This window comes from Zea mays, chromosome 2, assembly GCF_902167145.1.
Source record: "Zea mays cultivar B73 chromosome 2, Zm-B73-REFERENCE-NAM-5.0, whole genome shotgun sequence".
Lineage (NCBI taxonomy): Eukaryota > Viridiplantae > Streptophyta > Magnoliopsida > Poales > Poaceae > Zea > Zea mays.
Genome location: NC_050097.1, coordinates 157,759,349 through 157,831,437, shown reverse-complemented (window position 1 = coordinate 157,831,437; position 72,089 = coordinate 157,759,349).

Sequence of the window (72,089 nt, the reverse complement as noted above, 5' to 3'; positions counted from 1 at the left end):
GAGAAGCACCGGGTGCCCCGCTGTAGGGTGAGGATGACTTTGGAGCCTCATCCCCTGCAGCCAGGCTGGCGCTCCTTGGACTCTGAGTCTTTCGGGTACCGGGCAGAGGACACGATCGAGGCGATCGCTCTGCATGGATTAACTACCTTCTGCGGATTCCATCCCTTGGAGCTGGCTACCCACCCCATTGGCTTGTTCCCCGCGGAGAAGGAGGACGACCCAATGTGGAAGGATCGGGTGGAGCATGCCAAGGACATCTGGGCCATCTACCCAGGACAGACTGCGCACTTGATAGTACGGTGCATGAATGCTCTGTACCGTCTGCAAGTGATGCGCGGTGAGGCAATGTCCCATCTGATGGCACTGCTGGAGGCGACAAAGATCACGCTGGATGACAGAGAGGAGCTCGTGGTTGACTTATCTCAAGAATTAGTGGAGAAGGACTTGCAGGTGGAGCAGCTATCCACTGATATTCAGGAGTTGGAAGAGCTGGTGGGCACCAGGGAGAACACCATCGAGGTTCTCGAGGATCAGCTCATTAACACTCAGCAGCAGCTTGCTGAGGCTAACGAGCACCTGGACATGCACCACCAGGAGATCCAGGACCAGGAGGACAACGAGGACGTCGACATTGAGGGAGGAGATGAGCCTGCCTCCAGTGTGGACACTGCTGGCTCGGGAAGACCACCTTCCCCCGAGTCAAGTGTTGCTTCGTTCGCACACTAGGTGTCCAGGGTAGGCTTAGAAGTCGGACAGTTGGACTCCTCGCAGCTAGCTTAGCTTTTGCACCCTTGGGGTACTAGGCTAGATAGAGTTGAGTCATTTTGGAACAATTTGATGTAATCATGTTAAACTCTCTTGGGGGCTTGTTTGATGGATGCTGATATCAGTTTAAATTTGGAAGGAAGAATTTATGCCTCTTAAAGAATCCCTTTTGTTGAAGTCAGATCTTTCATGCTGTTTTTAACTTGTCCTCGTGATAAAAATCTTGAATGATTGAAATTGTGGTGTTAAATAAGTATGTGGATTTTTCAGATGGCCGGGAGGCAGCGTCGTGGCCAGAACGAGCGCGTTCCTCCACCGCCACCACCACCTCCCACTCTGCAGGAGCTCATGGCTCAGCAGAATGAGATCCTGAGGCAGCTGGCTCAACGGCAGCCACCACCCCAGCATTATGGTGGTGGAGACCACCAGCGTCACCCCGCGGCGGCCACCTATCAGGAATTCCTCAACACCCAGCCTCCACTGTTCACAAGGGCGGAAGACCCACTTGACGCAGATGTATGGCTGCGAGTGGTGGAATCCAAATTCCCACTACTCCATGGAGTTTGCTCAGAGGTCACCAAAGTCAGGTTCGCCACCCAGCAGCTTCGCGGACCTGCAAGGACTTGGTGGGATCATTTCCTTGCTATGCAGCCAGAGGACCGAGAGGTGGAGTGGAGGGAGTTTAAGGCAGCTTTTAGAGGACACCATATACCAGCCGGGATCATGGACAGGAAGCTCAATGAGTTCTTGGCACTCACTCAGGGCAACAGGACAGTGTTGCAGTATGCCTAGGCCTTTAACGACTTGTGCCAGTATGCGGGATATCATGCGGATACAGATGAGAAGAAGAGGGACAGATTCAGAAGGGGGCTCAGCACTAAGCTCCGGGATCGTCTCAACACCGTCAGGGCCAACAGCTACAATGAGTTGGTCAACATGGCTATCTCCCAAGAGGACTGCATTACAGCTAGGCAGGCAGAGAAGAAAAGGAAGACCCCTGTGGCAGGACCCTCAGCTCAGCCACAGCGTTTCCGGATTGTGTCCGACACCCAGGGCAGGGGACCCCAACAGCAGCAAGGGCGATGGGTAATCCGACCTCAGCAGCAGCAGCAGCAGCAGGCACCCAACCGTAACCAGTTCCCAGCTCAGAGGAATAATCAGCAGCAGCAGTACCGCCAGGCCAATGACAACAGGTGCTTCACTTGTGGCAATACTGGGCATTATGCCAAGAATTGCCCCAGGAACCAGCAGAGGCAGGGGCAAAATGCTAACCAGAACCAAGGCAAGAGGCAGAAGGTGCAAGTGAGGCAAGGCCGGCTGAACTTCACCACCATGGCAGATATTCCAGAGGGAGCACCCGTCATGACTGGTATCTTTACAGTATTAAATTTTCCTGCTATTGTTCTTTTTGATTCCGGTGCTTCGCATAGTTTTATCAGTGCAAGGTTTAGTGCCAAATGCCAGTTGCCCTTTCACCACACCAATGGGGGCATTACAATTTCAACCCCAGGAGGCAGGGTTGCCACCTATCAAGTTAACAAGAATGTGCCTATAAGGTTTGGTAGTCTGATAATTAAGACCAACCTTCTCATTTTGGGTTTGGAGAGTGTGGATATTATATTGGGAACTGACTGGTTAACCAGAAACCAGGCTGTGATGGATATTGCAGCTAGGGCCATTGAGGTGCACTCACCAACCTGTGGTGAGACCACATTATATTTGCCTGACCAGGGTTGTACCCGATCTTGTGCTTTTGTTATGTTAGAATCCCCGGTGGAAGAGATCCCAGTGGTCTGTGACTATCCAGATGTTTTTCCGGATGATTTGCCAGGAATGCCACCTGACCGAGATATCGAGTTCGCCATCGAATTGCAACCCGGGACTGCTCCTATCTCCAAGAGACCTTATAGGATGCCTCCCGCGGAATTGGCAGAACTGAAGAAGCAATTGCAAGAGTTGTTGGACAAGGGGTTTATTCGTCCCAGCACTTCACCGTGGGGATGTCCAGCTTTATTTGTGAAGAAAAAGGATGAGAGTTTGAGGATGTGTGTTGACTACCGTCCTCTCAATGCAGTGACCATAAAGAACAAATACCCGCTGCCCCGCATCGATGTTCTGTTTGATCAATTGGTAGGAGCCAAGGTATTCTCCAAGATAGACCTTCGCTCAGGATACCACCAGATCAAGATCCGCGCTAGCGATATTCCCAAGACGGCTTTTTCTACCCGATATGGATTGTATGAGTTTCTGGTGATGTCTTTTGGGCTGACCAATGCCCCGGCTTATTTTATGTACTTGATGAACTCCGTATTCATGCCAGAGTTAGACAAGTTCGTGGTTGTTTTTATTGACGACATTCTGGTCTACTCCAAGAATGAAGACGAACATACTGAGCACCTGCACATCGTGCTTCAGCGGCTGCGCGATCATCATCTTTATGCTAAGTTGTCTAAATGTGAGTTTTGGCTGAAGGAGATCAAATTCTTGGGTCACACAATCTCTCAGGATGGGATATCAGTTGATCCTGAAAAGGTACAAGAGGTAATGGATTGGAAACCCCCGACTACAGTGAAGCAGATTCGAAGTTTTCTGGGACTGGCAGGGTATTATCGACGATTTATTCCGGATTTCTCCAGAATTGCCAAACCAATGACTGAACTGTTAAAGAAAGGAGTCAAATTTGAGTGGAGCCAAAAGTGCGAAGATGCCTTCCATACCTTAAGGCAGCATTTGACAACAGCCCCAGTACTAGCTCAACCTGACAACACCAAGCCATTTGAAGTTTATTGTGATGCTTCTGGTACTGGTTTGGGGTGTGTCTTGATGCAAGAGAACAGAGTGATTGCTTATGCTTCTCGGGCCCTCAGGCCCCATGAGCAGAATTACCCCACACATGATCTGGAATTGGCAGCTGTAGTTCATGCTCTTAAGATATGGAGACACTACCTAATGGGAGCTCACTGTAACATCTACACTGATCACAAGAGTCTCAAATACATCTTCACTCAGGCAGATCTGAACATGAGGCAAAGGAGATGGTTAGAGTTGATCAAGGACTATGATCTGGAGGTGCATTACCACCCTGGTAAGGCCAATGTTGTGGCAGATGCCTTAAGCAGAAAGGCCCAGTGCTATTGCATGAGCATGGATGTGGGAGTTACCACCCTGTGTGATGAGTTGTGCAGATTAAACCTGGAAGTTGTTTCTTCGGGTGACCTAAGCTATATCTCGGTGGAGCCCACGTTGCAAGAGCAGATCATAAGGGCACAGGTTGAGGATAAGGGTGTTCAGGTTATCAAAGATATGATCAAGCAAAAGGCAGAAAAATACAAGTGTTTCAGACAGGATAGCAAGGGAATTCTATGGTTTGGAGATCGATTGGTTGTTCCCAAGGACCCTAAGCTTAGGAAGAAGATACTGGACGAAGCTCACCTTTCCAAATTCTCCATGCACCCTGGTAGCAACAAGATGTATCATGATCTTAGATCTCTATATTGGTGGACTAGAATGAAAAGGGAAATTGCCAAGTACATATCCGAGTGTGATACTTGTCAGAGGATAAAGGCTAGTCACTTGAAGGCAGCAGGGCCTCTGCAACCCCTTCCCATACCATCTTGGAAATGGGAGGACATTTGCATGGACTTTATAGTGGGATTACCCAATACCTCCAGGCACCATGATTCTATTTGGGTTATCGTGGACAGGTTGACCAAGACTGCTCATTTCTTGCCAGTGCATACCACCCACAGGGCAGAGAAGTACGCTGAAATTTATGTCGATCAGATAGTAAGGTTGCATGGTATTCCCAAGACCATTGTATCTGACAGAGGAGCACCTTTTGTGGCACGATTTTGGGAACAATTGCAAGAGTCACTTGGGACCCATGTCATCCGAAGCTCAGCATATCACCCCCAAACAGATGGCCAGACAGAAAGGGTGAATCAAATTTTGGAAGATATGTTGCGAGCCTGTGCACTACATTATGGAAAGGATTGGGACAAGTGTCTGTCTTTGGCAGAGTTCTCATACAACAATAGCTATCAGTCCAGTTTAAAGATGGCACCTTTTGAGGCATTATATGGGAGAAGGTGTAGGACCCCACTGAATTGGTCTCAAGCAGGAGAAAGGGAAATTTTTGGGCCAGACTTAGTACTCGAGGCAGAGGCGAAGGTTAGGGTCATTACCAAGAACTTAGAAGCTGCTCAGGCCAGGCAAAGGAGCTATCATGATAAGAGACGGAAGCCTCTACAGTTTGAGGTGGGAGATCATGTCTACCTGAAGGTATCACCCACCAAGGGTGTTCAGAGATTCGGGATCAAGGGCAAGTTAGCTCCTCGCTATATTGGACCTTACGAGATCAAAGAAGCTTGTGGACCCGTAGCCTATCGAGTGGAATTGCCACCTCACATGTCAGCAGTTCATAATGTGTTCCATGTATCTCAGCTGCGGAAATGCATTCGTCTACCCACTGAAGTACTCCCGGAACCAGACATTGGGATAGAACCAGACTTATCCTACCAAGAGTACCCCGTCAAGGTGTTAGATCATAAGGAGAGGTCAACTCGGGCAAGGTCGGTTAGAATGTATAAGGTTCAGTGGAGTCACCATTCAGCAGAAGAAGCTACATGGGAGACTGAGGATTTCCTACGCTCTCGCTTCCCCGACTTTCTACCCAAAGGAGTCGGTATGTAACCCCAAAAACCCCACCCCCACCTGCCCTTTGAATTCAATTATAAGAAAAACTTAGATAATAAGGATAGTCTAAGTTGTGGATTTAACTTAAGAAGGGCTTCCTTCTGAAGTTGCAAAGAGAATGACATTCGAAGAGCAGTTAACAAGAGAAACTTAAGTGTAAAGGAAAAGCAACACCAGCACACATTCAAGCACCCTCCAAGGGACTCTACCTAAATCTCAGGGCGAGATTCCCTTAAGGGGGGAGGGCTGTAACACCCCAGGTGTTACTCAGGGTGTCCCTACCAGAGTTTCCCCTTTTACCCATTATCACATGAAGGCTGATTTGGGCAAAGTATACCAAACTTGGAATTCTAGGTCCTAAGCAAGTGTTATCCACTTTGGATTTCATGCCCTAGCTATTCATGCACATTTAAGTGGGGATCTCCCATAACCCTAGAGCAAAACCCCCATAGGCAATTATAACCCTAATTGGAGCCATGATCAAAAGATCATGTAAACATCATGATCATGGTTTGGACCAAATACAAAGGTTGTAGTATACTCAATAACCTACCATTAATAGTAAGGAAGTACCCCCAAAAAGTTTTCAGAAAAGTCCTAAAAAGATCACCAAAGGTTGAACACAAGGGAGAAATTCAGATTTTTGCCTAAGTCAAAATCAACCCTTGAGTAAAGATCCCTCATGTTCACCTTGATTCCCTTTTCAAAACCAGTCGACCCAATTAACAAAGTGGCGCCAAATGAACCCTAGAATGCCCTGGAAAAGTTTGAACCCAAGCCAAAACCTTTTGACACGAGTTGGCACTGGTTTTGTCTCGGTTTGCACAGAGCAGACAGACAAGACTTGGCGCTACCATATCTTCTCAACCAGACCACATCTACTCTTGGAACTTACATGAACTAGGTAGCCCTAGGTGCAGGGAAGAGATCTCCCACAGGCGGTAGGGCAAGATTCGTACGCCTGGCCGCTCAGCAGAGCGAAGAACACGGGCAGAAGCAACGCGCCACGTGTTCGCCGCGCTCTGAGCTCGCCAGAGCACGCCCGCGCGCGCGCCCCGCGTGCCCGCGTCGCGCCAAACGGTGGAGCCGGCGCCCCGGCCGCGTCCGCGCCTATAAAACCCGCCCCAACGCTCGGTTGCCTTCCCCGTTACCTTCTCCGTACCTCGCCGGACTCGCCCGAGCCAGCCTTTGCCTCCGGTGACCTCCCCGCGACCCGCCAGTGCCGTCCGAGAGCCACCGCCGTGGCCAACCCCTCTCCCGTCCCCCTCCGTTCGATTCAAGCCCCAGATAGCTTCCTGGTGAGACCATGAGCTTGGCTTAAGCTTGAACCGAGAGCCCGCGTCACCGGAGAAGCCAAATCGCGCTCACCGGAGTTCAAGAACTCGCCGGCGCGCGTGGACCGGGTAAACCCCTTCACCATTTCCCGATTCATTGCGCGCACGGCCTCTGTGTCACCCCGTGAAGCTCCTCGTGCCCATTAATTGAACTCTACCGCCGTGGTTTGGCCGGAGCAGGCGTCGCCGTCGATCCCCGCCGTCTGTGTTCGTGGCCAGGGGAGCTCCGACCACCTCTGACGCCGACCCGCACATCGACGTGACCGTCGCGACCTCCTGAACGTCACCGACCACCTCGCCGGAACTCCCTCGCCGCCGGTAAGCCGGCCACCCTTTCTTTTTCCGCGGCTACTGTTTCAGTAGAGGGAGGGACTGCGGGTGAGAGGGAGGGAAATCCAGGGGGTTAAGTGAAAGGTCAGAGACTCAAGTGAATAGTGGCGTAAGGGTAGATCTGCGAGGTTTGATTCGGGTTAAACCCAGGGGCCTCGGCGCAAACTGTTTTTCCAGAAAAACTAAATTAAAACCTGATTTAAATTCAAACAGAAGCTTTAAAAACCCATAACTTCTGTTTGGTTTACCCAAATTTGGTCAAACTAATTTTGCCAGACTCTAAATAATGTAACCTGTCTAAGAAAAATATAAAACCCCATAAGTACTATAGAAAAATGTAAGGTCCTGATTTAATTACAGTTTGAACCAAAAGCTTAATAATAGCAAGAAAAATGGTTGTATTATTTAACTAAGGTTAGAAAAATTTAGAGAAGTTATTATCTACCTTCTGACCTAGTTAAAAATATTAAGCACCTCTGTCCACTCCATTTAAGTTAGTTTTACCCTTTATTCTAAAATATGCTTAAAGATGAGGAAAATAGAAAATGCAACTTAATTAATGAACCAGAGAGCACTTCTATTTTTGTTAGGTTACTTATTCAATATAGTTCACTGGAAAAAATATATCATACCCTGGTTAGTACAAATTGAGGAGGATATCTTTTATTTTATTAAAACAAGGATAACTTAGAAAACCCTACAAAAATGACCCCAAGGTAAAAACACCCCCACCCTTGGGATAACTATTGTTTTATCAGAAAGAACTTAGGAAAAATAAGAAATCTGCTGTTTGACATTTTTCAAATAATAATGTAGTAGAAAGTGTCTTTTTGACATTAAACTTGAGAAAATCATAGCTAAATAACCACCCCTTAGTTTCCTGTGATTTTTAGCACAAAGACCTATTATTACCAGAGGATGTCAACAAAAATAACCTTTAGGACAGAACCTACCCCTAACTAGGAGGTGTAGTGTAAAGTGGCCCTTTTTGCCTAACTTTTGTTATTTTTGTCTAAGGCCTAACTTTTATATTTTAAGCCTCAAATTCTTAAAACAAGCTAAAATAGCCAGTGACAACCCACTGAAATTTTTACAGAATTTTTGGAAATTATTAAAACCCTGTTGTAGTTCAAACCTACCCTAGAAACCCTAAATGGAAATTAAGGAAAGAGAAATGAAAGATATGAACAAATGTTGTCCCTAAAAACTTTAATTGCTGTCCACAAAAATATATCAAGGCAATACCAAACCAATATGTTGTCCTAAAGGAAAACCTAAGTCCAAAGAGTAATAAGTCTATCTATGTACCACTAGAAGCCCTGCATAACTAAGAAAACCCTAAGTTACTTCTCGACTTAGTTTCTTTTGCATAATGTTATTAAATCATGCATAATCATGACATACATGTTCATTGCATTTCGATAGACTGTAATCTTGCTGACGGAGAGTACATCCTCGTGCCGGAGCAAGGAGCTGCTCAGGAGGTAGCCCCAGATCCAGCACCCGAGCCTGCACCAGAGGACCTGCCTGCCACTGCTTTGGAAGGCAAGCCCCGGTTTTATGCATAACCTGTTATTTATGCTATTTTACTTCACTTAATGATTGTAGGATTGATTGTGCACTTAAGTGTAGGAATTTCTTGAAACCCTAGTTGCATGATCTCAGGAATCCTATTGAGATGAATACTAGTATGCTAAGTCGAGTAGCTGCTTTATAAAATAGGATCTCGGTAGAAGTCGAGTGATTTTTCTAGCACTCGCGCGAGGTCAGGACATTGATTGTACCCACTTCCATATCATACTGGTGTTGGTTGTGGACAACAATCCATGGGGATTGGTTGTCCACGGGATAAAATGTGAATAAGGATTAAGGTGTGGTACCGTGAGTCAAGCGTTTGAAAGTACTAAGCACATGCCGAGAAATATGGTAAATCGGTAAGCCTAGTACTTGAGTGAACCTGGCAGTGGACATATCCCCTCACGCGTCCTGAGACGAGGTCTCCCATTCCGGTTATGGTGGGTACAAGTGCGGTCACTGCACGACGGCCAGTCGGGGTCAGTGAGGCATTGTACGCCAAGGCGATGAGCCCTGATCTGCTGACGGGGAATCGATGGGGACGGTTGATGTGTGTGGGGACGGAGTGCCCCTGCATGTCGTGTGTTTAGGTTTACCTTGCAAGGATAAAAACTCGATTCGAATCGTCTGCTTCTCGCAGCTAATGAGACTGCTTGATCCATGCTGCTACATTGAGTAACAAGTGGAATGATGCGGAGATGATATAAGATGTTGATTGCTAAAATGTTTGCTACTTTGTAAAAATAGATAGTACATTTTTAGCCTTAAGAGAGTCACACTTAACTTTGACTAAGTTAAAACCTTGATTTAGAAACTCAGCTAGTGCTTTTGGCAACCAAACCCCACAGCCAAACAGCTGCATGTCTAGAGGTAGAGGAGTAGACTCCTCACACCGGGTAAGTCTAGCTGAGTATTAGTATACTCAGCCTTGCTTGTGGCATAATTTTTACAGGTTCTCTGGAGGAGATGGTTGCTGGGATAACTTGGCCGTCCACCTTGCCACCGGGCTGGACCGTTGAGTGGGACCCTGCCTCGGCTGAGGAGGAGCATGAGGAGTGATGGGACAGGCTTCCCCATCTCTCTGTTTAATTACCGTTAGTTTTATTCCGCTGCACTTCGAACAATGATGGTTACTTTTGCAAAAACTCCGATGATGATGATGGTGATGTAATAATTTAACATTATGGCATGTATGGTTTTATGCTTTATTGTATTTGCTCTGTGACTCACCTTCGAGTGAGAGTGTGGTACTTGATCCTGTCAGTGGCCGTGTCGGACTAGATCCGAGGGATTGACGGGTTATTCCCATTTAAGTGTGGTCTAGCCTCTAAGGCGGGACTTGGACACTTAAGTCGGAATAATTCGGGCAGTTCCGCCACACAGACTCCGATCGAGACGGCCGCAATCAGCAGCAGGTGCACAACATCGCCAACCAGCACCCCGCTGGTGACGCCCCTCGCCGCCAGGAATATCCCCCCCAGGGCCACGGAAATGGAACTCGCGGTAGGGGCTGGGGACGTGCGCAGCCGCCGCGCCGATTCTACTATCTTTTTCATGGCGAAGACTGCGCCCACCAAACCAAAGACTGCCCAGAGACGAAGGCCACCAGAGACAGGATGGCACGGGCGCAACCAGCCGACAACCCTAGAGTTGTCGCGCACACTTATCAGCAACCCCCTCCACCATACATCCACGCCCCCGCCCCGCATCCACCGCACCACGCATACCAACACCACCAGGAAGTACAAATCGTACCTCCCCCACCCCCACCTCCACACCAGCAACAACAAAACATCCCCCACCCCCACGCCCCAAAACAAGAAGACTTCGCCGATCAGCCATATCGCGGAGTCATTCATATGATCACTGGGGGGTCCAGCGCCAACTTCGACACAAAGCGGCAGAAGCGGGACCACTACCGCAGCATCAACCACGTCGCCATCATCGGTCCAGTCGTGCAGATGAAGTGGTCCCATGTACCGCTAACCTTCGACGCCCGAGACGTCGACCTGCGCAGCGCCCCCCACATCGACGCCATGGTTATCAACTGCAGCGTGGCAGGCTGGGACCTGCACAAAGTCCTAGTCGACAATGGCAGTCAAGCAGACATCATTTTCCTCCATGCCTTTGACCGCATGGGCATAAGCCACAGCCTGCTCAAGCCTTCGGACAACCCGTTGTATGGCTTCGGCGGCAAGGGCACTTTTCTCGTCGGCAAAATAGAATTGCCTCTCTCCTTCGGTGTAGCACCCAATGCCCGAAGTGAGCAAATAACCTTTGATATCGTCGATATGGTGTATCCGTACAACGCCATCATGGGCCGGGGCTCCATCAACAAGTTTGAGGCAGCCATTCACGGACTGTACCTGTGCATGAAGATACCAGGTCCGTTAGGCGCCATCACGGTCTACGGCAACCAGCAGACTGCGTGCAACATAGAGCGGGACTTCGTCCCCGGGCAAAGAAATGTGCATTGCCTCACGGCCCAGCGCGAGGTCCCTGCGTCCGCCAACCCAACCGACAAAGAACACGACAAAGGCACAGCTGCAGAGCAACGACGGGACCAAGACTGTTCCCCTCGACCAGGCCACGCCCAAGCAGACAGTCACCATCAGCGAAGACCTCACTTCGCATGACGAGGAGAAACTCCTCTACTGCTTGTCCAAGAACAAAGACGTCTTCGCCTGGTCCGCCCTCGACCTGGTCGGAGTCAGCCGATCCATAATTGAGCACAGCCTGGGAATCGACCCTTCGGTGAGACCGAAAAAACAGCGGCTCCACAAAATGTCCGACGAAAAGACAGAATCCGCCAAGGCCGAGGTACATCGCCTCCTGGAAGCCAAATTTATCGAGCCAGTGGCTTACCCCACGTGGCTCTCCAACATTGTGATGGTGCAGAAAAAGAGCGGCAAGTGGCGAATGTGCATCGACTTCACCAGTCTCAACAAGGCCTGCCCAAAGGACAACTTCCCGCTGCCTTGGATCGACAAAATAGTCGATAGCGCGGCCGGGTGCGAAGTCATGTCACTCCTCGACTACTTCTCCAGTTACCATCAAATATATATGAAGGAGGAAGACAAGGCCAGCACCAGCTTCATAACACCCTTCGGCACATATTGCTTCATCAGAATGCCGGAGGGACTCAAGAACGTCGGGTCCACCTTCTCCCGGCTTACCAAAACAGTGCTCGAGGGGCAAGTCGGCAGAAATGTATTCACATATGTGGACGACATCGTCGTCGCCAGCAGGAGCAAGGAGGACCATCTTGCTGACCTCGCCGAGACATTCGCGAACATGCGGGACGCACGACTTCGCCTAAACCCCAAAAAGTGTGTTTTCGGCGTTCGCCAGGGGAAAATATTGGGCTACCTGGTATCGCACCGCGGCATCGAGGCCAATCCAACCAAAATTCAGGCCATCATCAACATGACGCCCCCGCAGTCAGCCAGAGACGTCCAGCGCCTGACGGGCAGATTGGCCGCCCTCAACAGATTCATCTCCAAATCCGCTGAGCGAAGTCTCCCCTTCCTCAAAACACTCCGCGGCGCAAAAGACTTCGCTTGGGGACCAGAGCAGGCGGCGGCCTTCGCCTCATTGAAACAGTACCTGTTGGAATTGGCGGTGCTTACAAGCCCCAACTCTTCGCTCTCCCTGTTGCTTTACGTTGCGGCCTCGCCGCACGCGGTCAGCGCGGCACTGGTTCAGGAGCAGACAGTAGAGGGCGTGATCAGACAGTGCCCAGTTTATTACATCTCCGAAGTGCTCACACCATCAAAATGTAACATGACGGAACTGGAAAAGATTGCCTATGCAGTTGTTATGTCTTCGCGCAAATTGCGCCACTATTTTGAAGCATTCAAGGTCCGCGTCACCTCAGATAGGGGACTCGGCGAATTATTCAGAAACCCGGAGGCATCGGTACGGATCGCCAAATGGGCGGCCGAACTCTCCGGCTACCACATCACTTTCGAGCCCAGGACAGCCATCAAGTCACAAGTTCTAGCAGACTTCGTCGTCGACTGGACCGGGCCAATAACACAGCCAGACCCGTCCGCAGAGAAGGTTTGGACAATCCACTGCGACGGCGCATGGTGCCATGCGGGGGCAGGCGCTGCCGCAGTCATCACCTCACCCGCCGGGGTCAAGCACAGATACGCGGCACGCTTAAGCTTCGCTCTGGAATCTGGCAGATGCACAAACAACATAGCAGAGTACGAAGTTGTCATCCTCGGCCTCCGCAAGCTAAGAGCCCTTGGTGTCACCACCTGCATTGTCAGAACAGACTCCAAGGTAGTCGCCGGCCAAGTCGAGAAAGACTATGCAGCAAAGGACCCCGCACTTATGCAATACCTCGCGGCCATCCGAAGTCTCGAGAGACAATTCAAGGGATTCACCTTGCAGCATGTGGACCGGGCCAAGAATGAAGAAGCCGACGCATTGGCCAAGGCTGCCGCCAGAGGCGAGTCCCTGCCCTCTGACGTGTTCTACCATGTTATCGGCACGCCAGCCGTCCGGAGCCCCGAAGGGCTCCAAATAACCAATGACAGCGAGGGCCACCGCATAGTCAACCTTATTATGACCGAAGACTGGCGGGCACCAATAACCCTGTTCCTACAGGAGTACTATCACCCAACCGACATCAACGAGGCCAAGCGCCTCAAACATCGAAGCCGGGACTTCGCACTGATTGAGGGCCAGCTCTATAAGAAGGGGGTCAGTCAGCCAATGCTTAAATGTGTCACCGAGACCGAAGGCGTCCAAATCCTGCGCGAAGTCCACAGTGGTACCTGCGGCTCTCATGCAGGGCCAAGGGCCCTAGCCGCAAAGGTGATCCGCCAAGGTTTCTACTGGCCCGCAATGATCTGCGCCGCAAATCGGGTCACAAGGTCCTGCGAAGCCTGCCAGAAGTTTTCTCCTCGATCAGGCAGCCCTTCGCAACTCACAAAACTGATCGCCCACACATGGCCTCTCCAGCGCTGGGGCCTGGACATCGTCGGGCCCCTGCCCACGGCTCAGGGGAACCTCAAGTTCACCTTCGTCGCTGTCGAGTATTTTACCAAATGGATCGAGGCGAGGGCTGTTTCCACAGTAACATCAAAGACTGCACAGAAATTCTTCTGGCAAAACATCATTTGCCGCTTCGGAGTACCGTCCGAACTCACAGTTGACAACGGCAAGCAGTTTGACAGCCAAGACTTCAAGGATTTCTGCTTCTCCATTGGCACCAAGCTTGCCTTCGCCTCAGTATATCACCCGCAGTCCAACAGAGTTGTGGAACGCGCCAATGGAATTTTTTTACAGCTGTCAAGAAGATGCTCCTCGACGAAAAAAGGGTAGATGGGCCGATTTGTTACCTGAAGCAATCTGGGCGCTAAACACGACTGAGTGCAGGGTGACTGGGTTCACCCCTTTCCGCCTTCTATATGGATCGGAGGCCATGACCCCACAAGAAATAAAGCATGGGTCCCCGCGAACAGTTTCGTCAGTTGTCCCCGACGTGGACGAACCCACTTTGAAGGATCTTATCGATGGAGACCGCGTCTTCGCTCTACAGGCTCTAAATAAATACCAAGCCCAGACAAAAGCATGGCACGACCACGCAGTCATCCCGAGGGAATTCAGCGAAGGGGACCTCGTACTCGTCCGAACAGCTCGGACAGAGTCCAGGGGCAAGCTGGAGCCCAAGTGGGAGGGCCCTTTCATTGTCAAGACGAAGGCATCCCCCAGCGCATACAGGCTCGCAACGCCAAACGACGAAGACTTGGAGCATTCCTGGAACATCGACAATCTCCGCAAATTTTTTGTCTGACTCATCAGGGCCAGCTCGCCCTTGTAATTCGCAAAAACAATTTTATTCTGGCCCGCACTCTTTTCCTCCCGGGGGGTGAGGTTTTTAACGAGGCGGAGTCATGTAATATACAAGTGAAAAATCCCCCGCAAAAATCTACGTCGAAAAAAGACCGCGCCGACGGTCTTCGACATTCGACCAATACAAAGTCACCGCGAGGCCCAGCGCTAGCTACCCTCGCGTGCGACACTCCGTGCAAAAGTTGCCTAAGGGTGCAGCCGGATTAGCACAACAAGTGCGAAAAATCGAAGTCTTTCTCAAAAAAGACTATCCGCGCAAAAGTCGCCTAACAAGTGCGAAAAATCGAAGTCTCTGTGCAAAAGTCGCCTAAGGGTGCATCCGAATTAGCACAACAAGTGCGAAAAATCGAAGTCTTCCTCAAAAAAGACTATCCGCGCAAAAGTCGCCTAAGGGTGCAGCCGAACTAGCACAACAAGTGCGAATAATCGATGTCCTCCTCAAAAAAGACTATCCGTGCAAAAGTCGCCTAAGGGTGCAGCCGGACTAGCACAACAAGTGCGGAAAATCGAGGTCTTCTGCCGCGAAGAGTATCCGTGCAAAAGTCGCCTAAGGGTGCAGCCGGACCAAGCACAACAAGTGCGAAAATAAATACACCAAACTGTCCGCGCAAAGACTGACTACATGCGCACCAGACCGACATAACAAATACACCAGACCAAGTGCGCAACGCCTTCGTGAGCATAGCCGAATGTGCGAAGGCATACAAACTCATCATACAAGCCATTACATATGTACAGCGAGGGCATCACACTTTACATCGGCTCAACCTTCGGAATAATTCCCATCTCCCTATAGTTAAATAGCATTATCCTCAGCTCCTCACCCGCAAAAAGACCTCGTAGCTCCCCCTCACCTACACTCGCAGCGGCCGGCAAGGACAACAGTTCCTGCCTGCCAGCCCTGCCCACACGAAGCCGACCGCCGTCCGCCTCACTCACTCTACGCTTCGCAACCGCCCTTCGCCGCCTGCGCCCAGCACTTGGACCAGGCACAACTTCAGCATCCACAGCACGCGGCGAAGCCTCCGCCGCTGCCACATCCAAGGCCGCAAAGTAATCCAGGTCCTCATCCGACGACTCTTCAGTCCACTCAACCGAACTCCCAGAGTCACCAAAATTAGAAAACTTAGACGCAGATTCATCTGATTCAATCCCATCATCCACGGTCGAAGCCGCCAAAAAATTAGCAGTAGCGGTTGCGTGCGCAGGCCCAAAATCTTGAACCTGCGCAGCAACCAAGGTTCAGCAACATATGCAAAATTCCCTAACTACCCACACCCACTAAGCCACCTGTGAAGACCCAGCCGTCGCGGGATCCTCCGCTGCCGGCTCTGCCGCCATCTTCACAGGATCCTCAGCCCTCGGCGCAGCAGTTGGCGACGAGCCACCGCCGGCCGCAGTGGCTGCGAGGGGCATCAGGGGCGCCTTCGACGGTTTCTGGGGGCGGCGCCGGGGCGACCTCGGACACAGCCGCCGCCGGTTTCGACTCCGACTCAGGCTGCACGCTGTTCAAAGCCCCGAAGTCCTCCACTTTCTCGTTACGCGCCGCCTGAGACACAGCACACAAATTCAGCAAGCCCACATATAACCCACATTCAGCAACACTAAACAAGAGTCAAACATTACGTGACCCCTCGCCGTGTCGGACCGCTCCCTGACCACCTCCCGACCGTGGGGACCCCACATCCGGTCGAAGAGGGCTCCCGCGGATTCCTTCACCACAGGGTCCTCAACCTTGTAAATCTCGCGCTCGAAATCCTCATCAGATTGGTCGAAGACCTCATAGTGCCGGCACCCTTCGCGGGACAGCGCGTTCATCGCCCCTTCGCAGGTGACCAGGGAGGCATAGGACATAAACTCCTCCACTATGGCGGGGAGCGCCAGCAACTCCTCCTGCAGCCACTCGAGGCAGCGAAGTCCGGGCTCTTGGACTGGTACTTCGAAGTCAGCGGTCCGCGCGCCCAGCTCGTGGTATGAGTCCATAAGCTGTTTGCGCGTCCGCTCAGCCTCCGAGCGCGTCGAAGCCTCGACCCTCTCCACACGGGTCTGCAGAGCGTTGAACCGCTCCTCCCATTCCTCCGCGCGCTGTCTGGCAAGGCTACCCTCCACCCGCGCCAAATTGGCCTCCGCCTGCGCAGACTGCGCCTTGGCGAGGGCCTCATTAGCCTCCCTTCTCTCCTCCGCCAGTTGGCGTCGGAGGTCAGCCCACTTGCCCTCCAGCGCGGCCACCTTATCCGCCAGCTTGCGACACTTGCTGTCGGCGGCCGACCTTTGCCGGACGGCGTCAGCATGTTGCGCCCGAAGTCTCTCGACTTCGGCAGACACAACCGCCGTGAGGGCCCCCGACGCCACACGGTCAGCAAAGTCAGCCGCCTACAAGACACACATAAGACCACAATCCCAACGAAACTGGTAAAAACCGAAGTCTAGCTCAACTTACCTGACTCAATGCCTCCTTCAGCCGGCGGGACACAACGCCCGCCTCATCCTTGACGGCAGTGAGCGCCGGAATCTCACCACCGGCGCTGAGATCACTACCTCTCGCCCTAGGCACCACGGCAGCCGCCGCGGTCGCCACCGCAGGCGGAACAACAACAAGTTCCCTTCGCCCGACCCTGCAACGTATCAACAGTTAAAAAAACTCGGGCTAACGACTTACCAACGAGATAATCGTCCACGCTAATCTCGGTGGCGAAGTCGGCAACGTGCTTGCCCGGCGGAGGCAATTCTCGGCCCTTCGCAGTTCCGGCCGGGGCAGGCTTGGGTCCGCCGGCGCTGGCCGCCTTCACGGCCTCCGGCACCCTGCTGGACCCAGGGGTGGCAGACTTCGCCGCCAATGTCGGCTGGCCGCCGTCGGGGGCAGCAGCCTTCGCAGTCCCCCGCGACCTCTTCGGCCTAGCCTCAGGCAACCTGACGACCGCCTGGCGCTTCTGCGCAGCTCCCTAATGATCCTTGTCCATCACTGCCGACACAACAGCAGCAATATTCCGTCCATAAGGAAACACTCTCCAGTCACGAACCATGCGAGATGTAAAAAAGTCTTCGCCGGTCGCGCAGGGGATAGGAACATTCTTAGGCCACCAACCCCCGGTAACCTTCAGCATCCGCGCCGAAGACTCCTGGAGCTCGGGCGAAGACATCCTCCCCTCGGGGGTCGCGTATGTCCTCATCAATTCCCTAGCAAAACCATCGGAAACCCCCAGTCCTCCCGTATCAGTACCTAGCTTCCTCTTCTTAGAGGATGGGGCGGCCGCCGGCGCGGGGTCGTCTCCAGTCTCTGCCGCCGGCTTCTTCCCGCGACGATCCACATCGTCTTGCCCGAGATAACCACCATACGGCAGACGGTTCAACTCGAAGACCCTGTTCAAGCGGTCGTTGGACCCGCGTATATCCCAGCTACGCTGGCCCTCTGTCTTCGGCACGTACCGACCAACAATCCGCACCGCCCCATCCTCCGCCTCACGCACAAATGCGGCAGGATCGCGGCTATGCAGATCCAGTGCGAAGGCGGGACTTCGCACCAGCATCCCACCACGGGAAGGCATCTGGCGAGGGCATACTTCGCCCAGCGCCCAGCCATGCGCCAAAGGCCACACCCCATACGCCACAAACTCCTCGACCAAATCGCGCCCGCTACTCAGGCCGGCCGCGCACCGCAGGGCCCCTTCGTCTGCATCCTCCTCCGCCACTTTAAACTGCGGGTATGCTGAGTAATAATGCGAGCACATCTCGGCCACGGGGAGCCCCAGATGGTCCTCGACTGTGCCCTCTGCAACATAGAACCAAAACTCATACCAGTTGCCCCATTTATTGCGGGCGCAAGGAACCAACTCAACGACCTCCATCAAAGTCTTGCCGGTCTTCGGCGTAAATGTACAGGACCCAAACTGAGCAATCTTATTTCCGATCATCCTTTTCTGCCAGTGCAGACAATAGTACTTCACGAAGACTTCAACCGATGGCTGTCCGCCGTACGAAGTCGTCGCCCAGACATATTTCGATAGGGCCACCACGACATTCAGCGTCAGCTGGTGGATCTGGACGTTGAATCTGCGTAGGACTTCTCCCACAAATCGATGCGCAGGCAGGCGAAGACCAGCGGCAAAGAACGCCTCGAAGACAACCAACTCGCCTTCCGGCTCGGGGACCTCCTCCGTCCCCGGGACACGAGCGACTCCGCCGCCAAAGTAACCAAGCTGCTGCATATCTTGCACGCGGACCGAGGACATCCGCGACACACCGAAATCCACCGTGTCGCTGGCGCGCAACTCCTCCGTCGCCACAGTGCTCAGCGTCTCCTCAGACGACGCATCGATCGGCGGCGTAGCGGCAGCAGAAGAAGAAGAGGTCGGCATCGCTACGTACCATCGGCGGCGGCGGGCGGTCTGCTTCACACGAGCCAGATCTTCGGCGAACAAGAGCAAGGAGGGCAGACGAGCAGCGAGAGGTTTGAGAAGGCGGTTAGGGTTTTCACGGAGCGCAGAAGCATAAAGTTCAAAACGCGCCGCCCCCCGTCCCCTTTTATACACAGGGCGCGACGCTTCGGGAAACCCGCAATCCAACAGTACGGCGTCAATCAACGGTCATGTCAAAAACCCCCGCGGAACCACTTCGAGCGAGGGCAGTGTCTCCGCCATCTAGCGACGTCTCCGGCACCAGATGACTTAGTCGAACTCTCACTCTGCAAGCAGCTGGAAAAAGAGACTCTGCGGGAGTATTACCGCAAGTTTCTGACACTCAAGTCACAGCTGCCCTCGGTCGATGACCAGATCGCCATCCACTACGCCATCAGTGGCCTTCGTGCCGGCGTCCTTTACAGCCACTGTATCAGAGATCTGCCCAAGAACCTCCAGGAATTATATCAGCTATTTGAAAAATACGCCAAATCGGAGGGCAAATGTTGGGGCGAAGGCGAAGACGCCACCCTTTGCTCGAGGCCTTCGCCGTACTCGCTGCACCAACGGTGACAAGACAACGGACAGACTTACCCTTCACCTCATACGCCGCCGGACGAAGACCTGTGATGAGGTCGTCTCATCTTGCGACCTCGTCCAGAATGGAGGCCCGCGTGCGATCCGGCCCATTGTAACAGGCCCTGCGTGGCCGTTGCGCGTTACGGACCTAATTTGTAAAGGCCTCCCTGTAATTACGGTCTGTAACCCCGCTTTATGGGAATATTCCGGGGATAACCTAGGTGTCTGAGGGCACATGCGTCCTTAACACGGGACGCTGGGCACTCAGATACCTATAAATACCCCCGCACAGTGCCCTTGAGAGGCTAGATTAACAGAGCTATTGTCATCTCGTGCAAAAACCATGTTTGCATTGCTACACTTCCCCGTTGGATCGACTTGCACCAGTAAGCAAGTTCCAACACATTCATACCGTGGTTTTGGGCGTCAGTGGTACTATCCACGGCGAACAATAGATCGGCGACACCGTCCCCACTTCGACGACGAATTGTGCTCACCCCGAGCTACCCCACGCTCAGCCGAAACGCGCACCAGCTACCACGAGAGCTAGCGACGCTCCCTGCTTGCCACCCGAGGGCCCGGCAGTAGCGCAGCCTTGCCCCAATGGTGACAACTGACATAATCACCCTCCCTTTTCTTCCTGGTCGCTACTCGCTCGATGAGGGCACGACTTGGTCACGAGGTTGTGGGCGGCTAGATGCGGATGAGGAGTCAGGGAAGGCGAGAACTTATAGGTGCAGGAGTGGGCAGGGTTGACGTGAATCTCGCTGGCTGTTAGGATTCGCCCCGCCATCGGCCAAATCCGTTTGCCCGGATTTGTTGTGATGCTAGCTGAAGTTGTTATGGAGAGGAACCTAGTCGTTTTCGCTGCTTCCTGTTACGGGATCCACTTGGGAGCAACGACCAGCGAAACCTGCGCAATCTCTGGTGGCGGACATCGCGGCTTGGTGCGGACACAACGCGAGGGATAAGGAAGAGCTGATGATGCGGCCCTACGTGTCAGTGGCGTGTGAGGGATGGCACCATGGGCTGGCTGGCTAGGGAAATTGAGTGGGCCGACTAGGAGGAATACGACTCAGCCGAGTTTTCTCTATTTTCTTTTCTTTTCTATATTCTTTTCTCATTTCTAATTCCTCACTTTAAATTCAATTCAAATTCAACTCATGTTTTGAACTCCCTAGTTTCCAAATATCGAACATATCCCTTCACAAGGATATAACATCTACTATTTCCCATATTACTATTTATTATTTTCCTTGTCATTTATTTAGGGAGGAATAAATGGTTTCATTTAAATTTCCTTTCGCATTCCTATTTTATGTTTTCATTTAAAACTGGAGGTCTAATTTATGTCTTCCATAAAATGTATTACCACAAAATTATCAGTAAGAGATCAATCTTTCTTTATCTATTGGTTGGTTCCTTAACTTAATTTGGTACCCCTAATTGATCATAAAAAGGAAAGGTCCTAATGAATTCCAAAGGTTTCAAAATTCTAAAAACACTATTACATATATTTTTATTTCTTTATTTTTTTCTTCTACTAATTTTGGGCTTTACACCACCTCTCGTCGCCTCCGGCCCCGGCGATCGCTCAGACGTTGGCTTTGAGTGACGACCATGCGTGGGCGTCTGCGGATATGAGTGACGAGTTCGTTGCTGCACTTGTGGAGGATCTTTGATGTCCATGTCATCGCCGACCGACTCTGGCTCTGCCATCAATGAATGAGGTGTTGGTTGAGGACGCCATCGACGATGAGGACGCCATCTTCGATCCGGCGAGTGGACCAAGTGAGTTGCTACAATTAGGGATGAAAACAGACGAAAATGGGCGGAAAAACCCCTCTCCCATTTTTGTATCCGCATTGTATCATTGGAAACAGGATCGAGACCGGAATAGTCAGGAACGAAAACGTGAGCGGGATAAACGAAATTGCGAAAACGAGCAGAAACGAAAATACTAATTGAAACTCGTAATTTAATACAAACACAAATAGTATTGATGGTTGCCTAATGATTGATTAGCAGGACAATAACATAAAACAAATAGATACAGAGAGACAACATTCTATTGTTGTTTGGTTGCTAATGATATACATATAGCTACATACGATACTGTTTAAGACTTTGGACCACTTATCATTGAAAAGAGCCGATGGTTACAATGGCCACATGTGCTATAATTTTTCACCTAAGGACACGAGCCTTTAATTTATATACTAATACATATTAGGCTCGTCTCATAATTATCAATACAGAATAAATACGGGCTCAATCCAGATAAAAACAGGATACCACAAAAGCGGACGGGATAAACCCTCTACCATTTCTGTATTATTTCCATATTTTTCCGGTATGGGTCGGGGCGGGATTTTACCTGTCCGTTTTCAACCCTAGGTGTTAAGGCATCACATAATTTTGCTCCAATGTCTCTCTTATTATGAACTGTTTGCAAATTTACCCCATTTTGATATAAACTTTAGAGTATAAAATTCCAACATAAATTTGGAAATCAATTATTTCATATTTAAAATTTCAAATACTTTGAAATTAATGAAAATACTTTAAATCTAACATTGCATTTTACCGAAATTTGAACAAAATTTTAATTATAATTTTGATAACATTTTTAGCTATAATCTGACACCATTTTGTATTTGAAATGTTCTGAAATTGGTGTCAAATTACAACTATTTTTTATTGAATTATAGTCAAACTGTTATTAAAATATAATGTTAAATTTATTTTTAGCATTAAATTCGAAGTATTTGAATTTTTTTTAATTTGAAAAAAAATGTTTTAAAAAATATGATTGAATTTTTATATCAAAGTAAGTGTAGATTTACAAACAATTCATAATAAGAGGGACAATGGTGTAGAGTCATGTGCTGACTTAACATTGTTATGGGCTTATAATGGAGTAGGGAGTTCAAAAAATAGGGGTAAAAACTAACTTAGGTTCGTGAGGAGGGGTAAAAATGCAATTGCCCCAATAAAAAAGAGCACCACATTTGTCACTCTCGGACCTCAGTGCTACCATGACTTCACCCTCCGCACAGACACTCTAGGCCTGTACCACACGCCCCGTCTCGGGGGGTGTGCCCTATGGGCCCCACGTCTCTGTGAATCCCAGCATGCAGCCAGCTACTGTGTCTGCCACCTTGCCCGCACAGCTAACACCCAGATCACACATACCTTAACATTTAGAAATAAATAATAATTATATAAAAAATAGTGCAGAGCGAGCACTTGAACCCACACCCTCTGCTCCAGAAATTTAGGGTTAACCACCAAACCACACATATCTTAGGGCTAGTTTGGCAACTTCATTTTCCTAAGGGATTCCTATTTTGCCAAGGGAAAATAAACTAATTTCTTTTGGGAAAATAAAAATCATGTAGAAAAATGAGGTTTCCAAACTAGCACTTAGGGCCCCTTTGGCATCCTAGGATCCCAGGAGGATCCCAGTAATATCCATGACCCAGAAATCCACGAGCCGAATCCCCCCTAGGGAAAGTTTTTTTTGTTTAGTAACCACGCACCCGGCCTCATCCACTGGGCATCTGCGGGGCAGCACGGTGTTTCTGTCCCCGTTGTCACACGGTCAGGAAGGGTTTCCTTGTCTCTCCCTCTCGAAGTCGTCGCTACCCACGGCCTCAGTTCGTGCACGACAGCCTTACCTTCCACGCGCAAACCACCGGAGCCCCCTCCTCTTCCTCGCGTAGACCACCCTCGTGAACTTCGCTGCCACCCATCGTAGCCTCCTCTTCGTCGCGCCTCTTCAGCTCGCGCCTCCAACGTCTCACCAGTCACAGCTTCTGGATCTCAAGAAGCAAATCACCTCAACTTCTTCTCATGACACAAACAACTCTGCCATCAAGTTCCTCCAATCTCTTCAATCTCCGCTACCGCCTGTCCTAGGGCATGCTCCTACTCTCTGATGTTGCTTTCTGATGTTGGTCCTATGTGGTTGTTCCTGTGTGCGAATGCATTTATCTGTTGCGTGTTTGGCCATCTTTTTGTACCGTCGTGTAAAGTAGCTGGTAATCATAGTGTTGGATTTAGGTTTTAGCTGTTAAGATCCTTAATAAAACTGGACTAAAGCATTTGATCTAAATTAAGGAAGTCGATGAGCCCTTGAAAGGGAAATAGGGTTAACCTTTTCCCAGTATTAATTTTGGTGGTTGAATGCCCAACACAGATATTGGACTAACTAGTTTGCTCTAGATTATATGTTTTGCAGGTGCATAAATGTTCAACACAAACCAATAAAAGATTGAAGTTAAGGATCAAATTCAAAGGAGCAAAGAAACCGAGTGTGCTCTAGTCTGGCGCACCGGATAGTGTCCAGTGCACCAGGACCGTACAGAGTCCAGCTAGCCACTCTCGGGTTTCTTCAGGCACTCTTCGCTATAATTCACCGGACTGTTCGATGCCCCAGCGGAGTAACGGCTACCAGCGCAACGATCGATTGCAAAAGTGCCCCTGAAAGCGCTACAGTGCGTGGCAAAAGTCAGAGGCGCACCGGACACTGAACAGTGCCTGCCCAGTGCGGCACCGGACTGTCCGGTGCCACTAGAAGACAAAGCCTCCAATGGTCGATAGCTCCCAAACCCTAACGGTTGGGTGACGTGGCTGGCGCACCGGACTGTCCAGTGCGCCCATCGACAGCAGCCCTCCCAAACGGTTGTTTGGTGGTTGAGGGCTATAAATACCCCCCAACCACCACAGTTTAAGCATCCAAGTTTTCTGAGTTTCTCATTCAATACAAGAGCTAGTGCATTCACTCCTAGACACAAATCAAAAGATCAAAGCCTCTCCAAGTGCCAAAATTCATTCCAACCACCTAGTGACTTGAGAGAGTGTTTGTCCGTGTTCTTTGTGCTCTTGTTGCTTGGATCGCTTTCTTCCTTCCTCATTCTTGTTCCAAAGTGACTTGTAATCAAAGCAAGAGACACCAAGTGTGTGGTGGTCCTTGCGGGGTCTAAGTGACCCGTTTGATTAAGGAGAAAGCTCACTCGGTCTAGGTGACCGTTTGAGAGAGGGAAATGGTTGAAAGAGACCCGGTATTTGTGACCACCTCAATGGGGACTAGGTTCTTTAGAACCGAACCTTGGTAAAACAAATCATCGTGTTCATCCGCTTTAATTGTTGGTTTTATTTGTTTCCCCCTCTCTTTCGAACTCGAATTCATTTCTAACACTAACCCCGGCTTATAGTGTGTGCTTAAGTTTATAATTTTTAGATTCTGCCTATTCACCCCCCCCCCCTCTAGGCGACTTTCAATTGGTATCAGAACCCGGTGCTTCATTAGAATCTAATAACTTGAAGTGATGTTGAGAGGATCCGCTAAGAGGGAGATGGAAATCGACGAGAAGGCCACAAGCCACGGGAAGGCTCCATCAAGGGAGTCCGGCACCAAAGCCAAGGAGGGATCCCCTCTCCGCGTCAAGTCACATCGGAGTGGCGACAAGAAGAAAAAGATTAATAAAGTGGTCTACTACGAGACCAACTCTTCTTCGCCCTCCACATCCGGCTCCGACACGGCGTCTGTCACTTCTAAGCGCCATGAGCGCAAGAAGTATAGTAAGATGCCACTTCGTTATCCCCATATTTCTAAGCGTGCTCCTCTACTCTCCGTTCCATTAGGCAAACCACCATATTTTGATGGTGAGGATTATTGTATGTGGAGTGATAAAATGAGGCATCACCTAACCTCACTCCACGCAAGCATTTGGGACATTGTTGAATTTGGAGCGCAGGTACCTACGGTGGGAGACGAGGACTACGACTCGGATGAGGTCGCCGAAATACGACACTTTAACTCCCAAGCAACTACTATACTCCTCACCTTCTTGTGTCGAGAGGAGTATAATAAGGTGCAAGGGTTAAAAAGTGTCAAGGAAATTTGGGACATCCTAAAGACCACGCACGAAGGAGATGAGGTTACCAAGATCACCAAGCGGGAGACGATCGAGGGGGAGCTCGGTCGATTCGTCCTCAACCAAGTAGAGGAGCCACAAGCAATATACAACTGGCTCAAGACCTTGGTCAATCAAGTGTGCAACCTCGGGAGCACAAAATGGATGACCATGAAATGGTCAAGGTTATTCTTAGATCCCTCATATTTTGTAATCCCACTCAAGTTCAATTAATACGTGGCGATCCTAGATATAAGCTAATGTCTCCCAAGGAGGTAATTGGAAAGTTTGTGAGCTTTGAATTAATGATCAAAGACTCCAAACACATCGTCAACTTGGATCAAGGCGCCACCTCCACACTCGAGGTGCAACCCGTCGCATTCAAAGCGATGGAAGAAAAGAAAGAAGAGTCTACATCAAGTAGACTCCCCATCGACGCCTCCAAGCTCAACAATGAGGAGATGGCGCTCATCATCAAGAGCTTCCGTCAAATCCTCAAGCAAAGAAGGGGGAAGGACTACAAACCCCGCTCCAAGAGGGTGTGCTACAAATGTGGTAAGCCCGGTCATTAGCAAAATGTCCAATGTCCAGTGATAGTGACAGGGGAGAAGACAAGAAGGGGAAGAAGAAGGAGAAGAAGAGATACTACAAGAAGAAGGGCGGTGATGCCCACGTGTGTCGGGAATGGGACTCTGATGAGAGCTCCACCGACTCTTCCTCCGACGAGGATGCTGCCAACATCGCCGTCAACAAGGGACTTGTGGCAGAACCTCCCAAGTTATTGGACCCACATGCACCTGCCCTTGTCTCAAAGACCTCAGACGGCTATGCATGTGCACCAGATAACTTAACAGGATCTGTCCGAGTGTCCCAGGGACCCCGGATAAACCACGAACAACCAGGATCACAAGATTAAGTAAACACAAATCACACACCAACATTTTGCAGCGGAAATCTTTTTACCAAATTTTACAAGTTACATCAAGTTTTACATTATATTTATCGGAGTGGTTACAAAAGTGGTTCAAAGAAATAACTTTGAAATGTTATAAATTATTTATAAATTTGAAATATATGCTAGCTCAAGTGACCATCCTCAATAAGAAGTATAGAAGAGTTACTTAGACTTATAAGAAGGCCGAGCCCACCGGCACTTAACACCATCAACAACAGCACAAAGTTAGAACCTGAAAAACAACAGGGAATAAAACCCTGAGTATGGAATTACTCAGCAAGACTTACCCGACTAAAGAAAAGACTCTCAAGGATATGCTGGCTAGAGGGATTCAAGGTATGGCTTATCAAGAATCAATGACTCTGTTTTGCAGAAAAGCTTACTAGAAGTGGGTCCTTAAGCCAAAATTTTACATCACAAGTTAATTACTTTTCCTTAATCTAGATTTGCCTAATCTAGAGCATTCACTTGTCCTACACTAGCTTTCTTTTAAAATCCAACCTTTGTTTCGCTTGTTATCTACGATGAGGGTCGAAGATCCAGTCTTCATATCCGAGAAGTTCGGCGATCCGAATCGATTAATACCCAGCTGGGGATCTCCAACCACACGACATATGCTTCTCTTAACTCTTTTGCACATGTCTACCATTCCCACGGATCCTCCACCACATGAACAGGTCCGCGCCACCCGAGAGCACACCACCCCTTTTAGGCGGTCCTTTGCCAGGAGGGTACGTGCCACTCTCGCCATCTCTCCACTCCCAGTGCGCGATTGTCTTTTCATGTATGGAATAGCCGGGTTCAAGCTTACCCATGATGAGGTATGTGGCCAGATAAAGGGTCCTAGATCAGCAGGCCAACAATCGGTACGGTCCTTAATCGACACAGACGGAGACACTACACCGAGACTCCTTTCTCGTGCAAGTCACCCGCCCGGTCTCAGCTTTATTATTTAAACCCAAAGTTTGGTACCTGGCAGAGGTACATCTTTTCCGATGTTGAATCCATCATGGCCATGATGGATTCACCATCAAGTTTTATTTTTGAAAAATTCCCATCCACTGAAGCATCACTTTTGTTTTAAAACAAAACATTTTTGTTTGCTAAAGCAAGGCTAAGCATCATAAAATTCTTTTGAAAACGGGTATCAAGGAAGGGTAATCAATTTTCAAGGAAGAAAATGCATCAACGGTTTAGCACACAACTCCTATCACCTAATGCATCAAATAAGGTGATAAAGATTTTAAAACAGCAAGGAGGTGGCAAATGCACCGGGGCTTGCCTGAGTAACACTAGGTTAGTGTTTGTTAGGCGTCGATCACTTGACGACTATCCTTTGGCTTGGCACTCATTCAGATTATCCCTCTTCCGGTTGGTCCATCAACTTTATCATGCGGATTAGCCCGCGCTTGGGGTCTACTTGGCTTGTCTTCCGCATCGCGCGATTAATTAACGTACCTGAATGAAGTGCATAATGCACATGAATGCATATAAACAAGAATAGTATAGGACTAAATATTGCTACACCGACTTAAACACTTAGTGGCGAGGCACCATAACACTCAAGTAATGTTAGACCTTGATATTTTTCTAAGTACAACATGCATGTTTATCTACCTTAACTAGATTTAACTCAAACATCAAGAATCTATAAACTATATAGACACGCTATATTTTCCTTAACTACGGTCCAACGCCAGAAGACTAACAAAACCTGGACTCATTAGTCTTAGACATCTAAATTTGGAATAAGGATAGAAGCGTATTAACTACTTTCTAATCCACTTGTTCGAACTAATTTGGATAGCATTCCAATTATATGAACATCACATTATTCTATGATCTAGCAGGTAGAGTATTATCAAGGATCATAGAATTTTACCGGACCACAATATAAATCTTAAAGACTTAAAACACGAATGAGCAACGACCCCTAAGTAGTTTTCAGATTTTAAATGAAGCGAACCTAACAATATTACTCACTTTCTAATACGTTGGGTGGCACCAACAATCCTTTAAATCATTTAACTCTGAACACGATGACTATTAACACAAAGCATCACTTTACCATATAAGCAAAATTAACACAATTATGGAACATGTTGACTAGCCGATTGAATACTAAACATATTTTTACCCTTTTCTAGTATAAACAAACTAAATTAGTAAAATCTCACTTAGCAACCTCATTTCTGTATGAAACTTTTTTTATAACCTCTAGATATACAATCAACTCGTGTCTAAAATTTTTAGAAATTTTGCATTTACAGATTTAAAAATATTATTAAATTACAGAAACACTAATATAATTAAACTGCAGCAAATTATTCCGTATATTTGGACCTTACCATTTTTTTCCATATGCTATGTATTGTGTCGAAGCTAATAAAAGTGAATTTTTGTTTCTACGACTTTTCTTTGAATTTCTACGGTACTTTTAAGTTCCCTACTATAGACTGAAATTGAAAAATGAAAACCATGCCCTATTTTCATTCAACCCCCTAGGATTTCTTCAATCTCCTCTGCTAGCACTTCTTCCCCAAATCCCATACGTAAGTCACATATGGCATCCGCAGGGCCAACTTTTTTGGATTTTAGCCTTTTTTGAGTTTTTTTTGCACAACTATGCCCTTTACAGTTTCATTTCAAAAAATGGACCCTTACCTCGGCGCCGTCATCATTGGCGCCGAGGTAACACACATCGACGCCAGTACCATTGGCGCCAACTTTTCCTACGTGGCAGCCGATGTGGCAAGTCCCAGGGGGTCGGCGCCATAGATCTTGGCGCCGACCCCCCTTGACGGTGGGGTCCGGTGCTATCCAGGGGGGTCGGCGCCAAGATTTATGGCGCCGACCCCCTAGGACTTGCCACATCGGCTGCCACGTAGGAAAAGTTGGCGTCAATTATGTTGGCGCCACTATGTGTTACCTCGGCGCCAATGATGACGGCGCCGAGGTAAGGGTCCATTTTTTGAAATGAAACTACAAAGGGCATAATTGTGCAAAAGAAACCCTAAAAGGGCTAAAATGCAAAAAAGTTGGTCCGCAGGGTCGTGGTGGTGCTGCCGTGCAGCCACCAGACCATGAGTCCCTCCCGGCCACCATCTATTTGAACAGGGAGCACCCCCACCACTCCCCAAACACACCACTCCACACAAATCCAGACATTGGAGATTCTACCTGCGTGCTATGGAAACTGGCAGATGAGCAGAGTTTGAACGTGAGCAGAGCCTTGGAGGTGAGGGCAAGCTTGGCTGTGGAGGGTGTCGGCGTTGGGCAGAGGACAGGAGCGAGCTCGCCACCTGGGGGCAAAGAAAGGGCGGCCATGGAGAAAACTGGGAAGCAAGGGCGCGACGGCCATGGGCGAGCTGAGCTTGGAGGAGCAGAGGGAGGAAGCTTGGGCGCGACGCAGTGAGCTCCGGCAAGGAGAACAAAGGAGCTGGACGCGCCGAGGGAAAGACGCCATGGGGGGCTCGCGGCAGCCTTTTTTGGAGCAGAGAAACTCCAGCGCGCACAGGGAGGAGCTCTGGAGAGGGAGTCCGCGGCTGGGGAAAGGGGCATCCCGGCGAGCTGCGCGCAGGGGCAAGCTCGTGCGCGCCAGGGAGAGAGCAGAGGAACTCGGCGAGCTGCGGCAGAAGAGGGAGGCCGAGGAGCAAGGCAGGGGCGCTTGGTTGAGAGCAGAAGATGCACACCGATGGGATTTTTATCCAGGATGGCCGAGCGGATGGGAACGAGGCAACGGCGGTGAGAAAAATCTTGAGCAGAGCGGCGGCTGCGAGGATAAGCACGGCCACCGGCGGACAGATTTTTGTTCCCAGCAACCGGAGCGGATGAGGACGACCGGGTGAAGGAAGCAGAGGTGAGCGCTCGGGAAGAACAGCTGTAGAGATATTTTTTTTATTTTCTTTTCTCCTTTTTTTTACAGAAAACTATAGATATTTTTGTGTCCGGATTTTTAGCAATGCACACTGGATCGATACACTATTCAACTACGCATCCCATTTCCCGAATCTTGAAATGGAAATCCGAGGACTAACGACTTGATTTAGCGAATTCTCTGAACTCGGACAAAATCGTGTTGTTAATTCATTTTTGACGATTTAGATCGAGACAAAAAGCAACGAACCGAATTAAACATATTTCGACGTTGGTATTTTAATTTACGATTGATTCCGTTGAAGTTAACCGATTAGAAATTATTCGAGTCCTGTTTCGCGATTTTAATTTGCTCTGCGCGATTCGACCGAAATCAGCCGAAACCAGAGCCGCTAATGTATACGCGATTTTTGTCGTCGAAACAACGTGCTGAAGAATTAATTGGATTATAACCTCACGCACGATTTTTCTCAGACAATACGCGATACAAATTATTTTGCCCCCAATAATTTTAGTCGTCGAGCACAAATTAATTTGCCCGGGATAAAAATCATCCGAGTGAGTCGGACTTCCGAATTCGTATTCGCGCGGGCGATGAGTTTTAAATAATCACCGGACGCACCGATGTTCGGAACGACTACGTTCCGAATAACACGAAAATTTCGGAAGAGCCCGGATAGATAAAAATAAAAACGATGTCGCACTCACGATAGACGGCACAGATGCGATATTAAAATCGTGATAGGCAAAGATTATTAAAATTTCGCATCCATTTTATCCGCTGCTTACGTACTTACATCCGTACTCGCTGTCGAGCGGAATATAAACACCTGGGGTGTTACAGCCCTCCCCCCTTAAAAGAATCTCGTCCCGAGATTTGGAGTGAAAGACTTTTAAGAGTAGAGAAGCATGTACCCCATGTTCATATCAGCGATAGTCGTGAGACATTTCCAATTAAAGGCGAGTGTCTCAGGATGTTGTTTCTCTAGTGGATATAGCATGTATTGCTACAAGCTAAATTAGAGATGTCCATTAGTAGAGACGATGTCTGCCATGAGAACATATAAGGTTCCATGTGTGCAGTTTGCCTTTTCTGATGACATTGTACTATTTGAGCCTGTTGAGTGAGCGGTAGATACGCGAGTTTACCCAAACAGAATCAGATGCACCATCTTGGGTAAAACACACAGAAAGAGGTTTACCAACAAGTGGTTACAGGAAATTCATAGCACAGGAGACGGGTGTGAATGTCGAATAACATCACAGTTGACCCGTAGCTAGCCAGAAAATCCAAGTCCCTGAAAGGTGATATAGATTCGAGAGAATCACTAGTGGAGGGATCTGTAGATGCGGACTTTACAACCAGTCCATTTTATCCAGCACTAGTCACGACTCGACTTGATCACACATGCTAGAAAAGCACACGTGAGGCGTTCGAGACACGACTAGAGCGATAACTAGGTGGTTTCTGGTCGACTTAACTTGGTTTTTGTAAGTACTTTCTCAAGATGGGTTGAACTAAAGTGAGTTCAGGCAAATCAATAAAACGATCTCTAAACTCAACCTTCGTTCATTGAGCAGTTACAAGTTAGTAAAACCAACTTGTTGAACTACTTTTGACATTGGGCATGTCCTCTCAGTACCATCGGTAAGCCAACGGTCGAGAGTTCACTCATACTAACAGTTGGTCATGCATTTGGGTAGAAATCCATTTGGTCATGTTGTTCATCCGTTTCTTCATGCGAGACGCATTATCCACTTGGTTAGGGAATACATGGATTAAATAGGAGAGTGAATGAACAAACTCCTCCATCTCAGCAGCAGGGGAAATCCAATATCCATTTTGAGAGCTAATAAGTTGTTTTCCAACACTAAAAAGTTCCCAGACTTCACCTTTACATTAAAAATGTAAATGGAACTGGTATGAGTAGTCACTACCAAGATCAAAAGAAATAAAACCACACATGAAAGTGGTATGCCCTTTTGATCCAACAGAGATGACAGATGTTGCTTGGTCACTTCACAAACAACATAGAAATTGTTTCAAGGAAGAGGTCTACGGAAGATAACATATTGATATAATCTCATAATGGATTATGACTACTAACTTTGATACTAGCGTGTGCCGAGTAGCGCAACCATGTGCGCACACACAGAGGACCCTCGGTTTCGGCATGACACCACTGGTTTTAGTCATAACACCATTATCAGACATAACCAATAAGAAATCTCACGCGACACAAATGAATTGGGCAAGGGTGACAATATACAAAGAGATACTCCACCTGTAAGGATGGTTACAAGTAGAGAGCCAAATAGATCATGACCCGATGAAATGAACAAGGCATGGCCATAACCTGAACTTATTGAAAGGAGTACGATGGGAGACTGCTAATTCAGCCCCAAGCATATTTCTATGTCCATCGCAGAGATTACAAGGCCAAGGATTAAGTTGGTATGCCTTCGATAAGTACGGGGAAACCAAAGGCATCAAACTAAGGAAAATGATCAGGCATGACTTGAGATTCTTTTTTTTAAGCTTGGGTACACTTTATGTCCAATAAAGAAATTATCTAAGCATTTATTTGTATGTGTTTGGTCATGGAGTGATAATGGAAAATTCAAATTTGGGTTGGGTCATGGTTCACTAAATACAAACATGGCCTAATTTTGGGTTTAGGCAAACAAATCACTAACCTTCTATCGGCACATCAAGTACTAGAGCAAACACATATAACATCTAAATAGGTTACCTAAAGAACAGAGGACAGCTATTTCACCGAAGTTCATAATTTAACATTACACCACATTATCTACAATCACTGGTTACTGGAATAAGGATGAGAGAAGCATCTTGGGTGTATAGGTGACAAACATGATGCAACAATCAGGATGCATGCTCGTCCTACACGTCCTCACGAGTTTTGCCAATATACTATGGCAATAGCGTTCTATATCGGTGGCATACTTACGACTCTCACGGTATTTTGCTAGTCGTCAGCTACACATACGTTTTCGAGGTTAGTGTACCTGCAGAAAAATCCATCACAGCCTAATTCCCAATGATGCAGTTCACACATGACAGTTTATCACAGTTTATACTCCATATATTGCTATATGGAGGCCAGCTCATCATTAAGCGCCGAGCCACGCATAGGCGCCGTTGCCACACTTTAACCATAGGGCAACTCATTATGGTAACTCACCTTCTTACCTGAGCGTAGGTGCGTCGTTACAAGTACATTACACTTCTCAGTATTCCCATGTTTGTATACCCATACACATCCATGGGGTACTGAATTCCCGGAAAAGTAAATACTCCACATCACAGCCTTCATATATACATATGTGGAACATGTATATAATCAAGCGCCACAATTAAGCACTCCCCTAGACCGACGTTTGTTCGGTCATGCTCTCACATCTCACCTTACCTTGAGCGTCGATCCATTCAAAACCGAATGGCCTCAAAAATAACAATACACATGTACGCAATACCCACCCGGTTGTGGGTTAGTGGTTTTGAACTAAGCCACCTGATAGTCCTTAACTTAGGGCTTAATAGAGGATGTCGCTAGCATTATAGTTTTTCAAAACTGTTTTTCAAAACCAAACAATGTGTTTAGGTGAAAATAGGTTTTCTGAAACCAAAACTTTTGTTTTGAAAATATGTATGTGACTGTATATACTTAATCTTGCTCCGATACCAGCTGTGGCAGAACCTCCCAAGTTATTGGGCCCACATGCACCTGCCCTTGTCTCAAAGACCTCAGACGGCTATGCATGTGCACCAGATAACTTAACAGGATCTGTCCGAGTGTCCCAGGGACCCCGGATAAACCACGAACAACCAGGATCACAAGATTAAGTAAACACAAATCACACACCAACATTTTGCAACGGAAATCTTTTTACCAAATTTTACAAGTTACATCAAGTTTTACATTATATTTATCGGAGTGGTTACAAAAGTGGTTCAAAGAAATAACTTTGAAATGTTATAAATTATTTATAAATTTGAAATATATGCTAGCTCAAGTGACCATCCTCAATAAGAAGTATAGAAGAGTTACTTAGACTTATAAGAAGGCCGAGCCCACCGGCACTTAACACCATCAACAACAGCACAAAGTTAGAACCTGAAAAACAACAGGGAATAAAACCCTGAGTATGGAATTACTCAGCAAGACTTACCCGACTAAAGAAAAGACTCTCAAGGATATGCTGGCTAGAGGGATTCAAGGTATGGCTTATCAAGAATCAATGACTCTGTTTTGCAGAAAAGCTTACTAGAAGTGGGTCCTTAAGCCAAAATTTTACATCACAAGTTAATTACTTTTCCTTAATCTAGATTTGCCTAATCTAGAGCATTCACTTGTCCTACACTAGCTTTCTTTTAAAATCCAACCTTTGTTTCGCTTGTTATCTACGATGAGGGTCGAAGATCCAGTCTTCATATCCGAGAAGTTCGGCGATCCGAATCGATTAATACCCAGCTGGGGATCTCCAACCACACGACATATGCTTCTCTTAACTCTTTTGCACATGTCTACCATTCCCACGGATCCTCCACCACATGAACAGGTCCGCGCCACCCGAGAGCACACCACCCCTTTTAGGCGGTCCTTTGCCAGGAGGGTACGTGCCACTCTCGCCATCTCTCCACTCCCAGTGCGCGATTGTCTTTTCATGTATGGAATAGCCGGGTTCAAGCTTACCCATGATGAGGTATGTGGCCAGATAAAGGGTCCTAGATCAGCAGGCCAACAATCGGTACGGTCCTTAATCGACACAGACGGAGACACTACACCGAGACTCCTTTCTCGTGCAAGTCACCCGCCCGGTCTCAGCTTTATTATTTAAACCCAAAGTTTGGTACCTGGCAGAGGTACATCTTTTCCGATGTTGAATCCATCATGGCCATGATGGATTCACCATCAAGTTTTATTTTTGAAAAATTCCCATCCACTGAAGCATCACTTTTGTTTTAAAACAAAACATTTTTGTTTGCTAAAGCAAGGCTAAGCATCATAAAATTCTTTTGAAAACGGGTATCAAGGAAGGGTAATCAATTTTCAAGGAAGAAAATGCATCAACGGTTTAGCACACAACTCCTATCACCTAATGCATCAAATAAGGTGATAAAGATTTTAAAACAGCAAGGAGGTGGCAAATGCACCGGGGCTTGCCTGAGTAACACTAGGTTAGTGTTTGTTAGGCGTCGATCACTTGACGACTATCCTTTGGCTTGGCACTCATTCAGATTATCCCTCTTCCGGTTGGTCCATCAACTTTATCATGCGGATTAGCCCGCGCTTGGGGTCTACTTGGCTTGTCTTCCGCATCGCGCGATTAATTAACGTACCTGAATGAAGTGCATAATGCACATGAATGCATATAAACAAGAATAGTATAGGACTAAATATTGCTACACCGACTTAAACACTTAGTGGCGAGGCACCATAACACTCAAGTAATGTTAGACCTTGATATTTTTCTAAGTACAACATGCATGTTTATCTACCTTAACTAGATTTAACTCAAACATCAAGAATCTATTGTCGGGGACCATAATTAGGGGTACCCTCAAGACGCCTAATTCTCAGCTGGTAACCCCCATCAGCATAAAGCTGCAAAGGCCTGATGGGTACGATTAAGTCAGGGATCAGTCCACACGAGTGACTCGATCACGCTTCACCCGAGCCTAGCCTCGGCCAAGGGCAGCCGACCTCGAGAGACTTTCGTCTCGCCCGAGGCCCCCCTTTTTACGGCGGACACATCACCGGCTCGCCCGAGGCCTTGGCTTCGCTCAGAAGCAACCCTGACTAAATCACCACACCGACTAACCAAGTTGCAGGAGCATTTAACGCAAAGGTGGCCTGACACCTTTATCCTGACACGCGCCCCCCCGGCAGAGCCGAAGTGACCACTGTCACTCCACCGCTCCTCTGACCGGGCTGACAGAAGGACAGCGCCGCCTGCGCCACTCCGACTGCGGTGCCACTCGACAGAGTGAGTCTGACCGGCAGTCAGGCCTTGCCAAAGGCGCCACGGCGAACTCCGATCCGCCCGACCCCAGGGCTCGGACTCGGGCTAAGACCCGGAAGACGGCGAACTCCGCTCCGCCCGACCCCAGAGCTCGGACTCGGGCTAAGACCCGGAAGACGGCGAACTCCGCTCCGCCCGACCCCAGGGCTCGGACTCGGGCTAAGACCCAGAAGACGACGAACTCCGCTCCGCCCTACCCCAGGGCTCGGACTCGGGCTAAGACCCGGAAGACGACGAAACTCCGCCTCGCCCGACCCCAGGGCTCGGACTCCGCCCTGGCCTCGGCCGAACGACTTCCGCCTCGCCCGACCCCATGGCTCGGGCTCGGCCTCGGCAACAGAGGACAGACTCAACCTCGGCTTCGGAGGAGCCCCCACGTCACCCTGCCTAGGGCACAGACCCGCCACGTCAACAGGAAGCGCCATCATCATCCTACCCCGAATCGACTCGGGTCACGGAGAACAAGACCGGCGTCCCATCCGGCCAGCTCCGCCGGATGGGCAATGATGGCGCTCCGCAAGCTCTGTGACGACGGCGGCCCCAGCTCTCTTACGGAAGCAAGGCGACGTCAGCAGGGACTTGACCGCTCCAACAGCTGTCCCTCCACCAGGCTCCGTCGCACCTCCGACAGCCACGACATCACGCCAGCAAGGTGCCAAGACCTCTCCGGCTGCCACATTGGCATGTACCTAGGGCGCTAGCTCTCTCTCCGCTAGACACGTAGCACTCTGCTACACCCCCCATTGTACACCTGGATCCTCTCCTTACGACTATAAAAGGAAGGACCAGGGCCTTCTTAGAGGAGGTTGGCCGCGCGGGACCGAGGACGGGACAGGCGCTCTCTTGGGGACGCTCGCTTCCCTCACCCGCGTGGACGCTTGTAACCCCCCTACTGCAAGCGCACCTGACCTGGGCGCGGGACGAACACGAGGGCCGCGGGACTTCCACCTCTCTCACGCTCGACTCCGGCCACCTCGCCTCTCCCCCCTTCGCGCTCGCCCACGCGCTCGACCCATCTGGGCTGGGGCACGCAGCACACTCACTCGTCGGCTTAGGGACCCCCCTGTCTCGAAACGCCGACAGTTGGCGCGCCAGGTAGGGGCCTGCTGCGTGCTGACGAACAGCTCCCCGTCAAGCTCCAGATGGGCAGTCTCCAGCAACCTCTCCGGCCCGGGGCGGTGCTTCGTTTCGGGACTCTTGAGTTCATGTCCTTCGACGGCAGCTACGACATGATACTTCTTCCACCGCCGCGCGACAACGACAATGGCGGCCGACAACCCGCCCGCCGGCGGCGGAATCGACGACATCTTCCCCGCGTGGTGGAAGAGCAACATTCGAGCTCGCTCCGTTCTCTCCCCCGCCAACGGAGGAGGAGGCGGGGCCGTCAAGGCAAGGCGGGAGGCCGCGCTTCGTTGGCCGCTGAGCGAATCGACGCCCCCGACGCCCCGACGGAAGGCACGCCGGACGTCGAACTCGCGTTCAAGACGGAGGCAAGCGCTGTCCCCCCGCGACACGCTGACCCTGAACAAGAGGACGACGCCAGCGCGCTCGCGGAAAGCCTGCAGGACGTCGCCCTCGTACCTGAGATGACGGTGCAACCAGTCCCCGATGTGACTACGTCGCTCCTCGTCGACCAAAAGGTACCAACTAACTCCTATCTTGCGTCATTTCGACTCGGCCTCAACCCGCCAAACGACCTCGTTTTGGCGGGCGCTCTCATTGAGGCGAGTGCAACCCCACTGGGGTTTCGTATGCGGTCGCCTTGGGACCGGCTGACGGACGTCTCGACCTACGGGCCCTCTGGGTCCGAGGAAGATGACGATCCCAGCATCTGTTGGGATTTCTCCGGACTTGGCAACCCCAGTGCCATGCGGGACTTCATGACCGCATGTGACTACTGCCTCTCCGACTGTTCCGACGGAAGCCGCAGCCTTGGCGACGAGAGCTGCGGCCCAAGCCGCGAATGTTTCCACATCGAGCTAGGGGATCCCTCCGAAGGCAACCATCTCGGCATGCCGGAGGACGGTGATCTTCCTAGGCCGGTGCCTCGCGCCGACATCCCACGGGAGCTAGCTGTGGTCCCCGCTCCGGCGGGGGGTTACGACCCACAACTCGAGCAAGTCCGCGAGGCGCAGGCCAGGCTCAACGAGGGAACCGGGCGCACGCGCAACACCGCGCCTGCGGCCCCGGGCCACCTCGGCAACGAGCACCATCGACGCGACCGTCGGGCTCACCTCGACGAAAGGGTGCGCCGAGGCTACCACCCCAGGCGTGGGGGGCGCTACGACAGCGGGGAGGATCGGAGTCCCTCGCCCGAACCACCCGGTCCGCAGGCCTTCAGTCGGGCCATCCGACGGGCGCCATTCCCGACCCGGTTCCGACCCCCGACTACTATCACGAAGTACTCGGGGGAAACGAGACCGGAACTGTGGCTCGCGGACTACCGCCTTGCCTGCCAACTGGGTGGGACGGACGACGACAACCTCATCATCCGTAACCTCCCCCTGTTCCTCTCCGACACTGCTCGCGCCTGGTTGGAGCACCTGCCTCCGGGGCAGATCTCCAAGTGGGACGACTTGGTCCAGGCCTTCGCTGGCAATTTCCAGGGCACATACGTGCGCCCTGGGAATTCCTGGGACCTCCGAAGCTGCCGGCAACAGCCGGGGGAGTCGCTTCGGGACTACATCCGGCGATTCTCGAAGCAGCGCACCGAGCTGCCCAACATCACCGACTCGGATGTCATCGGCGCGTTCCTCGCCGGCACCACTTGCCGCGACCTGGTGAGCAAGCTGGGTCGCAAGACCCCCACCAGGGCGAGCGAGCTGATGGACATCGCCACCAAGTTCGCCTCTGGCCAAGAGGCGGTCGAGGCTATCTTCCGAAAGGACAAGCAGCCCCAGGGCCGCCCATCGGAAGAGGCTCCCGAGGCGTCTGCTCCACGCGGCGCCAAGAAGAAAGGCAAGAAGAAGTCGCAATCGAAACGCGACGCTGCTGACGCAGACCTTGTCGCCGCCGCCGAGTACAAGAACCCTCGGAAGCCCCCCGGAGGTGCAAACCTCTTCGACAAGATGCTCAAGGAGCCGTGCCCTTACCATCAGGGGCCCGTCAAGCACACCCTCGAGGAGTGCGTTATGCTTCGGCGTCACTTCCACAGGGCCGGGCCACCCGCCGAGGGTGGCAGGGCCCGCGACGACGACAAGAACGAAGATCACCAAGCAGGAGAGTTCCCCGAGGTCCGCGACTGCTTCATGATCTATGGAGGGCATGCGGTGAATGCCTCGGCTCGGCATCGCAAGCAAGAGCGCCGGGAGGTCTGCTCGGTGAAGATGGCGGCGCCAGTCTACCTAGACTGGTCCGACAAGCCCATCACCTTCGACTAGGCCGACCACCCCGACCATGTGCCGAGCCCGGGGAAATACCCGCTCGTCGTCGACCCCGTTGTCGGCAATGTCAGGCTCACCAAGGTCCTGATGGATGGGGGCAGCTGCCTCAACATCATCTACGCCGAGACACTCAAGCTCCTGCGCGTCGATCTATCCTCCGTCCGAGCAGGCGCTGCGCCCTTCCACGGGATCATCCCTGGGAAGCGCGTCCAGCCCCTCGGGCGACTCGACCTCCCCGTCTGCTTCGGGACGCCCTCCAACTTCCGAAGAGAGACCCTGACGTTCGAGGTGGTTGGGTTCCGAGGAACCTACCACGCCGTACTAGGGAGGCCATGCTACGCGAAGTTCATGGCCGTCCCCAACTACACCTACCTGAAGCTCAAGATGCCGGGCCCCAACGGGGTCATCATCGTCGGCCCCACATACAAACACGCGTTCGAATGCGACGTGGAGTGCGTGGAGTACGCCGAGGCCCTCGCCGAGTCCGAGGCCCTCATCGCCGACCTGGAGAACCTCTCCAAGGAGGTGCCAGACGTGAAGCGCCATGCCGGCAACTTCGAGCCGGCGGAGACGGTCAAGGCCGTCCCTCTTGACCCTGGTGGCGACACCACCAAGCAGATCCGGATCGGTTCCGGGCTCGACCCCAAATAGGAAGCAGTGCTCGTCGACTTTCTCCGCGCAAACGCCGACGTCTTTGCGTGGAGTCCCTCGGACATGCCCGGCATACCGAGGGATGTCGCCGAGCACTCGCTGGATATTCGGGCCGGAGCCCGACCCGTCAGGCAGCCTCTGCGCCGATTCGACGAGGAGAAGCGCAGAGTGATTGGCGAAGAGATCCACAAGCTAATGGCAGCAGGGTTCATCAAAGAGGTATTCCATCCCGAATGGCTTGCCAACCCTGTGCTTGTGAGGAAAAAAGGGGGGAAATGGCGGATGTGTGTAGACTACACTAGTCTCAACAAAGCATGTCTGAAGGTTCCCTACCCTCTGCCTCGCATCGATCAAATCGTGGATTCCACCGCTGGGTGCGAAACCCTGTCCTTCCTCGATGCCTACTCAGGGTATCACCAGATCCGGATGAAGGAGTCCGACCAGCTTGCGACTTCCTTCATCACGTCGTTCGGCATGTACTGCTATGTCACCATGCCGTTCGGCTTGAGGAATGTGGGCGCGACGTACCAGCGGTGCATGAACCATGTGTTCGGCGAACACATCGGTCGCACAGTCGAGGCCTACGTCGATGACATCGTAGTCAAGACAACGAAGGCTTCCGACCTCCTCTCCGACCTTGAAGTGACATTCCGATGTCTCAAGGCGAAAGGAGTCAAGCTCAATCCTGAGAAGTGTGTCTTCGGGGTGCCCCGAGGCATGCTCCTAGGGTTCATCGCCTCCGAGCGAGGCATCGAAGCCAACCCGGAGAAGATCGCGGCCATCACCAGCATGGGACCCATCAAGGACTTAAAAGGCGTACAAAGGGTCATGGGATGCCTCGCGGCCCTGAGCCGCTTCATCTCGCGCCTCGGCGAAAGAGGTCTGCCTCTGTACCGCCTCTTAAGGAAGGCCGAGTGTTTCGCTTGGACCCCTGAGGCCGAGGAAGCCCTCGGCAACCTGAAGGCGCTCCTTACAAAGGCGCCTGTCTTGGTGCCCCCGGCGGATGGAGAAGCCCTCTTGGTCTACGTCGTCGCGACCACTCAGGTGGTTAGCGCCGCGATCGTGGTCGAGAGGCAAGAGGAAGGGCATGCATTGCCCGTTCAGAGGCCGGTCTATTTCGTCAGCGAAGTGCTGTCCGAGACCAAGATCCGCTACCCACAAGTTCAAAAGCTGTTGTATGCTGTGATCCTGACAAGGCGGAAGCTGCGACACTACTTCGAGTCTCACCCGGTAACTGTGGTGTCATCCTTCCCCCTGGGGGAGATCATCCAGTGCCGAGAAGCCTCGGGCAGGATCGCAAAGTGGGCGGTGGAAATCATGGGCGAAACGATCTCGTTCGCCCCTCGGAAGGCCATCAAGTCCCAGGTGTTGGCGGACTTCGTGGCCGAATGGGTCGACACCCAGTTGCTGACGGCTCCGATCCAACCGGAGCTCTGGACCATGTTTTTCGACGGGTCGCTGATGAAGACAGGAGCCGGCGCGGGCCTGCTCTTCATCTCGCCCCTCGGGAAGCACTTGTGCTACGTGCTGCGCCTCCATTTCCCGGCGTCCAACAATGTGGCCGAGTACGAAGCTCTGGTCAACGGGTTGCGGATCGCCATCGAGCTAGGGGTCAGACGCCTCGACGCCCGCGGTGATTCGCAGCTCGTCATCGACCAAGTCATGAAGAACTCCCACTGCCGCGACCCGAAGATGGAGGCCTACTGCGACGAGGTTCGGCGCCTGGAAGACAAGTTCTTCGGGCTCGAGCTCAACCGCATCGCTCGGCGCTACAACGAAACCGCAGACGAGCTGGCTAAAATAGCCTCGGGGCGAACGACGGTCCCCCTGGACGTCTTCTCCCGGGATCTGCATCAACCCTCTATCAAGATCGACGACGCGCCCGAGCCCGAAGTACCCTCGGCTCAGCCCGAGGTACCCTCGGCTCGGCCCGAGGCACCCTCGGCCCCCGAGGGCGAGGCACTGGACGTCGAGGAAGAGCGGAGCGGGGCCATGCCAGATCGAGATTGGCAGGCCCCGTACCTGCAGTATCTTCGCCGAGGAGAGCTACCCCCCGACCAAGTTGAGGCTCGGCGGGTAGCGCGACGTGCCAAGTCGTTCGTCTTGCTGGGCGATGAAGAGGAGCTCTACCATCGCAGCCCCTCGGGCATCCTCCAGCGATGCATCTCCATCGCCGAAGGTCGGGAACTGCTGCAAGAAATACACTCGGGGGCTTGCGGCCATCACGCAGCACCCCGAGCCCTTGTCGGGAATGCTTTCCGACAAGGCTTCTACTGGCCAACGGCGGTGGCTGACGCCACTAGAATTGTCCGCACCTGCGAAGGGTGCCAATTCTATGCGAAGCAGACCCACCTGCCCGCTCAGGCTCTGCAGACAATACCCATCACCTGGCCCTTCGCTGTATGGGGTCTGGACCTCGTCGGTCCCTTGCAGAAGGCGCCCGGGGGCTACACGCACCTGCTGGTCGCCATCGACAAATTCTCCAAGTGGATCGAGGTCCGACCTCTGAACAGCATCAGGTCCGAGCAGGCGGTGGCGTTCTTCACCAACATCATCCATCGCTTCGGGGTCCCGAACTCCATTATCACCGACAACGGTACCCAGTTCACCGGCAAAAAATTCTTGGATTTTTGCGAAGATCACCATATCCGGGTGGACTGGGCCGTCGTGGCTCATCCCATGTCGAATGGGCAAGTAGAGCGTGCCAACGGCATGATTCTACAAGGGCTCAAGCCTCGGATCTACAACGACCTCAACAAGTTCGGCAAGCGGTGGATGAAGGAACTCCCCTCGGTGGTCTGGAGCCTAAGGACGACGCCAAGTCGTGCCACGGGTTTCACGTCGTTTTTCCTGGTCTACGGGGCCGAAGCTATCTTGCCCACTGACCTGGAATACGGCTCCCCGAGGACGAGGGCCTACACCGATCAAAGCAACCAAGCTAGCCGAGAAGAATCGCTGGACCAGCTGGAGGAGGCTCGGGACAGGGCCTTACTACACTCGGCGCGGTACCAGCAATCCCTGCGACGCTACCACGCCCGAGGGGTCCGGTCCCGAGACCTCCAGGTGGGCGATCTGGTGCTTCGGCTGCGGCAAGACGCCCGAGGGAGGCACAAGCTCACGCCCCCCTGGGAAGGGCCATTCGTCATCGCCAAAGTTCTGAAGCCCGGAACATACAAGCTGGCCAACAATCAAGGCGAGATCTACGGCAACGCTTGGAACATCAAACAGCTACGTCGCTTCTACCCTTAAGATGTTTCCAAGTTGTCCATATACCTCGCACCTGCGCAAAGTTTAGTCGTCAAGGAAGGGTCGGCCTAGCCTCGGCAAAGCCCGACCCTCCCTCGGGGGCTAAAAGGGGGGAGACCCCCTCTGCGTCGAATTTTTCCTCGAAAAAGGATCTCTTTTTAGCAGGATTTCTTTCGTGCCTCTTGACTACTTCGGAAAGCGGATCCTGGAAACGACGGAGTACACGTAAGCAGCCAAGGCTGACCGAGCCGAGGGACTCCTACGCCTCCGGGATACGGATACCTCACTCATCACCTTCTGCGATAAGTAACTCACGCTCGGATAAAGCGACTCCGTGGACCGAACAAGTCCTGACGTTCGGAAGCTCTCCTGCCGAAGCAGTCCTTCAAGCTTTCTCGACTAAGTCGGGGACAGGGCCTCATGGACGGGTGAAAGTACGCGTAAGCGGCAAGGCCGACCGAGCCGAGGGATTCCCACGCCTCTGGGATACGGATACCTCACTCGTCCCTTCCGCGAGAAGCAACTCTCGCTCGCACAAACATCCCTATTACCGACAGAGAGTCCAGATGCTCGAAACAAGAGGAAAAAAGACGCAGCTTCGCAAGCACGGCGAGGGTGTGTTTTCTGGCCTCGGCGGCCGCAGAAGGCACACGCTACAAGACGATCTGATCCTGCAGGCTCGGGTCTTCACACTGAAGGGAGCCGTAGCACCCTCGGCATCGACGGCGTCTTCAGCAAAGACCGGCCCAGCCTCGGACGGCGACGCGGTCCAGGGACTCCTCCGGGAATCCGGCCCGAGCAGGCGGCTCGGCCGGTTACCCCTGGGGCCTCGGCCAGCCGGCTTCCAAGGGCGCCAGCCTGACCCGAGGCCTCGGCTGATCGACTTTGGCGTCGGCTCTGCTGACGGACAACACGGCTAGGCTCCGGCCAACCAGGTTCCCATTCTCGAGCCAACTCCGCCTCTGTTCATACTGATATCGCTACCCCTGGCCTCGGCTCATCGAAGGGCGGCCGAGGGGTCTCTTTAACTAAGCTAGAGGAGCCCCAGACAACAAGGCCGAACGGGCCGAGGGATTCCTACGCCTCCGGGATACGGATACCTCACTCGTCACCTTGACACGGGGCGACTCATGCTTGGCAAAGCGGTTCAGGTAATCAACAGGCGAGACTTAGTGCTCGAAAATGAGGAAAAAACACGGCTCCGTGCCGAAATTACATACATGTTCAGGCCCCGACAGCCACAATGAACAAAAAACACTGGCATTCGAGATGCCATTACGAATGGAACTCCGGTTCCCCCTCCGCAGGTACGAACAACCCCACTCCGAGGGGGAAGGCCTGCGGAGCAACGGAAGGCCGACGAATGGCGCGCCGTCACCCGCTCCAGCAGCAGCGACGACGACGTCTTCTGCTCCGAGGGGCCAAGCAGCGGCAACGCTGACCTCAGGCTAGATGCCGCTGCCAGGAGGCCCCCGCCCATGCCAAAACTCGTAAGGCAAGGACGGGCAGAAGACCGTAGAGTTGGAGGTCAGTCCGTGGCCGGCCCCGGCTATCTCGCCGGCAGCAGAACCTCTTCGAGCTGCCGTGGCGGATGCCGGCACCGCGAGCAGCTCCGAAGCCACTCGCGCCCGAAAGCCAGGCACGCTGCAGCTGCCAGCGCCACGAACGACGGCCGCCCTTCCCTCCGATCACTGAGTGAAGGAGCGGGCCGCCGCCCGCGTGGGGGCCGACCTCAACTCGGCGCACTCCCCTCCCTAGCCCTGGTGATGAAAATCCTTGAGGCTGAGGGAGGGGCAGAGGCCGCAGCCCGGCTCGCTTTCCCCCACCATCAAGCCGGAGGTCACCATCTCGGGTGACCGCCGGTGGAGGGGAGCAGCCGGGCTGCACGATGAAAATCCTTGAAGCCGAACGATGGCTGAGAGGTACCAACTCCCATGGAGTTGCGTTCCTCCAACGAGGAGGCGGAAAGGCGGCGGATACCCCCCATCCGGGGGCTTGGAAGATGGAAAGACACGACGCATAAGGGAGGAAGAAGACATGGTTGCCTTCTGAAAGGAGTCTCCCTCCTTTTAAAGGCAGCTCTCCCTACGCGCGCCCCCAGACGCCGCGAGCTGAGTCTTCTCCAACACGCTCCAAGGCCCTCCCCTGCGACTCGGGGGCTCGGTCCCGCATGTCATGCAAACCAGCACAGGGCAGAAGAAGCCAAACCGCCGCGCGTGGTGCGCACGACCGCCCAGCGGTTACAAGCGACCCCCCACTTTTGCCCAGACCAACGGGCGGAAGGGGCGGGCAGCCATGCAGGCGGCATGCAACCGCGCCAGGTGGATGCGCTTCTCCGACTTCTGACACGCCAGCTTGGAAGCCCAGGCCCACGCGTCAAGCAATCGGCGCGCCAGTTGCTGCATGCAAGCAACCGCACCGCCACTCGTGCCACCGTCGAGCCTCTTCGGTTGCGGAGCCTATGCCGCGACTCGAGGCGACCCAGCAGCGCCAGCCTGGCGCGTCGGTCAAAGCGACCGAAAGTGGGCCGGCAGTAATGGCAGTGGCAGGCGGGCGGGCGCAGCAGTCACGTCGTCAGCCAGGCTCACATCTCATCCTGGGACAACAAGAGAGCCTCCTCTCACGGCGTGAAGACGGTGCACCCGTGACCCGTTCCTCGAACGGATCGCGCACGCGCAACGGCCGCCCCGCCAACTACACGCCCCGTCGCATTAACTCCGCGGCGGGACACGCGGCGCCTCTGGCGGGAGAAGCGCGCGACGCTTCGCCTTCGCCGTAATAACCGCGTCAAAAAGAGGTACGCCACGTCGTTCGATTTCGTATCCTTTTCCTTTTTCCTCTTTCTCTATCTCTTGCAACAGGGACCGGGAAAGGGGGATACCCCGAAAAGGACCCTTCTTCGCGAAGGAACCGGGCTCCGAGCCCCCCCTACTGATCAGGGGTTCGAAGACTGGCCCTCCGAAGGGTTCAACAGTCGCCTCAGATCGCGTGGGCCCGACACCCACTACTGGTCAGGGGTTCGAAGGCCAGCCCCCCGAAGGGTTCCATGGCCGCCTCAGGCTACTCGGGCTCCGCGCCCATTACTGATCAGGGGTTCGAAGGCTGGCCCCCGAAGGGTTCACAGTCGCCTCAGACACCGAGCGAGGGATGACCAGGGGTACGTTCGATACATAACCGAGGCTCGGGCTGCGCTCCCGAGGTACCCTACGACATTTCCGAGACCAGCGGGAACGATCTTGTAACGGAATCCCATCGGAGGGAGGCATCGAGCCCTCGGACCCCGTCGCCAGGGGACCGGGTCCAGCAAATCACCCGCAGGTACTTTTGGGCGTGCCTCTGGGCCCCTAGCCGACCCCCAACGAACGGGGCACGGACGTCCACTCGGATTACCCGCTTGCAGCTCACCGGAGACACCATGTTCGGTGCCCATCGAGGGTAACATGGCGCACTCCCCCCCTCCTCCTTGCGGAAAGGCGACACAGGGGCGTATGTAAAAAGTCGAGTCTGCCCCTGATCGTCCTCTCGCCCTGTGCAGAGGCTCGGGGGCTGCTCTCGCAAAAACCGGCTCTGGCCAAACCGTTGACAGCGTCAACATACCAGCCCGAGAGCTTGGGACCCGACCGTGCACCCGGGCTACGGCCAGTCCGCATGAGGGAACGACCAGACCAGCCGAAGCGTTACGCGAGGTATTAAGACCTCGGAGGAGTGTAACCACTCCTCCGAGGCCTCGGGGGCTACAACCGGCGGGTGCGCTCGCGCGCACCCACCGGAACAAAATGCAACCGAGAAAGGCTGGTCCCCTTGCAAAAAAGTGCGACGAAAGCCTCCAAGCGAGTGCTAACACTCCCTTTGAGGCTCGGGGGCTACTGTCGGGGACCATAATTAGGGGTACCCTCAAGACGCCTAATTCTCAGCTGGTAACCCCCATCAGCATAAATCTGCAAAGGCCTGATGGGTACGATTAAGTCAGGGATCAGTCCACACGAGTGACTCGATCACGCTTCACCCGAGCCTAGCCTCGGCCAAGGGCAGCCGACCTCGAGAGACTTCCATCTCGCCCGAGGCCCCCCTTTTTACGGCGGACACATCACCGGCTCGCCCGAGGCCTTGGCTTCGCTCAGAAGCAACCCTGACTAAATCGCCACACCGACTGACCAAGTTGCAGGAGCATTTAACGCAAAGGTGGCCTGACACCTTTATCCTGACACGCGCCCCCCCGGCAGAGCCGAAGTGACCGCTGTCACTCCACCGCTCCTCTGACCGGGCTGACAGAAGGACAGCGCCGCCTGCGCCACTCCGACTGCGGTGCCACTCGACAGAGTGAGTCTGACCGGCAGTCAGGCCTTGCCAAAGGCGCCACGGCGAACTCCGCTCCGCCCGACCCCAGGGCTCGGACTCGGGCTAAGACCCGGAAGACGGCGAACTCCGCTCCGCCCGACCCCAGAGCTCGGACTCGGGCTAAGACCCGGAAGACGGCGAACTCCGCTCCGCCCGACCCCAGGGCTCGGACTCGGGCTAAGACCCGGAAGACGACGAACTCCGCTCCGCCCGACCCCAGGGCTCGGACTCGGGCTAAGACCCGGAAGACGACGAAACTCCGCCTCGCCCGACCCCAGGGCTCGGACTCCGCCCTGGCCTCGGCTGAACGACTTCCGCCTCGCCCGACCCCATGGCTCGGGCTCGGCCTCGGCAACAGAGGACAGACTCAACCTCGGCTTCGGAGGAGCCCCCACGTCACCCTGCCTAAGGCACAGACCCGCCACGTCAACAGGAAGCGCCATCATCATCCTACCCCGAATCGACTCGGGTCACGGAGAACAAGACCGGCGTCCCATCCGGCCAGCTCCGCCGGATGGGCAATGATGGCGCTCCGCAAGCTCTGTGACGACGGCGGCCCCAGCTCTCTTACGGAAGCAAGACGACGTCAGCAGGGACTCGACCGCTCCAACAGCTGTCCCTCCGCCAGGCTCCGTCGCACCTCCGACAGCCACGACATCACGCCAGCAAGGTGCCAAGACCTCTCCGGCTGCCACATTGGCATGTACCTAGGGCGCTAGCTCTCTCTCCGCTAGACACGTAGCACTCTGCTACACCCCCCATTGTACACCTGGATCCTCTCCTTACGACTATAAAAGGAAGGACCAGGGCCTTCTTAGAGGAGGTTGGCCGCGCGGGACCGAGGACGGGACAGGCGCTCTCTTGGGGCCGCTCGCTTCCCTCACCCGCGTGGACGCTTGTAACCCCCCTACTGCAAGCGCACCTGACCTGGGCGCGGGACGAACACGAGGGCCGCGGGACTTCCACCTCTCTCACGCTCGACTCCGGCCACCTCGCCTCTCCCCCCTTCGCGCTCGCCCACGCGCTCGACCCATCTGGGCTGGGGCACGCAGCACACTCACTCGTCGGCTTAGGGACCCCCTGTCTCGAAACGCCGACATCTATAAACTATATAGACACGCTATATTTTCCTTAACTACGGTCCAACGCCAGAAGACTAACAAAACCTGGACTCATTAGTCTTAGACATCTAAATTTGGAATAAGGATAGAAGCGTATTAACTACTTTCTAATCCACTTGTTCGAACTAATTTGGATAGCATTCCAATTATATGAACATCACATTATTCTATGATCTAGCAGGTAGAGTATTATCAAGGATCATAGAATTTTACCGGACCACAATATAAATCTTAAAGACTTAAAACACGAATGAGCAACGACCCCTAAGTAGTTTTCAGATTTTAAATGAAGCGAACCTAACAATATTACTCACTTTCTAATACGTTGGGTGGCACCAACAATCCTTTAAATCATTTAACTCTGAACACGATGACTATTAACACAAAGCATCACTTTACCATATAAGCAAAATTAACACAATTATGGAACATGTTGACTAGCCGATTGAATACTAAACATATTTTTACCCTTTTCTAGCATAAACAAACTAAATTAGTAAAATCTCACTTAGCAACCTTATTTCTGTATGAAACTTTTTTTATAACCTCTAGATATACAATCAACTCGTGTCTAAAATTTTTAGAAATTTCGCATTTACATATTTAAAAATATTATTAAATTACAGAAACACTAATATAATTAAACTGCAGCAAATTATTCCGTATATTTGGACCTTACCATTTTTTTCCATATGCTATGTATTGTGCCGAAGCTAATAAAAGTGAATTTTTGTTTCTACGACTTTTCTTTGAATTTCTATGGTACTTTTAAGTTCCCTACTATAGACTGAAATTGAAAAATGAAAACCATGCCCTATTTTCATTCAACCCCCTAGGATTTCTTCAATCTCCTCTGCTAGCACTTCTTCCCCAAATCCCATACGTAAGTCACATATGGCATCCACAGGGTCGTGGTGGTGCTGCCGTGCAGCCACCAGACCATGAGTCCCTCCCGGCCACCATCTATTTGAACAGGGAGCACCCCCACCACTCCCCAAACACACCACTTCACACAAATCCAGACATTGGAGATTCTACCTGCGTGCTATGGAAACTGGCAGATGAGCAGAGTTTGAACGTGAGCAGAGCCTTGGAGGTGAGGGCAAGCTTGGCTGTGGAGGGTGCCGGCGTTGGGCAGAGGACAGGAGCAAGCTCGCCACCTGGGGACAAAGAAAGGGCGGCCATGGAGAAAACTGGGAAGCAAGGGCGCGACGGCCATGGGCGAGCTGAGCTTGGAGGAGCAGAGGGAGGAAGCTTGGGCGCGACGCAGTGAGCTCCGGCAAGGAGAACAAAGGAGCTGGACGCGCCGAGGGAAAGACGCCATGGGGGGCTCGCGGCAGCCATTTTTGGAGCAGAGAAACTCCAGCGCGCACAGGGAGGAGCTCTGGAGAGGGAGTCCGCGGCTGGGGAAAGGGGCATCCCGGCGAGCTGCGCGCAGGGGCAAGCTCGCGCGCGCCAGGGAGAGAGCAGAGGAACTCGGCGAGCTGCGGCAGAAGAGGGAGGCCGAGGAGCAAGGCAGGGGCGCTTGGTTGAGAGCAGAAGATGCACACCGATGGGATTTTTATCCAGGATGGCCGAGCAGATGGGAACGAGGCAACGGCGGTGAGAAAAATCTTGAGCAGAGCGGCGGCTGCGAGGATAAGCACGGCCACCGGCGGACAGATTTTTGTTCCCAGCAACCGGAGCGGATGAGTACGACCGGGTGAAGGAAGCAGAGGTGAGCGCTCGGGAAGAACAGCTGTAGAAATATTTTTTTTATTTTCTTTTCTCCTTTTTTTACAGAAAACTATAGATATTTTTGTGTCCGGATTTTTAGCAATGCACATTGGATCGATACACTATTCAACTACGCATCCCATTTCCTGAATCTTGAAATGGAAATCCGAGGACTAACGACTTGATTTAGCGAATTCTCTGAACTCGGACAAAATCATGTTGTTAATTCATTTTTGACGATTTAGATCGAGACAAAAAGCAACGAACCGAATTAAACATATTTCGACGTTGGTATTTTAATTTACGATTGATTCCGTTGAAGTTAACCGATTAGAAATTATTCGAGTCCGGTTTCGCGATTTTAATTTGCTCTGCGCGATTCGACCGAAATCAGCCGAAACCAGAGCCGCTAATGTATACGCGATTTTTGTCGTCGAAACAACGTGCTGAAGAATTAATTGGATTATAACCTCACGCGCGATTTTTCTCAGACAATACGCGATACAAATTATTTTGCCCCCAATAATTTTAGTCGTCGAGCACAAATTAATTTGCCCGGGATAAAAATCATCCGAGTGAGTCGGACTTCCGAATTCGTATTCGCGCGGGCGATGAGTTTTAAATAATCACCGGACGCACCGATGTTCGGAACGACTACGTTCCGAATAACACAAAAATTTCGGAAGATCCCGGATAGATAAAAATAAAAATGATGTCGCACTCACGACAGACAGCACAGATGCGATATTAAAATCGTGATAGGCGAAGATTATTAAAATTTCGCATCCATTTTATCTGCTGCTTACGTACTTACATCCGTACTCGCTGTCGAGCGGAATATAAACACCTGGGGTGTTACAGGACTCCTCTTCCCCAACGTCGACCACAAGTGCTTCATGGAAAAGGACGGCAAAAGGAAGAAGGTACAAACTAGAACCACCACCAAGTATACTACATCTAGTGATGAGGGTAGTTCTAGTTAAGATGAAGATGACTTGCTTACTCTTTTTGCCAACCTTAACATGCAACAAAAAGGAAAATTAAATGAATTAATAGGAGCCATTCATGAGAAGGATGAACTTTTGGATAGCCAAGAGGAATTCCTTATTGAAGAAAAACAAAAAGCATGTTAAAGTAAAAAAATGCTTATGCTCAGGAAGTTGAAAAATGTGAAAATTTGACTAAGGAGCTTAGCATGTGCCATGATTCAATTACCAGTCTTAGTAATAAAAATGCTGGTTTAAATGCTAAGATTGATAAATTGAATGAATTAATTTCTAGCCTTAGAACTGAAAATGCTAGTTTAATTTCTAAGGTTAAAGATTTAAATGTTTGCAATGATTCTATTTCATGTCTTAGAAATGAAAATGCCATGCTAAAATCTAAGATAGATGAATTAAATGTCTACAAACCCTCTACATCTTCTGTCGAACATATTTCTATCTATACTAGATGTAGAGATCTTAATGTTGATGCTATAAATGATCACCTTGCTTTAATTAAACAACAAAATGATCATATAGCTCAATTAACTGCTAAAATTAATGAGCATGAGATTGAAAATGAAAAATTTAAATTTGCTAGAAGCATGCTTTATAGTGGGAGACGCCCTGGCATTAAGGATGGCATTGGTTTCCAACACGGAAGCAATGTCAAACTTAATGCCCCTAAGAAATTGTCTAACTTTGTTAAAGACAAAGCTCCCATGGTTCAGGATAATGAGGGCTATATTTTATATCTTGCTAATTATCCTGAGCACAAAATTAGGAGAATTAATGCTAGGAAATCTCATTTTGTTTCACATAATGCTTTTATATATAAGAATGAGACTTCTAGCTCTAGGCAATCAACTCATGTTAAATTGCCTAAAAAGAAAACTCCTACTGCATCAAATGATCATAATATTTCATTCAAAACTTTTGATGCTTCTTATATGCTTACTAACAAATCAGGCAAAATATTTGCCAAATATGTTGGGGGCAAACACAAGGGGTCAAAGACTTGTGTTTGGGTACCCAAGGTACTTGTTTCTAACATGAAAGGACCGAAGACTGTTTGGGTACCTAAGAACAAGGCCTAAATTGTTTTGCAGGTTTATGCATCCGGGGGCTCAAGTTGGATAATTGATAGTGGATGCACAAACCACATGACAGGGGAGAAAAGAATGTTCTCCTCCTATGAGAAAAACGAAGATCCCCAGCGAGCTATCACATTCGGGGATGGAAACCAAGGTTTGGTCAAAGGACTTGGTAAAATTGCTATATCACCTGACCATTCTATTTCTAATGTTTTTCTTGTAGACTCATTAGATTACAATTTACTTTCTGTTTCTCAATTATGCAATATGGGCTACAACTGTCTTTTTACAGATTAGGTGTTACTATCTTTAGAAGAAGTGACGATTCAATAGCGTTTAAAGGAGTGTTAGAGGGTCAGCTATATTTAGTTGATTTCAATGAAAACACAGCTGAACTCAATACTTGTTTAATTGCTAAGACTAATATGGGTTGGCTCTGGCATCGCCGACTAACCCATGTTGGAATGAAGAATCTTCACAAACTTCTAAAGGGAGAACACATTTTGGGACTAACAAATGTTCATTTTGAGAAAGACAGGGTTTGTAGCGCATGTCAAGCAGGAAAGCAAGTTGGCGCCCATCATCCACACAAGAACATAATGACAACGGACAGGCCACTGGAACTACTCCACATGGATCTATTCGGCCCGATAGCTTACATAAGCATCGACGGAAGTAAGTACTGTCTAGTAATTGTGGATGACTATTCTCGCTTCACTTAGGTGTTCTTTTTGCAGGAAAAATCACAAACCCAAGAGACCTTAAAGGGATTCTTGAGACATGCTCAAAATGAGTTCGGATTGAGGATCAAGAAAATAAGAAGCGATAATGGGACGGAGTTCAAGAATTCTCAAATAGAAGGATTTCTTGAGGATGAGGGCATCAAGCATGAGTTCTCTTCTCCCTACACACCTCAACAAAATGGTGTAGTGGAGAGAAAGAATAGAACTCTACTAGATATGGCAAGGACCATGCTTCATGAGTACAAGTGTCGGGGACCATAATTAGGGGTACCCTCAAGACGCCTAATTCTCAGCTGGTAACCCCCATCAGCATAAAGCTGCAAAGGCCTGATGGGTACGATTAAGTCAGGGATCAGTCCACACGAGTGACTCGATCACGCTTCACCCGAGCCTAGCCTCGGCCAAGGGCAGCCGACCTCGAGAGACTTCCGTCTCGCCCGAGGCCCCCCTTTTTACGGCGGACACATCACCGGCTCGCCCGAGGCCTTGGCTTCGCTCAGAAGCAACCCTGACTAAATCGCCACACCGACTGACCAAGTTGCAGGAGCATTTAACGCAAAGGTGGCCTGACACCTTTATCCTGACACGCGCCCCCCCGGCAGAGCCGAAGTGACCGCTGTCACTCCACCGCTCCTCTGACCGGGCTGACAGAAGGACAGCGCCGCCTGCGCCACTCCGACTGCGGTGCCACTCGACAGAGTGAGTCTGACCGGCAGTCAGGCCTTGCCAAAGGCGCCACGGCGAACTCCGCTCCGCCCGACCCCAGGGCTCGGACTCGGGCTAAGACCCGGAAGACGGCGAACTCCGCTCCGCCCGACCCCAGGGCTCGGACTCGGGCTAAGACCCGGAAGACGGCGAACTCCGCTCCGCCCGACCCCAGGGCTCGGACTCGGGCTAAGACCCGGAAGACGACGAAACTCTGCCTCGCCCGACCCCAGGGCTCGGACTCCGTCCTGGCCTCGGCCGAACGACTTCCGCCTCGCCCGACCCCATGGCTCGGGCTCGGCCTCGGCAACAGAGGACAGACTCAACCTCGGCTTCGGAGGAGCCCCCACGTCACCCTGCCTAGGGCACAGACCCGCCACGTCAGCAGGAAGCGCCATCATCATCCTACCCCGAATCGACTCGGGTCACGGAGAACAAGAACGGCGTCCCATCCGGCCAGCTCCGCCGGATGGGCAATGATGGCGCTCCACAAGCTCTGTGACGACGGCGGCCCCAGCTCTCTTACGGAAGCAAGGCGACGTCAGCAGGGACTCGACCGCTCCAACAGCTGTCCCTCCGCCAGGCTCCGTCGCACCTTCGACAGCCACGACATCACGCCAGCAAGGTGCCAAGACCTCTCCGGCTGCCACATTGGCATGTACCTAGGGCGCTAGCTCTCTCTCCGCTAGACACGTAGCACTCTGCTACACCCCCCATTGTACACCTGGATCCTCTCCTTACGACTATAAAAGGAAGGACCAGGGCCTTCTTAGAGAAGGTTGGCCGCGCGGGACCGAGGACGGGACAGGCGCTCTCTTGGGGCCGCTCGCTTCCCTCACCCGCGTGGACGCTTGTAACCCCCCTACTGCAAGCGCACCTGACCTGGGCGCAGGACGAACACGAGGGCCGCGGGACTTCCACCTCTCTCACACTCGACTCCGGCCACCTCGCCTCTCCCCCCTTCGCGCTCGCCCACGCGCTCGACCCATCTGGGCTGGGGCACGCAGCACACTCACTCGTCGGCTTAGGGACCCCCCTGTCTCGAAACGCCGACAGTTGGCGCGCCAGGTAGGGGCCTGCTGCGTGCTGACGAACAGCTCCCCGTCAAGCTCCAGATGGGCAGTCTCCAGCAACCTCTCCGGCCCGGGGCGGTGCTTCGTTTCGGGACTCTTGAGTTCATGTCCTTCGACGGCAGCTACGACATGATACTTCTTCCACCGCCGCGCGACAACGACAATGGCGACCGACAACCCGCCCGCCGGCGGCGGAATCGACGACATCTTCCCCGCGAGGTGGAAGAGCAACATTCGAGCTCGCTCCGTTCTCTCCCCCGCCAACGGAGGAGGAGGCGGGGCCGTCAAGGCCAGGCGGGAGGCCGCGCTTCGTTGGCCGCTGAGCGAATCGACGCCCCCGACGCCCCGACGGAAGGCACGCCGGACGTCGAACTCGCGTTCAAGACGGAGGCAAGCGCTGTCCCCCCGCGACACGCTGACCCCAAACAAGAAGACGACGCCAGCGCGCTCGCGGAAAGCCTGCAGGACGTCGCCCTCGTACCTGAGATGACGGTGCAACCAGTCCCCGATGTGACTACGTCGCTCCTCGTCGACCAAAAGGTACCAACTAACTCCTATCTTGCGTCATTTCGACTCGGCCTCAACCCGCCAAACGACCTCGTTTTGGCGGGCGCTCTCATTGAGGCGAGTGCAACCCCACTGGGGTTTCGTATGCGGTCGCCTTGGGACCGGCTGACGGACGTCTCGACCTACGGGCCCTCTGGGTCCGAGGAAGATGACGATCCCAGCATCTGTTGGGATTTCTCCGGACTTGGCAACCCCAGTGCCATGCGGAACTTCATGACCGCATGTGACTACTGCCTCTCCGACTGTTCCGACGGAAGCCGCAGCCTTAGCGACGAGAGCTGCGGCCCAAGCCGCGAATGTTTCCACATCGAGCTAGGGGATCCCTCCGAAGGCAACCATCTCGGCATGCCGGAGGACGGTGATCTTCCTAGGCCGGTGTCTCGCGCCGACATCCCACGGGAGCTAGCTGTGGTCCCCGCTCCGGCGGGGGGTTACGACCCACAACTCGAGCAAGTCCGCGAGGCGCAGGCCAGGCTCAACGAGGGAACAGGAGCGCTTGAGGCGATCCGTCGGGACGTCGGACAGGCATGGGCGGGCCAACCCCTGGCCGAAGAAATACGTCACCTGCCCCAAGGTCTCCAGCACCGCGTCGCCAATGATGTCAGGGTCAGGCCGCCGCCCGCATCCAGCGGGGTTGGTCAGAACCTGGCAGCCGCAGTGATGCTCCTCCGCGCGATGCCGGAGCCATCAACCACCGAGGGTCGGCGAATCCAGGGAGAGCTCAAGAATCTCCTGGAAGGCGCTGCGGCTCGACGGGCCGAGAGCACTGCCTCCCGAAGGCAAGGACATCCCTCGGAACCTCACGCCGCGACTTCCCGATTCATGCGGGAAGCCTCGGTCTACACCGGGCGCACGCGCAACACCGCGCCTGCGGCCCCGGGCCACCTCGGCAACGAGCACCATCGACGCGACCGTCGGGCTCACCTCGACGAAAGGGTGCGCCGAGGCTACCACCCCAGGCGTGGGGGGCGCTACGACAGCGGGGAGGATCGGAGTCCCTCGCCCGAACCACCTGGTCCGCAGGCCTTCAGTCGGGCCATCCGACGGGCGCCATTCCCGACCAGGTTCCGACCCCCGACTACTATCACGAAGTACTCGGGGGAAACGAGACCGGAACTGTGGCTCGCGGACTACCGCCTTGCCTGCCAACTGGGTGGCACGGATGACGACAACCTCATCATCCGTAACCTCCCCCTGTTCCTCTCCGACACTGCTCGCGCCTGGTTGGAGCACCTGCCTCCGGGGCAGATCTCCAACTGGGACGACTTGGTCCAGGCCTTCGCTGGCAATTTCCAGGGCACATACGTGCGCCCCGGGAATTCCTGGGACCTTCGAAGCTGCCGGCAACAGCCGGGGGAGTCGCTCCGGGACTACATCCGGCGATTCTCGAAGCAGCGCACCGAGCTGCCCAACATCACCGACTTGGATGTCATCGGCGCGTTCCTCGCCGGCACCACTTGCCGCGACCTGGTGAGCAAGCTGGGTCGCAAGACCCCCACCAGGGCGAGCGAGCTGATGGACATCGCCACCAAGTTCGCCTCTGGCCAAGAGGCGGTCGAGGCTATCTTCCGAAAGGACAAGCAGCCCCAGGGCCGCCCATCGGAAGAGGCTCCCGAGGCGTCTGCTCCGCGCGGCGCCAAGAAGAAAGGCAAGAAGAAGTCGCAATCGAAACGCGACGCTGCTGACGCAGACCTTGTCGCCGCCGCCGAGTACAAGAACCCTCGGAAGCCCCCCGGAGGTGCAAACCTCTTCGACAAGATGCTCAAGGAGTCGTGCCCTTACCATCAGGGGCCCGTCAAGCACACCCTCGAGGAGTGCGTTATGCTTCGGCGTCACTTCCACAGGGCCGGGCCACCCGCCGAGGGTGGCAGGGCCCGCGACGACGACAAGAACGAAGATCACCAAGCAGGAGAGTTCCCCGAGATCCGCGACTGCTTCATGATCTATGGAGGGCATGCGGCGAATGCCTTGGCTCGGCATCGCAAGCAAGAGCGCCGGGAGGTCTGCTCGGTGAAGATGGCGGCGCCAGTCTACCTAGACTGGTCCGACAAGCCCATCACCTTCGACCAGGCCGACCACCCCGACCATGTGCCGAGCCCGGGGAAATACCCGCTCGTCGTCGACCCCGTTGTCGGCAATGTCAGGCTCACCAAGGTCCTGATGGATGGGGGCAGCTGCCTCAACATCATCTACGCCGAGACCCTCAAGCTCTTGCGCGTCGATCTATCCTCCGTCCGAGCAGGCGCTGCGCCCTTCCACGGGATCATCCCTGGGAAGCGCGTCCAGCCCCTCGGGCGACTCGACCTCCCCGTCTGCTTCGGGACGCCCTCCAACTTCCGAAGAGAGACCCTGACGTTCGAGGTGGTTGGGTTCCGAGGAACCTACCACGCCGTACTAGGGAGGCCATGCTACGCGAAGTTCATGGCCGTCCCCAACTACACCTACCTGAAGCTCAAGATGTCGGGCCCCAACGGGGTCATCACCGTCGGCCCCACGTACAAACACGCGTTCGAATGCGACGTGGAGTGCGTGGAGTACGCCGAGGCCCTCGCCGAGTCCGAGGCCCTCATCGCCGACCTGGAGAACCTCTCCAAGGAGGTGCCAGACGTGAAGCGCCATGCCGGCAACTTCGAGCCGGCGGAGACGGTCAAGGCCGTCCCTCTTGACCCTGGTGGCGACACCACCAAGCAGATCCGGATCGGTTCCGGGCTCGACCCCAAATAGGAAGCAGTGCTCGTCGACTTTCTCCGCGCAAACGCCGACGTCTTTGCGTGGAGTCCCTCGGACATGCCCGGCATACCGAGGGATGTCGCCGAGCACTCGCTGGATATTCGGGCCGGAGCCCGACCCGTCAGGCAGCCTCTGCGCCGATTCGACGAGGAGAAGCGCAGAGTGATTGGCGAAGAGATCCACAAGCTAATGGCAGCAGGGTTCATCAAAGAGGTATTCCATCCCGAATGGCTTGCCAACCCTGTGCTTGTGAGGAAAAAAGGGGGGAAATGGCGGATGTGTGTAGACTACACTGGTCTCAACAAAGCATGTTCGAAGGTTCCCTACCCTCTGCCTCGCATCGATCAAATCGTGGATTCCACCGCTGGGTGCGAAACCCTGTCCTTCCTCGATGCCTACTCAGGGTATCACCAGATCCGGATGAAGGAGTCCGACCAGCTTGCGACTTCCTTCATCACGCCGTTCGGCATGTACTGCTATGTCACCATGCCGTTCGGCTTGAGGAATGCGGGCGCGACGTACCAGCGGTGCATGAACCATGTGTTCGGCGAACACATCGGTCACACAGTCGAGGCCTACGTCGATGACATCGTAGTCAAGACAAGGAAGGCTTCCGACCTCCTCTCCGACCTTGAAGTGACATTCCGATGTCTCAAGGCGAAAGGAGTCAAGCTCAATCCTGAGAAGTGTGTCTTCGGGGTGCCCCGAGGCATGCTCCTAGGGTTCATCGTCTCCGAGCGAGGCATCGAAGCCAACCCGGAGAAGATCGCGGCCATCACCAGCATGGGACCCATCAAGGACTTAAAAGGCGTACAGAGGGTCATGGGATGCCTCGCGGCCCTGAGCCGCTTCATCTCGCGCCTCGGCGAAAGAGGTCTGCCTCTGTACCGCCTCTTAAGGAAGGCCGAGTGTTTCGCTTGGACCCCTGAGGCCAAGGAAGCCCTCGGCAACCTGAAGGCGCTCCTTACAAAGGCGCCTGTCTTGGTGCCCCCGGCGGATGGAGAAGCCCTCTTGGTCTACGTCGCCGCGACCACTCAGGTGGTTAGCACCGCGATCGTGGTCGAGAGGCAAGAGGAAGGGCATGCATTGCCCGTTCAGAGGCCGGTCTACTTCGTCAGCGAAGTGCTGTCCGAGACCAAGATCCGCTACCCACAAGTTCAAAAGTTGTTGTATGCTGTGATCCTGACAAGGCGGAAGCTGCGACACTACTTCGAGTCTCACCCAGTAACTGTGGTGTCATCCTTCCCCCTGGGGGAGATCATCCAGTGCCGAGAAGCCTCGGGCAGGATCGCAAAGTGGGTGGTGGAAATCATGGGCGAAACGATCTCGTTCGCCCCTTGGAAGGCCATCAAGTCCCAGGTGTTGGCGGACTTCGTGGCCGAATGGGTCGACACCCAGTTGCCGACGGCTCCGATCCAACCGGAGCTCTGGACCATGTTTTTTGACGGGTCGCTGATGAAGACAGGAGCCGGCGCGGGCCTGCTCTTCATCTCGCCCCTCGGGAAGCACTTGTGCTACGTGCTGCGCCTCCATTTCCCGGCGTCCAACAATGTGGCCGAGTACGAAGCTCTGGTCAACGGGTTGCGGATCGCCATCGAGCTAGGGGTCAGACGCCTCGACGCCCGCGGTGATTCGCAGCTCGTCATCGACCAAGTCATGAAGAACTCCCACTGCCGCGACCCGAAGATGGAGGCCTACTGCGACGAGGTTCGGCGCCTGGAAGACAAGTTCTTCGGGCTCGAGCTCAACCACATCGCTCGGCGCTACAACGAAACCGCAGACGAGCTGGCTAAAATAGCCTCGGGGCGAACGACGGTCCCCCCGGACGTCTTCTCCCGGGATCTGCATCAACCCTCTGTCAAGATCGATGACGCGCCCGAGCCCGAGGTACCCTCGGCTCAGCCCGAGGTACCCTCGGCTCAGCCCGAGGCACCCTCGGCACAGCCCGAGGTACCCTCGGCCCCCGAGGGCGAGGCACTGGACGTCGAGGAAGAGCAGAGCGGGGCCACGCCAGATCGAGATTGGCAGGCCCCGTACCTGCAGTATCTTCGCCGAGGAGAGCTACCCCCCCGACCAAGTCGAGGCTCGGCGGGTAGCGCGACGCGCCAAGTCGTTCGTCTTGCTGGGCGATGAAGAGGAGCTCTACCATCGCAGCCCCTCGGGCATCCTCCAGCGATGCATCTCCATCGCCGAAGGTCGGGAACTGCTGCAAGAAATACACTCGGGGGCTTGCGGCCATCACGCAGCACCCCGAGCCCTTGTCGGGAATGCTTTCCGACAAGGCTTCTACTGGCCAACGGCGGTGGCTGACGCCACTAGAATTGTCCGCACCTGCGAAGGGTGCCAATTCTATGCGAAGCAGACCCACCTGCCCGCTCAGGCTCTGCAGACAATACCCATCACCTGGCCCTTCGCTGTATGGGGTCTGGACCTCGTCGGTCCCTTGCAGAAGGCGCCTGGGGGCTACACGCACCTGCTGGTCGCCATCGACAAATTCTCCAAGTGGATCGAGGTCCGACCTCTGAAAAGCATCAGGTCCGAGCAGGCGGTGGCGTTCTTCACCAACATCATCCATCGCTTCGGGGTCCCGAACTCCATCATCACCGACAACGGTACCCAGTTCACCGGCAAAAAATTCTTGGATTTTTGCGAAGATCACCATATCCGGGTGGACTGGGCCGCCGTGGCTCATCCCATGTCGAATGGGCAAGTAGAGCGTGCCAACGGCATGATTCTACAAGGGCTCAAGCCTCGGATCTACAACGACCTCAACAAGTTCGGCAAGCGGTGGATGAAGGAACTCCCCTCGGTGGTCTGGAGCCTAAGGACGATGCCAAGTCGTGCCACGGGTTTCACGCCGTTTTTCCTGGTCTACGGGGCCGAAGCTATCTTGCCCACTGACCTGGAATACGGCTCCCCGAGGACGAGGGCCTACACCGATCAAAGCAACCAAGCTAGCCGAGAAGAATCGCTGGACCAGCTGGAGGAGGCTCGGGACAGAGCCTTACTACACTCGGCGCGGTACCAGCAGTCCCTGCGACGCTACCACGCTCGAGGGGTCCGGTCCCGAGACCTCCAGGTGGGCGATCTGGTGCTTCGACTGCGGCAAGACGCCCGAGGGAGGCACAAGCTCACGCCCCCCTGGGAAGGGCCATTCGTCATCGCCAAAGTTCTGAAGCCCGGAACATACAAGCTGGCCAACAATCAAGGCGAGATCTACGGCAACGCTTGGAACATCAAACAGCTACGTCGCTTCTACCCTTAAGATGTTTCCAAGTTGTCCATATACCTCGCACCTGCGCAAAGTTTAGTCGTCAAGGAAGGGTCGGCCTAGCCTCGGCAAAGCCCGACCCTCCCTCGGGGGCTAAAAGGGGGGAGACCCCCTCTGCGTCGAATTTTTCCTCGAAAAAGGATCTCTTTTTAGCAGGATTTCTTTCGTGCCTCTTGACTACTTCGGAAAGCGGATCCTGGAAACGACGGAGTACACGTAAGCAGCCAAGGCTGACCGAGCCGAGGGACTCCTACGCCTCCGGGATACGGATACCTCACTCATCACCTTCTGCGATAAGTAACTCACGCTCGGATAAAGCGACTCCGTGGACCGAACAAGTCCTCACATTCGGAAGCTCTCCTGCCGAAGCAGTCCTTCAAGCTTTCTCGACTAAGTCGGGGACAGGGCCTCATGGACGGGTGAAAGTACGCGTAAGCGGCAAGGCCGACCGAGCCGAGGGATTCCCACGCCTCTGGGATACGGATACCTCACTCGTCCCTTCCGCGAGAAGCAACTCTCGCTCGCACAAACATCCCTATTACCGACAGAGAGTCCAGATGCTCGAAACAAGAGGAAAAAAGACGCAGCTTCGCAAGCACGGCGAGGGTGTGTTTTCTGGCCTCGGCGGCCGTAGAAGGCACACGCTACAAGACGAACTGATCCTGTAGGCTCGGGTCTTCACGCTGAAGGGAGCCGTAGCACCCTCGGCATCGACGGCGTCTTCAGCAAAGACCGGCCCAGCCTCGGACGGCGACGCGGTCCTGGGACTCCTCCGGGAATCCGGCCCGAGCAGGCGGCTCGGCCGGTTACCCCTGGGGCCTCGGCCAGCCGGCTTCCAAGGGCGCCAGCCCGACCCGAGGCCTCGGCTGATCGACTTTGGCGTCGGCTCTGCTGACGGACAACACGGCTAGGCTCCGGCCAACCAGGTTCCCATTCTCGAGCCAACTCCGCCTCTGTTCATACTGATATCGCTACCCCTGGCCTCGGCTCATCGAAGGGCGGCCGAGGGGTCTCTTTAACTAAGCTAGAGGAGCCCCAGACAACAAGGCCGAACGGGCCGAGGGATTCCTACGCCTCCGGGATACGGATACCTCACTCGTCACCTTGACACGGGGCGACTCATGCTTGGCAAAGCGGTTCAGATAATCAACAGGCGAGACTTAGTGCTCGAAAATGAGGAAAAAACACGGCTCCGTGCTGAAATTACATACATGTTCAGGCCCCGACAGCCACAATGAACAAAAAACACTGGCATTCGAGATGCCATTACGAACGGAACTCTGGTTCCCCCTCCGCAGGTACGAACAACCCCACTCCGAGGGGGAAGGCCTGCGGAGCAACGGAAGGCCGACGAATGGCGCGCCGTCACCTGCCCCAGCAGCGGCAACGACGACGACTTCTGCTCCGGGGGGTCGAACAGCGGCAGCACCGACCTCAGGGCGGATGCTGCTGCCAGGAGGCCCCCGCCCATGCTGAAACTTGTGAGGCAAGGACGGGCAGAAGGCCGAGAAGTTGGAGGTTAGCCCGTGGCTGGCCTCGGCTATCGCGCCGGCGGAAGAACCTCTTCCAGCTGCCGTGGCGGACGCCGGCGCCGCGAGCGGTCCCGAAGCCACTCGCGTCTGAAGACCGGGCACGCTGCAGCTGCCAGCGCCACGGGCAATACCCGCTCCTCCCCCCATCACTGAGTGAAGGAGCAGGCCACCGCCCGCGCAGGGGCCGACCCCAACTCGGCACTCTCCCCTCCCCAGCCTTGGTGATGAAAATCCTTGAGGCTGAGGGAGGGGCAGAGGCCGCAGCCCGGCTCGCTTTCCCCCACCATCAAGCCGGAGGTCGCCATCTCGGGTGACCGCCGGTGGAGGGGCGCGACCGGGCTGCGTGATGAAAATCCTTGAAGCCGAACGATGGCTGAGAGGTACCAACTCCCATGGAGTTGCGTTCCTCCAACGAGGAGGCGGAAAGGCGGCGGATACCCCCCATCCGGGGGCTTGGAAGAAGGAAAGACACGACGCATAAGGGAGGAAGAAGACATGGTTGCCTTCTGAAAGGAGTCTCCCTCCTTTTAAAGGCAACTCTCCCTACGTGCGCCCCCAGACGCCGCGTGCTAAGTCTTCTCCAACACGCTCCAAGGCCCTCCCCTGCGACTCGGGGGCTGGGTCCCGCATGTCATGCAAACCGGCTCAGGGCAGAAGAAGCCAAACCGCCGCGCGTGGTGCGCACGACCGCCCAGCGGTTACAAGCGACCCCCCACTTTTGCCCAGACCAACGGGCGGAAGGGGCGGGCAGCCATGCAGGCGGCATGCAACCGCGCCAGGTGGATGCGCTTCTCCGACTTCTGACACGCCAGCTTGGAAGCCCAGGCCCACGCGTCAAGCAATCGGCGCGCCAGTTGCTGCATGCAAGCAACCGCACCGCCACTCGTGCCACCGTCGCGCCTCTTCGGTTGTGGAGCCTATGCCGCGACTCGAGGCGACCCAGCAGCGCCAGCCTGGCGCGTCGGTCAAAGCGACCGAAAGTGGGCCGGCAGTAATGGCGGTGGCAGGCGGGCGGGCGCAGCAGTCACGTCGTCAGCCAGGCTCACGTCTCATCCTGGGACAACAAGAGAGCCTCCTCTCACGGCGTGAAGACGGTGCACCCGTGACCCGTTCCTCGAACGGATCGCGCACGCGCAACGGCCGCCCCGCCAACTACACGCCCCGTCGCATTAACTCCGCGGCGGGACACGCGGCGCCTCTGGCGGGAGAAGCGCGCGACGCTTCGCCTTCGCCGTAATAACCGCGTCAAAAAGAGGTACGCCACGTCGTTCGATTTCGTATCCTTTTCCTTTTTCCTCTTTCTCTATCTCTTGCAACAGGGACCGGGAAAGGGGGATACCTCGAAAAGGACCCTTCTTCGCGAAGGAACCGGGCTCCGAGCCCCCCTACTGATCAGGGGTTCGAAGACTGGCCCTCCGAAGGGTTCAACAGTCGCCTCAGATCGCGTGGGCCCGACACCCACTACTGGTCAGGGGTTCGAAGGCCAGCCCTGATGAAGACATCCACACTACTGATGCATCTATACCAATACAAGTACCAATTTCTGGTCCCATTACTCGCGCTCGTGCTCGTCAACTCAACCATCAGGTGATTACACTCTTGAGTTCATGTCCATCATATTTAGACCATGGAGACCCGTGCACTCTTGTTTTGCTTAGGAATCAGGGAGAAGACCGAAAGGGAAAAGGATTTGAACATGCTGGATTCGGACTGCAGAAGAACACCAACTTGTGACGGTCACCACGGTCAGATGCGGGCTCGGATTGGAATGTTCAAGCACAACATGGAAAGCTTATCAAGTCTACTTTCATATGGATCCGGAATTATAGTCATATCTGTTCTGAGGCCGCCGTAATCATTGTTTTCTTACCGAGACATTTCCTGCCTTTTCTGCCCATGGTGCTGCGTCACCCTATTTTGGCCCAATGGGTCGTGTATCAAGTTAGGTCCATTAGGGACGCATCCTAGGGTTGCAGCACGACCCCAATACCCTTGTGGTCGTCCTCCCATGTTTATAAACCCCCTAGCCGCCACCAAGAACAGCGGGTTTTGTTTAGATCAAGTTTAGCTCTCGCTACTTGCTTGCAAGCGCGCGTGCTAGTTCAGCCGCCCGTCTTCTTGTCTTCGGAACCCCACCATATTGTAGTTTGATCTTTAAACCTACATTTAGATCTGGTAATTCAGTACTTGTTCTACTTGTTCTTGCTAGTTCTTCGATTGCTTGCAGGACGAGTGCCCTAGTGGCCAGGGTGTCACGCTCCACAAGATCGTGACAGCCATAGGAGGTGGTGTATCGGTTGCTAAGGCGCAGCGTCTTTGGAAGGCTGTAGTCGGGCCGTGAACGTCGTCTCCTCCCCCAATCGAGTTATTCCACACCCTCTCATCGAAAGATCGGGCAATCACCCAACGGGTGCACATCAGTTGGTATCAGAGCAAGGTTTATCGGTGAGAGATTTACTTTTCTTCGCTGTTTTCTTATCTCCTATAGTCCAGAAAAAGCCAAAAAATAGTAGATTAGTTTTACCGCAATCCTATAAACTATTGAGCATTTACTAGTACTACTTAGTTAGGGCTTGTTGAGTTTTTGGTTGCATCGGTTGTGTCGAGTTGCTGGTCTTAGTTTATTCCTTTAGAGTTTTGAGTTCTACCACGTTTTGGTCACCACGAAATCCACCATCACCAAAAACATCTCTGGTTCGTTTTTGCCACCACGGATACATATCATATCCGATTTGGAAGTTTAAATACAATCTGGAAAGCTTATCTTATCTTCTTTCCAACGGATCTGACCTTATCTCAAAATTCGTTCTGAGCGCTCCGCAATCATCGTAGAGATTTCTGGACTTCCTATATTAACAAGATTTGTTAAATCTGATTTAAAGGGGTTGTTAGCAATATCTTTATTGTTTGGGTTGTCATAGTGAAAAAAAAGGGTTTAGGCCCCTGCAAAAAAAACAGAAGAAGAAGAAAAAAAAGAATAGAAAAGAAAAAAAAGGAAAAGAAGAAGAAGGGGGCTGAATCTCTAAATCTGTTGTTTCTCTTTGTGCTGTGCTAGTTGTTCTTTTTCAGTGACTACCTTTGTGCCTAGGCTCACGTCTCTAGCCTGGTTTAGCCTAGGACCAGCACAGTACCACCGTTGAACGATTATTCAGCTTGCTTTTGTAACTAACGTGGTACTAGTGTATTCCTTGCTTCAGCCCACCTACAACTCTACATATTTCGACTACAGTTTGACAGGTCGTGTTGCTGCGGCACCGATACACTTATTCCACGGTTGCAGACTTGTTGGTTGCTGACCCCTCCTGTTGTGCAAGGTAAGAATTGGTAAGAGCTTGTGTGGCAGGTTGAGAGTGAGCGCCTTGCAGTAGCTACATCCTAATAGTTGTAGAGTTTTTATTCCTTCACGTTTTTTTTCTTGTTGCCTCTGTTCGTCTAACCATGGCAGGATTGGAGGTTGATGATGCTTCTCGTAATATGCCACACTCTCCTCGCACCAAGGGTATCATACAACACTTTGTAAGGCTAGTGAAGACGCACACAGAAGGTCTTGATAATGACATGCAGGTGACGAATGAAAAGATGGGGCAATTGGAGGCCACACAGATCGACACGAACACCAAACTTGCAAATGTGGAAATGACAGTTGCTCATATTGACAAGAGCCTTGTCGCACTCTTGAGGCGGTTTGATGAGATGCATGCTAATATCAATGGTGGGCGTGATGAGGGCGCCGAAGGTAACTGGGATGACTATGTTGCTGATACTGAACAAGATGACCAAGAAGCACCTAATCGCCGGCGACTACGTACTAACCGTAGAGGTATGGGTGGTTTTCGCCGACGTGAGGTACATGGTAATGATGATGCTTTTAGTAAGGTTAAATTTAAAATACCTCCTTTTGATGGTAAATATGACCCTGATGCTTACATTACTTGGGAGATTGCGGTTGATCAAAAGTTTGCATGCCATGAATTTCCTGAGAATGCGCGGGTTAGAGCTGCTACTAGTGAGTTTACTGATTTTGCTTCTGTTTGGTGGATAGAACATGGTAAGAAGAATCCTAATAACATGCCACAAACTTGGGATGCGTTGAAACGGGTCATGCGGGCTAGATTTGTTCCTTCTTATTATGCACGTGATATGTTAAACAAGTTGCAACAATTGAGACAGGGTACTAAAAGTGTAGAAGAATATTATCAGGAATTACAAATGGGTATGCTGCGTTGTAACATAGAGGAGGGTGAGGAATCTGCTATGGCTAGATTTTTGGGTGGGTTAAATAGGGAAATTCAGGACATCCTTGCTTATAAAGATTATGCTAATGTAACCCGATTGTTTCATCTTGCTTGCAAAGCTGAAAGGGAAGTGCAGGGACGACGTGCTAGTGCAAGGTCTAATGTTTCTGCAGGAAAATCTACACCATGGCAACAGCGCACGACCACGTCCATGACCGGCCTTACACCAGCACCAACTCCCTCGCCAAGTCGACCAGCACCCCCGCCTTCCTCCGGCGACAAACCACATGCATCTTCCACAAATTCAGCAACCAAATCTGCCCAGAAACCAGCAGGTAGTGCCTCTTCAGTAGCCTCCACGGGTAGAACAAGAGATGTTCTGTGTTATCGATGCAAGGGCTATGGACACGTGCAGCGTGATTGTCCTAATCAGCGTGTTTTGGTGGTAAAAGACGATGGTGGGTATTCCTCTACTAGTGATTTGGATGAAGCTACACTTGCTTTGCTTGCGGCTGATGATGCAGGCACTAAGGAACCACCCGAAGAACAGATTGGTGCAGATGATGCAGAGCATTATGAGAGCCTCATTGTACAGCGAGTGCTTAGTGCACAAATGGAGAAGGCAGAGCAGAATCAGCGACATACGTTGTTTCAAACAAAGTGTATCATTAAGGAGCGTTCATGTCGTTTGATCATTGATGGAGGTAGCTGCAACAACTTGGCTAGCAGCGACATGGTGGAGAAGCTTGCACTTACGACCAAACCGCACCCGCATCCATATCACATTCAATGGCTTAACAATAGTGGTAAGGTCAAGGTAACCAAGCTGGTACGAATTAATTTTGCTATTGGTTCATACCGTGATGTTGTTGACTGTGATGTTGTGCCTATGGATGCTTGTAATATTCTGCTAGGTAGACCATGGCAATTTGATTCAGATTGTATGCATCATGGTAGATCAAATCAATATTCTCTCATACACCATGATAAGAAAATTATTTTGCTTCCCATGTCCCCTGAGGTTATTGTGCGTGATGATGTTGCTAAAGCTACCAAAGCTAAAACTGAGAACAACAAGAATATTAAAGCTGTTGGTAATAACAAAGATGGGGTAAAATTGAAAGGACATTGCTTGCTTGCGACAAAATCTGATGTTAATGAATTATTTGCTTCCACTACTGTTGCCTATGCCTTGGTATGCAAGGATGCTTTGATTTCAATTCAAGATATGCAGCATTCTTTGCCTCCTGTTATTACTAACATTTTGCAGGAGTATTCTGATGTATTTCCAAGTGAGATACCAGAGGGGCTGCCACCTATACGAGGGATTGAGCACCAAATTGATCTTATTCCTGGTGCATCTTTGCCGAATCGTGCGCCATATAGGACAAATCCAGAGGAAACAAAAGAAATTCAGCGACAAGTGCAAGAACTACTCGACAAAGGTTACGTGCGTGAGTCTCTTAGTCCGTGTGCTGTTCCGGTTATTTTAGTGCCTAAAAAAGATGGAACATGGCGTATGTGTGTTGATTGTAGGGCTATTAATAATATCACGATACGGTATCGACACCCTATTCCACGTTTAGATGATATGCTTGATGAATTGAGTGGTGCCATCGTCTTTTCTAAAGTTGATTTGCGTAGTGGGTACCACCAGATTCGTATGAAATTGGGAGATGAATGGAAAACTGCTTTCAAAACTAAGTTCGGATTGTATGAGTGGTTAGTCATGCCTTTTGGGTTAACTAATGCACCTAGCACTTTCATGAGATTAATGAACGAGGTTTTGCGTGCCTTCATTGGAAAATTTGTGGTAGTATACTTTGATGACATATTGATCTACAGCAAATCTATGGATGAACATGTTGATCACATGCGTGCTGTTTTTAATGCTTTACGAGATGCACGTTTATTTGGTAACCTTGAGAAGTGCACATTTTGCACCGATCGAGTTTCGTTTCTTGGTTATGTTGTGACTCCACAGGGAATTGAGGTTGATCAAGCCAAGGTAGAAGCGATACATGGATGGCCTATGCCAAAGACTATCACACAGGTGCGGAGTTTCCTAGGACTTGCTGGTTTCTATCGCCGTTTTGTGAAGGACTTTAGCACCATTGCTGCACCTTTGAATGAGCTTATGAAGAAGGGAGTGCATTTTAGTTGGGGCAAAGTACAAGAGCACGCTTTCAACATGCTGAAAGATAAGTTGACACATGCACCTCTCCTCCAACTTCCTGATTTTAATAAGACTTTTGAGCTTGAATGTGATGCTAGTGGAATTGGATTGGGTGGTGTTTTGTTACAAGAAGGCAAACCTGTTGCATATTTTAGTGAAAAATTGAGTGGGTCTGTTCTAAATTATTCTACTTATGATAAGGAATTATATGCTCTTGTGCGAACATTAGAAACATGGCAGCATTATTTGTGGCCCAAAGAGTTTGTTATTCATTCTGATCATGAATCTTTGAAACATATTCGTAGTCAAGGAAAACTGAACCGCAGACATGCTAAGTGGGTTGAATTTATCGAATCGTTTCCTTATGTTATTAAGCACAAGAAAGGAAAAGAGAATATCATTGCTGACGCTTTGTCTAGGAGATATACTTTGCTGAATCAACTTGACTACAAAATCTTTGGATTAGAGACGATTAAAGACCAATATGTTCATGATGCTGATTTTAAAGATGTGTTGCTGCATTGTAAAGAAGGGAAAGGATGGAACAAATATATCGTTAGCGATGGGTTTGTGTTTAGAGCTAACAAGCTATGCATTCCAGCTAGCTCCGTTCGTTTGTTGTTGTTACAGGAAGCACATGGAGGTGGCTTAATGGGACATTTTGGAGCAAAGAAAACGGAGGACATACTTGCTGGTCATTTCTTTTGGCCCAAGATGAGAAGAGATGTGGTGAGATTGGTTGCTCGTTGCACGACATGTCAAAAGGCGAAGTCACGGTTAAATCCACACGGTTTGTATTTGCCTCTACCCGTTCCTAGTGCTCCTTGGGAAGATATTTCTATGGATTTTGTGCTGGGATTGCCTAGGACTAGGAAGGGACGTGATAGTGTGTTTGTGGTTGTTGATAGATTTTCTAAGATGGCACATTTCATACCATGTCATAAAACTGACGATGCTACTCATATTGCTGATTTGTTCTTTCGTGAAATTGTTCGCTTGCATGGTGTGCCCAACACAATCGTTTCTGATCGTGATGCTAAATTTCTTAGTCATTTTTGGAGGACTTTGTGGGCAAAATTGGGGACTAAGCTTTTATTTTCTACTACATGTCATCCTCAAACTGATGGTCAAACTGAAGTTGTGAATAGAACTTTGTCTACTATGTTAAGGGCAGTTCTAAAGAAGAATATTAAGATGTGGGAGGACTGTTTGCCTCATGTTGAATTTGCTTATAATCGATCATTGCATTCTACTACAAAGATGTGCCCATTTCAGATTGTATATGGTTTGTTGCCTCGTGCTCCTATTGATTTAATGCCTTTGCCATCTTCTGAAAAACTAAATTTTGATGCTACTAGGCGTGCTGAATTGATGTTAAAACTACATGAAACTACTAAAGAAAACATAGAGCGTATGAATGCTAGATATAAGTTTGCTAGTGATAAAGGTAGAAAGGATATAAATTTTGAACCTGGAGATTTAGTTTGGTTGCATTTGAGAAAGGAAAGGTTTCCTGAATTGCGAAAATCTAAGTTGTTGCCTCGAGCCGATGGACCGTTTAAAGTGCTAGAGAAAATTAACGACAATGCATATAGGCTAGATCTGCCTGCAGACTTTGGGGTTAGCCCCACATTTAACATTGCAGATTTAAAGCCCTACTTGGGAGAGGAAGTTGAGCTTGAGTCGAGGACGACTCAAATGCAAGAAGGGGAGAATGATGAAGACATCCACACTACTGATGCATCTATACCAATACAAGTACCAATTTCTGGTCCCATTACTCGCGCTCGTGCTCGTCAACTCAACCATCAGGTGATTACACTCTTGAGTTCATGTCCATCATATTTAGACCATGGAGACCCGTGCACTCTTGTTTTGCTTAGGAATCAGGGAGAAGACCGAAAGGGAAAAGGATTTGAACATGCTGGATTCGGACTGCAGAAGAACACCAACTTGTGACGGTCACCACGGTCAGATGCGGGCTCGGATTGGAATGTTCAAGCACAACATGGAAAGCTTATCAAGTCTACTTTCATATGGATCCGGAATTATAGTCATATCTGTTCTGAGGCCGCCGTAATCATTGTTTTCTTACCGAGACATTTCCTGCCTTTTCTGCCCATGGTGCTGCGTCACCCTATTTTGGCCCAATGGGTCGTGTATCAAGTTAGGTCCATTAGGGACG